Genomic DNA, 72,089 nt, shown 5'->3' with positions numbered 1-72,089 from the left:
GTCATTTTGATAAAAAGTCCAGCTAAAAGAGTTTTCATGGAAGCTAACTTTAGCCCAGTGAGGCTAATCACCTCTACAGCCAGTAGAGAGAAACAGGATCTTGCAGTGCTCCTGCATGCTCTGCTGCTCTTGCCCTGGGTAAAGAGACAGTCTGGAAACACAGGGTGGAGTGGGCTAAGTCAGCCTTTATGAATGCCCTACAGAAACACAGACGTGGTGTTAGGTAAGCAGCATCCGCTAATGGCGGCTTTCCTGGCAGCCCACTGGGCTGAAAATCATCTGCAGCAGAAACTCTATCTTCAGCAGAGCCGCTTCCTTTCACAAGTGCGGAGTTAGATGCCTGCAGCTGCTTTACTTCATTTCCCATCTCAAACATAGGCAAGGTGGATTGCCGGTAGGAGAAGCTGTATTGCAGGCATCTCTTCCCACATGCAGCTATTCAGAGGAGACTGTGGAGAGAGTGCAGGCACCATATTGAGATGGTTAAGAGAGCCAAGGGAGCTAAAAGCAGATTGCCCAAACCTGCTGTACCACAAGCCAGGCAAATACATAAGCAAATGAGTAGTGTCCAGGCAGCATCTGAGAAATCCCTGGCTCCTTTTCAGACATACTCTTTTTCATGATGTGGCTACTCCATATACAAGCCCTGACAGCACAGGCAAAGTAACTTGATGTCAAATAAAAACTAAATGGACTTGCAGCAGCATCAGCAGCAGGTCTTTCATCAGTGTCAGCATACAATGCCTACTGTAATGAGGTCAGACATGCCTTGGCTTTGCTACAGCACTATTGACTGGCCTTCTATTTTAATTAAATAAATGCAATACACAGAGAGAATTAGCTTCCTGTAAACCCTTGAACAAACATGAAAAAATCCTTCTGCCCTAACCCCCAAAATCACAGTGATAAACTGGCAGTTCCTTTCTGATAAAACAGTGTGCAAAGAGTTCACACTCAATATTTATTTAATGGCAGAAGATTTCACTTTAGCTTAATGACAGTAATAGAGTTGGCACATTTTCCTCGCAGGCTTTGATATTTAGCTCTCCTTTTCTAGCTGTGTTTGGAAGATTTGTGAATATTCATAAGTAGGTAAGTAAGCAAGTGCATGAGTAAGTAAAGAGATACTAAGCAAAAGAGGATAGACAAAAGATTTCCATGTTTTACATTTGAAAGAAACATTAGCCATCACACATTTAGACACACCATTCACATCCATACGAGCATGAATGGAGCACAGCAGAGTTGATTCAGATGCTGTTTTGCTCTTTAAGTGCTTCCTTTCTAATGTGTCACCTACTGTTGCTTACATACCAAAGCATTGTACCTAAAACATACATAAAACCCTCTTTTTCCTTATACTTATTTTCTTGTCTAGTGCTCCTTGAGGGTTTTTGCACAGCAGTGTTTGTGCAGCATCTGTCAGCTGAATCAGTCCACAGCCGTGGAGGTCTTTGCTGGTTCACTTACACACGCTGCTCTTCCTGAGCTGCTTGGTTGTGTGACGTCAGCTCCCTGGAGGCTAGCAATGTCATTATCATTACCAGACAAAGACAGTTAGGTAATTTTGTCTGATGGGAGTGCAGATATTGACCTGCACTAATGTATTCTTATTTCCCAGAGAGAGATGCTGATTGTAGCAATGTGACATAGCAGGGATTGCTAATATTAATCTAAAGGCTGTGTTCTTTATAGCAGAGAAAAGCTTTTACATTCACATTCAATTTCATCACTTGACATGTCTCTACTCTTCTTGCTAGATTCAAGACTCTTTGGCTTTTCAGACACAAGTACAAGGTCTGAATCTATGTGTGCCTGTGAAATATTTTTGGCAGCCTCTAATTTGCACATTTTCTGACCCTGAAGAGAAAATTACTGAGACTGTTCAGTAGGCTTTCTTTCTTCAGTACAGTCCAAGAAGAGATTCCTCTGGGGAAAGGAGACTCATGGCAGTGATCACATCTGATGTGCCTTGTGACCACATACTATACATATCTTGCTGTGTTTTTTCATCACTAACCACTAGCTATGCTTTTGGAATGAAAAGTCTTTGCCTTAAAGAGATTACAATTTGCACATTTTATTGCAATTTCCTTGAAAAGCAGATATTTGCTGTCCAGATCATAAGCATTACATAAACAGATTGTGAAAACATGCAAGTTCAGTAGTCCTTCTGGAACTTTCTGTAATTATTATAGCAAATGCATTTATATGTCAGAAGTACAACTCCTTACGAATATACAACTAAATTGTTGTCAGTATAAAACTGGTTAATAAATACCACAGTGTAACTGCTTAATGATGCAGGCTGGGATTTTGTGCAATATCCTAAAAATCTAAACTTTGGTACGTAGATACAAATCACTACAAGCACACTGCAATAAATCTGATTTATGTTGAAGTCAGAATCATATAATGCTCCCTCCAGATGTTAAGAAAGCAAAACTAGCCAGCCCTGAAAAGGCAATCAGGCTTCACTGAGTCATGTATCTTAGACTGTGCTATCATCCTCTACTAGCTACGGTAGAAAAATAACCATGGAGACTGCTCAGCTGAGAAATCCAGACAAGCAACCATTGGCATCAGTGGAAAACACAAGTTTCCAAACACCGATAAACTTGTTATGATTCCATGACAGCCTTCCATAGCAAAACCTTTTAGTTGTAATGTCATATTCTCCAGTTGCAATGGGAGGCCTTAAAAAAGCTGAGGTCTTTTTTTGAAGAAAGTTCAAACCATTTTATGCCTATTTCAGCCAATGCTAGGCTGTATAAGCATACAGAGAATGTTGTCTGACAGTAAGCATTACAGGCAGGAGGCAATTAGAATGTGTGTGTAAATGGCATATTGCCTCAAGTCATCAAGCTCTATTTCTTTTACTGAAATTCTGCTTAACGAAAGGTACATGCAAAGTACATTTTCAAAGGAAAGGATACTGTCTTTGCTTTCCTTTATCTAGAAAACTGCAGAAACAAATCTGTAGATCAGTGGATGACCTAATACAGGAAACTCAACCTCAAATTTCTTTTCAACCCAGGCAATAAAAAATCATGAAGTCATGTTCACCTGTAGCTTCATTTGAGCCTGTCTTCCTGTACAAAAGCAAGAAGACAATGAATTTGCAATTCCTATCTTAAAAAAAAATAAAATAAAATAGCAGGACAGCCACAACCTTGCTGCATAAGCTCAGTCCCCCATCGCTGCATTGCTTCTATAGCACAGCCCCATCTCATTCCTGTGCACATAGTAATAAATAGAAAGGTATAACTTCTTCTTCATTGTTCTTCTCAAGGAATCTGAGAATTCTCTATATCAAGCTGCTTTCTTCGACTTAACAAAAAGGACATTTTATTTAACAAAGATAAATTTCTTTATTTCTTTTTAATCTGATAATGCTTGTTGGAACAACACATGCACAGTTTATAATAGATTCCTATCTTCAAATCGGTGTTTACTCGTATCAAGTAGACTATTGGTGTTCAATAGTCAAACCTATCAAAGCATTACTCCAGTTTTGGAAGAGGTTTGTTGTTTGTTTGTTTGTTTGTTTTTCCTGGGATTTACATTCATGACTTTTCATATCTGCATAGTTTACAAACTCAGTTTCCTAAGCAAAAATTGTCCCTTTGAACACTAACGTAAAGTTTAATACAGCATTTCACGATACTATATTCCTCACCCTTCCTTTACATTCTCCCATCTATAACAACATTGTACTTATGACCAACACTGGTGACTGTGTAGCCATTATGCCAAAAGCAGTGAATCTTCAGTCCATTTATCAGCCTCGTGCAGGTTTAACTTGACATCTGAAATGAGAAAAGGTTTCACCAAGTGTTTGTTGTTTTTTTTCCTTCACAGTTAATACAGAAACCATAATGAATGATTATGTAGCTGAGCCACTGTAGCATCTTACAATTGATTCTCTATTACACTGGAAAAATAAGAGGATAATGTCAACAGCATTTACAGAGTTGGCAGTAAAATACTTGGCACTTCATCCCACTTGGGCTTCATTTGATAGAATTTACTAAAATGGCTTGTTTAGAGCATGAGCTGGTAGAATGATCTGGTTCAATTAAAACAAATTCACGCTCTTTTCCTTGGTTTTTAATATGGTTAAATACAATCATCTTGCTCCTTTTCTGTTGCTGCCATATTTTAGGAAAATATGACCAAAAGAAAAATGCAGAAATGTAATATGCACTGAAACTAGGTATCCTATCCAAGTAACATAACTGACAGGAGAAAATTGTCATTGAGGAGAAAGAGAACCGTTTCTCTGCAGTGAAATTGGTAGACCTTTCTATCCAACTTTTTCTTGGAATAGAATAATAAAAGCTGTATCAGTATGTCACTGTTTATTTGGAGATAGTTTTTCAATAATTTTCAACCTAAGATTCACAAGCATGCATACTCGCACAATCAACATTGCTAGTAAACTATTCATGTAGAATTGCAGTATCCCAAACTATAGTTTTTGACTCCGGTTAACCTTTGCCAATCATGCAACAAAAAAGTGGAGCTAGTGTTAACTTTCACTTTTGAAGTCTATGCATGGCAATGCTTCCCTGAAGGCTGCCACCAAAATCTGTAGTTTGGGAGTTGCAAAACCTCTAACTATGCTCCATTGCTGTGGCAGAGCTTTTTGTGGCAAGTTGCTTGGGGTTACCTAAATCCACTACCTCTCAGCACCTCTCAAATCCATAGACTCCAGCTGAGAACAACAGTTTGAGGTCTACACACCTAGCTGAAGGTAGCTGTGTGATAGAGAGATTCACTGTTGCAGTTATGCAGGGCTGGTACTATGAGGAAGTGGGGTTACAGTTACATTATCCCTTTGCAGCTTGAATCTTACTGTCCAGCTGCTGGCAGGTTGTGAAACAGGAATTTTCTGAAACCAACATGTTCAAGGTTACTGCTGGAACTGCTGGAGCCATAAAGACTAGCCCCTTTGTGCAGCTTTTTAATACAGGCACAGGACTCGATGGGCATTGCTACCTACCATGTGAGCTTTCCTTTAGGGCTTTCTGAAAGCTTCTTCCATGGGAGCGACCAGGCTTTTCACGGTGTATGCTGCGCCCTGTAGGGTGTGTTACAAGGGGACAGCAAGGTTCTCTGGCTGCACAAGACAGTCAGTAAGAAGGCAGGGTGGCAAAATAAACGGACAGCAGATTTAACCTGTGAAAAGGTTGGGAAAAGTGTTCCTTGTCTTGCAGTTCTTGGAGTAGCTGAGTGGCCCAAGTGCAGGCAGAGTGGAGGCCAAATCTGCCACTCAAGACAACCCATAAGTATACTGGTTGTTCCTCAGCAAGGGAAATGTGACTCCATTCTGCTGAGAACATGTGCTTTGCTTACTGCTACATCAAATGCTAATGTGTATTTTATTGGCACTGTAATTCACAATGTGGAGAGAAGAGCTATGGCTGTGTTAACATGCAGACTGTAGAGCTCCTAAGTATCTCAAGGCTTTAATGTGCACCTTCTGGAGGTATATGAGCAATCCCTTCACAATGGCAAATTAGTGCCAATGCAGTTATCTATCTCTGTTGCTCCTGGTTCCCTGCTCATGATTGCAGCATTCACACAACACTTACTGGGCCAGCTTTACTCACTGATATCCTCTGCACAACCTACAGCTGCTTTTCCTGCACTGCCTTCCCCAGCTGTCCCCTTCACCACATGATTCTGTGATTCTGTATAGCTCTTCACCATGTTAATGCTTATGCTCTGATTTTCCAAGTTTGAGAAAGTATCACAACTAGAATCAACTTGTATACTCATTCCCAGAGCTCCATGTCTTTCTTGTACTGGGAGCCCCAGGCCTGTATGCAGTACAGAGATGGGGCTCACAAGAGCTGAGTAGAGGGGGACAGTCACCTTCCTCTCCTTGTTGGCCACTCCTTTTTTAATGCAGGCCTTCCGTGATGCAAGCACACACTTCTGGCTTGTGTTCAGCTTATCATCCACCAGGACCCCCATGTCCTTCTCCATAGGGCTGCTCTCAAGGAGTTCTTGGCCCAGTCTGCATGAACACCTAGGATTACCCTGGCCCAAATGCAGCATCTTGCACTTGGCCTGGTTGAACCTCATTTGGTTCACATGGGCCACTTCTCCAGCCTGTCCAGGTCCCTCTGGATAGCTTCGCTTCCCTTCCCTCCAGTGTATCAACTGCACCTCTCAGCTTGGTGTCATCTGCAAACTTGCTGAGGGTGCATTGATGCCATCGTCTGTGTTGCTGATAAAAATGGTGAAGAGCACTGGTCCCAAGACCGACCCCTGAATGACACTGCTTATGACCGGCCTCCACCCTGACACTGAACCGTTGATTGCAACCCTTTGATTGCCAACCAATTCTTTATCTACCAAGCAGTCTATCTTTCATAGCTCTCCAATTTAGAGAGAAGGATGTGGTGAGTGACCATGTCAAAAGCTTGGCAGAAGTCCATATAGATGGCATTCATCACCCTTCCCCTGTCCACTGATGCTGTCACTCCATCTTTACATTTGACTCTTGTAATATCTTTTCACATCCATTTATTTCTGTCTTCTGTATTTCTCCATTAACTTTTACTGTTGTTCAAATAACAAAAAATAAGCAGTCTGGTTTGTATTTGGAAGATCTTCCCTTCTTACATACGAAGGCTGTTGTTTTAAAAGGGAAAATGCATGAAAAATAAGCATGGCCAGCAGGTCAATGGAGGTGATTCTCCCCCTCTATTTCTCTCTCATGAGATCCCACTGGGAGCACAGCATTCAGCTCCAGGGCCCCCAGCAAAAGAAAGACATGGACCTGTTGGAGTTTGTCTGGAGGAAGGCCATGAGGATGAGCAGAGGGCTGGAGAAATATTGCTACTGAATCACTGAGGAATTCAAAGGCAAGAAGTCAGGTAACTTCACTGTTTTTAATAAATATTTCCATTTGATGCTTAAATGTCATGTTATTTGTGCTCAACTTTGACGTGCAGGTCACATTGCTTTTCCTACAAATAATAAACCTATATATTGGGAAAGTCAACACTCACTGAATAAATCAACCACAATATATACAACTGTGTAACAGTTTGACCAGCTCTAATTTAGACACATGAAGCTTTCAGTTAAGGAATCTGATTTTCTGTTATTGTGCTGGCTTTTGTAAATTATGAGATTTTCAACTGAAGTTATAAATGAGCTATAAAAGATTTTCTGCTTCATAGAAAACTCATATTTTCAAGATTGTATTATAACCTATGAGAAAGAGTGCAAATAATTCAAATTGTCTTGAAAGCATCATTTATTCTTTTTCCCTGGTTTATGATTAATCACAATATTTTATCTAACAACTGATTTTTCTATTGTTGTAGCAATATAATCTTGTCTGTATATAATGTTGATGCTATTTTAAGGAGCACACTGAAATTCTTTCCAACTTCATTTTTTTTTCAGCGATTCTATATATTTTTAAAATTCAAAAGCTATTTTGTAATGAAAAACAAATCACAGATCTAGAAAAGAATATTTTGAAGGCATGAAATACTTTTTATACAAAACTCTCCTCTCTATGCCCCATTGCGTTTACCAAAATTCACAAAGATAACCTTAGGAACACATATACTTTTAGCCATAGCACTTGTAGTTTATCCCAGCATAATTAATCTGACAAACTGGAATAATTCCCTGTTCCTCCACTTCAGGAACTGTAACTCTTTATAAAGTTTATGCTATCTTTTCACATTCATGCTCTTAGCAGATCTACCCTGAGCGTATAAGGTTACATATGAGCAGCCACCAACACTAAAGAGTAAATACTCATATCAGGAATCTGCATTTACTGACTTCATTAGAAGCAAATGCATTTCATACAAAAAATCAGCTTCATGTTCTGTATGCAGTTTGATTTAAAGGTAACTCCCGTAGGATTTACCTCACTAGAACAGAGACTAGCTAAGAGATACAGTATGATAAATTACATACAGAAAGTACCAAAAACTAGTGAAACAGATTTATAAAAAATATTGTTAAGCACTCTGTTGAAAAGCAAGAACTGACACAATCAGTTATGGGGAAACTTCAAAAATCAGAAGCTTATTCTAATCCAAAGATCAGCTGAGTGTGTCATATAAATAATTTTGTAAATATCTCTTTCCAGTTTTCTTGTGAAATTGTCACATTTCTGCAAAATAGAGATTTGGTATTTCTAAACACCATTTTCTTAACACTGAAATTAATTTGGTTCCTGTTTGGGTGCTTCACTCATATCCTGATAAACAAATTAAAATGACTGTTCATGAAACAAATCTCTGCTGAAAGGAAAAAATAATAAAAAAGAGAGATGCTGCTCAGCATTTGCAGAATCTCTAGCCTTATAATTTATCTGAGTGACACAGAGGGTGAGCTGAAGATCAGTAAATTCGTGACAGTTTCAAAGAAAATCTGAATATATTTCAGAGTATGGTTGATATGTACATTGCTGATGAGGACACCTCAGGTCAAAATGATCTACGATGCTACGATGTTATTCTGCTGAGAAATATTAGATAGAGGACCAGGAAAGAAATTCTGTCTCTGAAGAGATTCAACTAAAGTGTCCCATAAAATTATATTAAAAAAAAAAAAAAAAGGAAAAAGGAAAAACTAATATTGAAGATTAAGTGATAAACCCACATTGCCTTTCAATTTCTAGTGCATATAAGCTTGCAATCGGTTTAATGGAAGGATATTCTGACAGGCAAGGAATTATGCCAGAATGTGGTCAGTGACATTATGTGAAATTTTCATGCTGAAATTGTGCATTTTGTTTGTTTGTTTGTTTGTTTGTTTGTTTTTAATCAGAACTAAACCAAACTGAAATTACCCTACACTTGGATCACCAGTCCTCCGTTGCAATGTCATGCTGATGCAGAGATTTACAAATAAGTCAGTTTGGAATGCCACAACACTAAGTGAAGCCTTGGGACTCTACAAAGCAACTAACAGAGCTCTGCTGCCCAAGTTGAAGTAAAGGGAAAAGCTTCTTCTTGTTCAGTGAGGGTTCAGTGAGCAGAAGTCTAAAGCATTTTCAAGGTATTACGTTTCACAAAGATATGCTCCTCCTCATTAGCCTTAGTAACCAGAGAAACTGAAAATTCTAATCTCAAATTAGATGGCAGCATTCCGTATCCCCTCCTTCTATCACCTAAACTTTGAGGTATCTAAGCTAAGATTTCTTTAACTCATCTATGCCTTCTGCATGTGTGTATTGTGTGTATGCCAATGACTGCCAGAATGCACCCTACACCTGCTGAAGATCCCATTCCAGCTGAGGTATTCACATACATCCAAAGTCACATATTGATCTATTTCTCTGCAGTAGCAGGCAGCAGAAGTGGGTGTTTTCAGTGACAGAACATCTGGGTACTCAGCTCTAAATTCTGCTGACTCTGCAACTTGAGCAGAGCCCTGAGCAAGAGATCAGCATAACCATGATGGGACCTGGCAAAAAAAAAAAACAAAACAGGGGCAATGTTGCTTACAAAAGAGAATGTCCAGTACCAGTTTTCAGTGACTGGTGTTTTTTGTAGGGAACCTTGGCCAGTGATTCTCAATTTACCACACTATAAGCAGTTAATGAAAAAAAAAACTGTCATTACAACAGGACTGACACTATAAACGTGCTTTTCAAGTTGAACACCCTAACCTCAGCACCCGAAACCATTTTCTCACCTATTCTTTCTCTCTGGCATTTATTTGAACAGTATGGCTTAGTTTTACTGTAGCTTGAAGTCTGGCCTTGCCCAAGCTTCTTGTAGGCTGATGCTCAGGGCACTGTCTAGCACTGTCTGAGTGACTGGGCATTTAACCAGGCCAATACTACCAGGTACAGTTCTGACAGGGATCTTTGTTCGGGTCTTTAAATGAAAGGTTGGTTAAATCTGTTCTCTTGGAAAAAAAAAAAAAAAAAAAAAAAAACATCTTGGCTGTGGATTCAGAGTTAATAGAAAAGTCCTGTAGGTCTGAATCTGAGGCCTGAACCATAAGGATGATCAGTATTTCAGAAATTCCCCTTCAAATTTTGATAAGTTAATTTTAGAAACCCACAACCTGTTTCAAAGCAAACAGAAGTATGTGATTCTCCCTGAAGGCTGGAGAGACTCCTCCATCAAAGCTGAGGATCCTTTCAAGACAATGGTAGAGCCAACACCTGAAATTTAGACAATACCCTAACTCACCTGTAGACATCTGTGTCAGCTAGTGTATTTCTTTCAGGATTTCTGCTTAAGGAAATGAAATACAGTGCTTATATTCCTTAAGAGTTTTACAAATTGCACTAGGAATATCTTTCAACATCAAAAACACCTTTTTCACTCTGATATGCATCTGTGTCAGAAGATTATAATTTTCTTGATATCCAGACCCAGTGAAATAGCTCAAAGTCTGAAATAGATTATAAGTCCCTGTTAGATTCACTAACTACACCAGTGTTTGCTATTTTAATTGTGCACGCAAAGTATCACTTCAGTCAGATAAAAAAAAAAAGCAAAAAAAAAAAAGCATAAGAGTCATTATAGAAATAAACCTAGCATCTGGTAATGATGACTTTATACTGTGCCTTTATACCATCCTGCCTATGACTTTCTTTCCAGAAATCTCTGTTCAGCTGTTGCATCCACCTACTAGCAGTTACCTTAATTCAAAGAAGCCTTCAGGGTTTTGAGACTGCCCTATTTTTCTCTTTAAACACAACAGATTACTGAAAGAAGGCCTAAGGCATCCCAAGGGGGGCAAATGATATAAATTCATTGCAGCAGCTTGCAGTATATGGTCAGTATGATATTCTCTCAGGCTACCTAGAGTTTGAACTGATGGATACTTCATGCCATAAGAGGTAAAGATGTATCCCCTCAAAGATGTAAACACTTATGTATGTTAGTCCAGAATGTCCTGTCCATGAATGTTTGTGTCAATAAAGCAGGTCTCTGAAAAATCTACACAAAGTGAACTTCAAGAAGATGGGAGCAGAACCAGATGAATGCTGAAACAAAGACCAGTAATATCTTATACTTCCTTTCCCACAACAAAACTTTTTTTCAGTTGAAAGGGGAGTTTTATCCTAAGACAGTGAAAATACAGAGCAACATGCTTCTGACCTTTTAGTATCTATACTAACTCTGAATTTCTGTGTTTTAAACAGCTGGGCTCTAACAGAGTTTTAAGTTTGGCTGGTTAAGAGTCTTTTATTGTGGCTGGTAGTTTGTTCATATGGTTGTCTTAATGACAAGTTTTTCTGACTCACGTGGTTTTGCTATTTCAATAATTTCTCTCCTTTACCAGCTTGCAGATTCATCAGAGCATTACTTATGTTAAAAAAATAAATAAATAAATAAATAAATCAGAGCACTAGTTCACCTGCTCAACTGGAATGTGGATTTCAGTGGAAGAATAAAGTTAGCACAGGTATCTAACAGCTGAATAAAATGTACTTATTCGTCTGTGTACTTAATTAATGTACTTTGCTCATGATTACAAAGATCAGTACCCAGGAAGACAGGAGCTTTTAGGTCTCAGCAGGTTAACTCCACACCGGAGGATTAGACAGGACCAAACTGTGATGCTTAGTGCTCTCGTTTCCAGGGCAGTGATGGCATCCAGGGCTCAGCTCACCTCTTGTGCTCTGCAGTGAGGTAGAACTTTCATGGGACTGAAAGTTCTCTATTAAGCCCCAACAGGAGTCATTCTGGATGGATTTGGGCAGATTGTTGATTTTATTTTTTTTTTTTTAACAAACATGAATATGTAATAAATTATAAATTCTTTCCTCCTCCTGTGTTATCAGTGACGAGTATATTGCTTTGTCATACAACTGCCACAAAGGCTAATCCTCCACACTTGCAAAATCTTCTTATTCTAACTGCTATGGCCCTGCTGAAGCCAGGGCTTATGTCCCTAAAAATAGGAGCAGGATTACTTAGGTTGCAGTCCACTGAAGTAGTTTAAAAGGTTTTCAGACATGGAGTGAGAAGAGAAAAAAATATGATATTCTAAGAGCCGAAAATTACCATTTTAATCAACTTTAATTAAAGGCTTCACACATTCTCAAGTCCAAACACTTCCACTATGAATGAATGCCTACTCCCTTATGAAAATGAAATACCCAATAAGGCACATATTGAATTCCTTACCTCACGCATTTCATATCTGCCTCTTAACCTCTTGGCTTTAGTCAATTTATTTCAACCTTACAGCAGCTCAGTAGGGACTTTAAGAAGGATTTAGGCACTTGCAGCTATACTTGTAATCCTGGCAATGCCTACTCAACTGTGGCCTAACCCAGGGACTTCTGGGAAAAATCAGGCCATTGTGAGCTGAACTGCAGCTTAGGCAAAAGTTTCACCCTACTCCTGGGCAAGCAGGAATCTGGAACTCAGCTGAATTTAGAGGGCAAATAATAAATAACAAACAGGGACAGAAGTGAGACCAAAAGTTCAACGGAAGCTATTTAGACATGAAAACAGAGCAACAAGGCCTAGATCATATTTTCTAGCATTTGTAAATATTTTAGAGGTTATGAGATGTTGCTGAGTATAGCCCAACTTTGAGAAATGAAGACGGAAGACAACAAAAATGTGCAGGTCCAAAACTGTGCAGGTCTTGGCAGGCCTCTGAAGCTCATGTCAAAGCTCTGTAGTTTCAGAAACTATGACTTTCTATGAAATCTATGCTGGAAACTTTGGTTGGAGTGTTCCTAAAATAATTTAATGGGAATCAGCTCCTTCCAAAACATGGTGGAAAACACTTTCTTGCACAGAACAAATGTTCCTTTGTCTATTATTGTCACACTGCGAGATTTTCAACTGGGAAGCAGGACCCTGTGGCTCAATTAAATTTTCTTTTGTTTTGTTTCTATTCCATCAGATTCTAACCCCTTAAGCCACAGTATAGGTCATGTCATCTGGAAAAAAAAAAAAAAAACAAAGTGAAATAATGTGACTTTTTTTTAATGTTTGGTAATAGATTCACGTCTCTTGAGGACCTTAAGTTGGAGGTTCAGAAGCGGGAATGAGCAGTCTTCAGTCTTCTTTTCTCATTGCCTTGGTCAAATACCACTGTAGACTTTATCTAAGAAGATTTTGGTGGCAGGCTATATTGGATAGAAATACCTAAACTGACTGAAGAGTTGCAAATAGGCTTATTCAGGAGATTTTTTTCCCACTGGAAAGAGTAAAGGCATGTGCTCTAACCATATCCTGGACATTTACTGTTCTTTCTAAATGGACCTTGTCAACTGGAATAATTGCTAAACCTAATCTCCCTTTGATGGTTCTCTCCTGCTGGATGGACTCTGGCCCTTCCATAGCCAGTGTTTCCAAATTCCTCTCGAGTGTGTTGTCTTTCTTCTACGTTTGCAAAATTTGATTCCCACCATAACTGACAGAGGAATATGGGAGGTCTCAGTCACAGTGAAGACTGAGTGGAAAATGTAACTCATGGCTTGGCAACCAGGCAGGAATTCTCAACCGGGAGCCCAGTAGACATCAAGATATAAATAGTCTCATCCTCTTGTCCAGGTCAGGTTCTCTTTGGGAACCCAATACGTGAACAACAAAGAAGTGCATGGCTTGGTTTCTAAACTTTTTTTGCCTGGCAATTACCAAGAACATTGCCTATGTAGTAAAATCATATATAATCTACTAAAGATGAAGCTAACTTCTTCACAGTAGTGATACAAGGTGCTACTATAAAAAGAAAATGTTAACTACAATTGGAAAATTTCTTTTTATTTTTCATTTTGTCCATAAACTTAGTATAGATTGTAGATCTTACTGTTTGGAGTTTTGTTCATTACTGCGTAGCAGAGATGTGCTTCATCTGTTTTCTATTTCAGATATCTCTTCTTGTCTTCACAAAGAAGATTATGTTGATTTGACTAAATGCAAAAATTCTCAGCTAATAATATTTACTGCATGTTTTGTGATTAGAGGAAACACCTTAGGTCTTGTCGCACCTCCCTCTCCATTTGGCCTTTCTTTTCTTTTTATCATTTAACATTGTTCCCAGTTGTATCAGCAAGCTAAATCTTCTGGGATCTGCTGATGTCATGGTAATTTATGACCTTGTAAAATGACAAATTACAGATTCACATGCAATGACTGGGTCCCTACAATTTAAACTTGCAAGGTTTTTCACATCAAAAATTTCTGACAAAAATATGATAGCAGATCCTTGTTTTCTTCCTCCTAAATGGGGCCTGTAGTTCTTTAAATATTCCGCACTCACTTCTAGAGACAGTACTTAAGATACTTGATACAGAAATCTCCCCTCATATCTGCTTTTTTTTTTCTCTGATAGCCTTTTATTTCAATTACTTTTTTTCACATCAACACGCTGCATTGTTGATACGTTCTGACAGTGGTACTAAGTAATTTTGCATCACATAACCAGTAACTCAATTTCAGGTGCACACAGGAAGGTATATAAACAAACAAACACAAATAAATTCACTTTTAGTGACTCATAAACAGTTTACAGAGCTTATGGACCTGCCATTGGTTCCCTTCAGGTGACCTTTTACAGTTTGTACATCTGATTGTAGAATTAGTGTCTTCTTTTAATTAAATGATTGCGAATTCTAGAGTGGCGATTATCCCTCTAGGCAGGAGTGTTTGGCAGATATGGACTCTGACATGAGACACTCCATCAAATTCCTGTGTGACATAAAAAAAATAAAAATAAAAATAAAAATAAAAATAAAAATAAAAATAAAAATAAAAATAAAAATAAAAATAAAGAAAGAAATTTTCTGGAAGATTTCCTGGCTTTTCTAATTAGATTGCAAACTCTTTGGGAAAGACATTGCTTCTGAGAGTTGTAAGTACGCACTTATTTACAAGGCCAAAATTCCATTAGTCTCCAGGTGCTGCTGTAATACAGACAGTAATTTTTAATGCACATAAAGGATCCAGAACTTGTAAAATCGTATAGCATTCTCAATGCTTGCAAGCTATTGGAAAAGGAGTGAAAAATGAATGTTCTAACAAATTCTTCAGCTGTTTCTGATTATTATTCTTCTTCACTCCTAAGAACTTAGTACTATGCTAAATACTATGTGGCTTTCTGCCTCTCAAACTAGTGTCAAGAATGGCAAAAAAAATAATGTTTCTGAATACTTAAAATGTCTTTCATCCCACCCCAAATGAGTGGTTAAAATGGATTCTTTTACCAGTTTTTCATCTGTTTGAGACATTTCAGGCTACATGCTGGGATAAAGAGTTCTTTCTTGGATTCTCAGACGATAGAATGTCTTATGCTCTCCATCTATTCAGCATATTCCCCATAACAGTTTATTCAACATCCACCTATAAATTCTCTTTCTTCATTTTTTTAACACTCTGCCACTCTGCTGAGAAGTGACCATCTGGTCAATAGGGTCAATCTACAGTCTGATTCAAAATCTCCACATGCCAAAAATCATATTATATGCTCTTTTTTCAGGAAACATGATCTAATTATGGAATTGGAAGGTATGCTAGGGGCAATCTAATTCATCACACAGTCCAAAAGGAACATTAATTTGTTTTATGGCACTCTAAATAGATGTTATTCTAGCAAGTTCTAAGAGATCTCCAATGATGGAGCAGCTACAATCTTGCCAAGAAATCTATCCTGCTGTTTTAGTGGATACTAATGAAAAAATGTAAAGCAAAACTCTGAGACTGATGATTTCTAAGAGAATGATTAGGTTGTTAGGCAATCCTATGTATACAAATTCCAGTCCTCTCTGACAGCACGAAAACATGCATGTATTTCACAACAGGTGTGCAGACCCACAGTACAATATAACTGAAAATAGAGAGGCCACACCTGTTTGAGAGAAATTTAAATGAAAAGTTTGCCAGAGTTTTCTCTGAAAAAGTTATTTACTTGTAGTCCATTAATTATATGATAGGACAAGGGAAATGGCTTAAAACTAAAGGAGGGGAGATTTAGACTAGATGTCAGGGGGAAGCTTTTTACTAAGAGTGGTGAGATGCTGGAACAGCGTCCACAAAGAGGTTGTGGATGCCCCAGCCCTGGAGATGTTTAAGGCAAGGTTGGGTGGGAACGTGGGTAACCTGGTTTAGTACTTGATCTAGTGGTTGGCAACCCTGTCTGTAGCATTGGGGTTGGGACTTGATGATCCCTGGTGTCCCTTCCAACCCAATTCTATGATTCTATGATCTTATCATATGATTCTATGAACTCTCTTCAAAGCGATTTTTATAAGATACAGATAACCCTGTGGACAAACACAAGCCATGCAAAGAAAAGAAAGGTAGAAATTCACTGTTTTGCCTTTATTCACAATATCAGAATATCTATCTGAGCTAAAGATCACATGCAATGCGCTACCACTGTTGTTTAGGTTTGTCTGAAAGAGATTTGAACTTGAAAGAAGAACAAATTAAGCAAAGCACGAAATCATGCAGAGAAGTAACAATCACAGGTTATGCTTACCATTCTGCAGTAGTTTAACAATAATGCAACATTTACTTGTCAGTTCCATGAACATCACTTTTTTCAGAACAGAAGGACAGATGGGGAAAGTTCTCGCAATCAGGCACATTACAAGAGACAAGGAAATATAATTTTTCCTCCAACATTCAATGCATTCTTCATCTACATTTCTTGCCCTTAATATGCCCATGTATTGTAATGTATGTTTGTATGAGCATCAACATACCTTCACTGTCACAATACTGTGCAATAAAAGCTTAACAGGCTTTGGAGAGCAGTGCAATTTGGCATTTTAAGTTTTATGGTTTGTGTACTGATCTGAAGACTAAAAAGCATATATCAGTAAGGCTGCAAAAATATATCTGAGTGACTTATGAATATAAACAATTCAAGAACAAATACTTAGACATAAAAGCTTTTCCTAGTCACATAAAAAATTAATGTATACAGTAAGATACTACTTTTATTTCTTATTCCTTTTCTTTGTTCAGAAGTATTTAATTGATTTTCCTCTCTAATTATTTACATTTTATTTGAAATATAATGAGATGTCTTGAGATCTAAAGTCGTAAAACTGAAGATTGCTTTTGTCCAACTAGGCAGTTTTTTTCATAGTAAGAGCTATCTGCCTTCTCTCAACTTTAAGTGAGCTTGACTTTACACTGTCCTCTGAAAATAGTAATTATTTCTAAAACTCATCTAGTATGCTGTTCTTGAATTTGAAAAACATATTTAAGATACTTTTCCAAGCAGGAGGAGTTTAGCAGAGAGTAATAAAAATACCAAATTGATTTAAGAAATATGCTTATAAAGCTGAAGTGTAAGACTGATGAAGAGTGGAGTAGATCCACTCTTAGAAAGAAAAGTACAGTGATTTTATGATAAAAACGTAAATTTGTTAATACTTTTGAGAGCAGTAAGTGTAAATAATAGGACAATTAGATATAGCAGCTGCTTTTAATAACCACTGTTTTGTATTTGTTACTCCAGGTACGAAGAACAATAAACTCAATGAAGAGCAAACTAATTATTTCTGGTGCATTTAATACTTTAGTGTATTTCTTCTTGCCCTTTAAATTGTATTTCATTGGCAATAGTTTAGTTTTCAGCAGCTCTTTATGGAGCAGCTCTTTTTTGCTTCATGGAAGAAGCAAAGCAAAAAGTAGGATTGCTACTTTGGACTTTAGGAGAGCCAACTCCAGGACCTATTTGGAGCTATCCCGTGGGCTAGGGTGTTAGAGCTGTAAAGGGGCCTATGAGAGCTGGTCAGTATTTAAACAGCTCTTCTTCCAAGCTCAGGATCAGTGTGTCCCTGCGAGCAAGAAATCAGGAAAGGGTGGCAGGAGACCTGTGTGGATGAGCAAGGAGCTCGTGCACAAACTCAGAGGGAAGAAGAAGGTCCATGAAATGTGAAAAAAGGGTCTGACCACTTGGGAAGAATATAGGAATGTAGTCAGGGCCTGCAGGGATGTGACGAAGAAGGCTAGAGCCTGCCTGGAATTGAATCTAGCAAAGGTGATAAAGGATAATAAAAAAGGCTTATGTTATGTATGTTAACAGTAAAAGGAAGACTAGGGAGAATGTGGCTCCCCTACTAAGTGAGGGGGGTGTTCTGGTAATGGGGGATGCTGAGAAGGTGTAGATACTGAATGCCTTCTATGCTTCTGTCTTCAGTGAAAAAGCTGTCCCTTGGGAATCCCAGACCCTGGAATTAGTGAGAGGGTCTGGGGAATGGAAGACTTCCCTTTAGTCAGGGAAGAGGCGGTCCGAGAGCACCTAGGCAACACCAATGTTCATAAATCCGTGGGACCCGATGGGCTGCATCCACGGGTGCTGAGGGAGCTGGCAGAGGAGATTGCTGAACTGCTCTCTGTCATCTTTGAAAGGTCTTGGAGAATGGGGGAGGTACCTGAAGGCTGGAAGATAGCCAGTGTCACTCCGGTCTTCAAAAAGGGCAAGAAGGAAGATCCAGGTAATTACAGGCCAGTCAGCCTCACCTCTGTCCCTGGAAAGGTGATGGAATAGCTTGTGCTGGATGCCATCTCCAGACAACTGGAACAAAAGGTGGTTATTAGGAGCAGTCAGCATGGGTTCACCAGGGGGAGGTTGTGCTTGACCAACCTGGTAGCTTTCTACGATGTTGTCACATGCTGGGTGGATGGGGGGAGAGCAGTGGATGTAGTCTACTTTGATTTCAGCAAGGCATTTGATACCATCTCCCACGATATCCTTATAACAAAGCTGAGGAAGTGTGGGATTGGTAAGTGGACAGTGAGGTGGGTTGAGAACTGGCTGACTGGCAGAGCGCAGAGGGTCGTCGTTGGTGGTGCAGAATCTGGCTGGAGACCTGTAACCAGTGGTGTCCCCCAGGGGTCGGTGCTGGGTCCGGTCTTGTTCAACATCTTCATCAGTGACCTTGATGAGGGGATAGTGGCCACCCTCAGCAAGTTTGCTGATGATACGAAGTTGGGAGGATTGGCTGACAAGCCTGAAGGCTGTGCTGCCATTCAGCGAGACCTGGACAGGCTGGAGAGCTGGGCAGTAAGAAACCGGATGAGGTTCAACAAAAGCAAGTGTAGGGTCTTACACCTAGGGAGGAATAATTGCATGCACCAATACAGGCGGGGGGATGAGCTGCTGGAGAGGAGCTCTGCAGAGAGGGACCTGGGCGTCCTGGTGGACGACAGGTTGGCCATGAGCCAGCAGTGTGCCCTCGTGGCCAAAAAGGCCAATGGCATTCTGGGGTGCATTAAGAAGAGCGTGTCCAGCAGGTCGAGGAGGTGATCCTCCCCCTCTACTCTGCCCTGGTAAGGCCTCATCTGGAGTACTGTGTCCAATTCTGGGCTCCCCAGTATAAAAAAGACAGGGATCTCTTGGAAAGAGTCCAGCGGAGGGCTACAAAGATGGTGAAGGGCCTGGAGCATCTCCCCTATGAAGAAAGGCTAAGTGAACTGGGTCTGTTTAGCCTTGAGAAAAGAAGACTGAGAGGGGACCTGATTCAGGTCTGTAAATATCTAAGGTGTAGGGGGCAGAGTGGCGAGGCCAGACTGTTTTAGACAGGACAAGGGGAAACGGCCAGAAACTGGAGCATAGGAAGTTCCTCACAAATGTGCGTAAGAACTTCTTTACGGTGAGGGTGACGGAGCACTGGAACAGGCTGCCCAGGGAGGTTGTGGAGTCTCCTTCTCTGGAGATATTCAAGTCTCGCCTGGACGCCTACCTGTGCGACCTGGTGTAGGGAACCTGCTTTGGCAGGGGGGTTGGTCTCGATGATCTCTGGAGGTCCCTTCCAACCCCTACAATTCTGTGATTCTGTGATTCTGTGATTTATGATTTCCCTGAAAAAAAATCTTGTTGCTGTTGTGAATTCTAAAGCACAGTTTTTATAAATCCTGAACAGTATCAGATTGTTCCAGTGGTCTGATAAAAACTTGAAAGTTTTGAACATTTCAGAAAGAAAAAGGAAAGTTAAAAATTGACATTTTGGGCCAATTTTTAGCCAAAGAATCAACCTATAAAAGTCTCTGGTTACTGCTCTTAAACTACACAGTTTCTTCTCCTGTGCTTATACAGCTACTTCAATCCTTATACGTTTTTAGAAAATATTGCCAAGGTGACAACTCTATTCCCATCATTCCTCTTGACAACTTATAGAATTCCTTCTTCTTATCACTGACTGAAGCCACGAATGCTGATGAATACTGATCAGAATATTTTTAGAGTAACTTATAGAAGATGCTGTTCATATCTTCCCTGTTACTGCAAACCATCTCCATACAATATTTACCCCCTTGTAATCAAATCTAGTGCCCTACAGTGCCTTATGGGGTGACCTAAGCATTGTTAATATCCTTATATTTTTGAACTATTCCCTTCCTCACCCTCAGCCTGCAGTCTTGAGCCAGGAATAGACTCCAGGGCTCAGTGTGGAGCCCTGCTGATGAGTATGCAGTTGTATAGTGCACTACAGCAGTGTGAGTCAAATCCCTCTCTAGAGGCCGAACTGTGCAGGGATGTGTTGCAGTCACTTTGGTAGAGTTCAATAGACCTTATTGTTAAAAAAAAATTTCGATTTTATGCTTAGTTTGGTGTGTAGGTGATTCTTCTCATTATTTCTCTTTTATTTTTAAGTTCACAGCAAGAGATCTTGCTCTGTCCATGTTCTCCAAACCTCAAACACAATCTGAACACTCAAGGGGAAGCCTGTGCTTAAGTCTCTAAGCTTCCAGGATCCAAAAATTAAGAAAGACTAGTTGAAACACTTCCACTGGAAAAAGCAACACAACCTGTTCTCTGCAGGAATATGCAATTCCATCAAAGCTTTTTAATAAGACAAGAGAGACAGTCAAGGAGATCTGCTCCACTCACTCAAGTCTTTGACTTCCTGCCAGCTTCCCTGGGTTCCCCAACTGAATGTCACAGACTTCTAGGCTCCAGAAATCAACCAGTTTCCGAAATTGCCCAGCTGACCTCTTCCTGCAACAGTTACACTTTTACACTTTCAGCTCCCCATTCCCCAGGAGGTGTTTGAGTGACAGTGGATTCACTGGGCTCCGAGTTCCTTCACATAACTGCTCCTCCCACAGCTTCTTGCTGCCCCACTTCTTCTTAGTCTTGCTTAGCAAGCCCAGAAAATTGCACTTAAGGGTACCTAAATTCAATTTTTGGAGACTTAGTTCCTTTGAAAATGTTAACTAAAATAGAACATTTTTCCTAATTTAAAAAGAGCTGTTTACAATTAAGTTCTATTCCTTTTCCTGACCAGTTATAGTTTTGTCTCTATTGCTAATCTAGAGGGAGGACTGGTTTGGTGATTCATACCAGGAGAATAACACTTAAACGTACATTTTGTCCTCAAAAGGATTAGGGTAACCTTTAAATTAAAGTATGAATCACCAAAAGACATATTTCACAGTTAATGCATCACACTTCCCTTGTGTGATCACTGGACTGGAGGTATGTCTTGTGCCCCGTCACTAGGTCTGCATTCAAGCACACTGTGATCACAGCAATCATGAGGGATGTGCCACTCTGGGTTTGACCTGCTCTCCCCGAAGCGCAGACAAACTTCTGCAATCACTGCCACCATGGTGGAGGCTGACCACCTTGCTCCAGGCCACCTAAGGGAAGGAGAAGCTGCATGGGCTCCTTCTGTCTTGAGGCTGTTCCAGTTTGCACGGCACAATCAAACGTATGCATGAGTAAGGACCAAAAAAGGAGCCTTCATCCAGTTCACCAGAGAGAAGGAAATCATGCACCAGCTCTTGTGCTGGCCTGCTCTGCCTCCTCATGTCCGAGGCTCTTGGCTTTAAGCACCTCCAAAGACAGGTGACAGCTGAAAATAAAAGGGTGTGAGGATCACAGATTTACAGGCTGGCCCCTAGAAGTCAGAGTTAGTGGAGGTTTCACTCTCTTGTGGATCTAACCCTGAGGGATCACTGCACAGCACACCTGTTACAGCAGCTGCTGTTGACTATATCCAGTTTCTAGAAGTCCTTGAAAGCCTCTGTAGTGTTGTGAGAAGTGAGTGATGACATGGGCTCCTTCGGGGAAGTCCCCTCCCGCTGGAAGGCTCTATCATCACCATGCCTGACTTTGCACAGTGTGACTTGTGCAGTTACACGACCCTGTACTTAAAAGACCTCTGCAGGGGTATCATATATTACCAGACAGTCTGGGAATGGAGGATCCTTTTTCCTATATTAGGTTAGCACTCAATGCAATCTCCAAATGAGTATGAATGATTATTTTTTTCCACTATACCTTTCCCTGTGGTCTTTCTCCAACACGTAGAAGGTATTCCTGCTGTGCCTTGCTCTTCTGTTGACATAGGTTGCAGTGCTCCTGGGTACATCACAAAACATCAGTTATGTATATTTTAAATTATTGTAAATCGAGATAAAATGTGATAGATAGGGAAAGAACTTAATAAAAATTATTTTTGCTTCATTAGGTAATCTGTTCATTGCTATGCATCATATCCTTTCTGACAGCACCAGACAAAGGCTGAGCAGGCATTCTGATTTATAAGGGCATTGCTGTAGTTTTAGCTTACTTGCCTAGCAGCTGCACCATGTTCCTCAATGTGTTACATGACACTTGCGGGAAAAAAAAGCAAGCTTAAATCATAAGTTTTCCACACTTTGAGGCTGTAAGAGCTTCATTCACTGCAGGATGTAGGGAGAAGATGGGAGAATTCTACATATGAGTGTCACTCATATGTAGATTCAAGTTCTGTTATTTAAGTATTGCTGCACTGGTTTGAGGTGGCTTTAAATACTTCTTTGTTTTGTTTTTTTATCTCTCAGAAAGCCACTAAACAACCAAACTTCCAAAGCATTTCCAAAGTTCTGCCTTTGCCATATTATACAGAGATAGCATGGCCACAGCATCTCCTGCAGTACAGTTCAAAGTAAGACCAATACTAGTTATCAAACCCCAGCAAACCAATTGGTAGTTTATGTGATCCTGTTCCCTCTTCAGTAGCCAGAATAATTATTTGCAATAATTTAGCTGCAGGAGGATTGTATCATTCAAATCAATGCATTCTGGAAAGAACCAAAAAGGAAAGTAAACGTTATGAATAAACACCTAGAATATGAGCAACATCTAAGTTTGATGCAGTTTGGGGACTGGTAAATTCAGCTGTATTTCTAGAAGGGCCTACATATGAGAATCTACATATAAGATATAAGCACTGTCAGAACCTATATCTTGTCCTCAAAAAGTGAACCAAGGCATCAATTCCTGTGCCCTGAGAAAGGTGTTTAGTAACATGGGAAACACTCTGGGGTGTTCTGCCCAGATCCAGCAGTGCATAGATCTCCTGCAGATCCTGTTGTGACTGTCAGTTCCCTGCAAATAATCCAGGGCATTACAAATAGTACTAAGTGCCAAAGTGTGGGCAGCATAACTGAGCCTAAACAATAATTGTGGTTCTATAGAAAGGGACACCAGAATTAAGAAATTACAATATAAATTAAAGGTTGTCTCATCAACTTTAATTCAGTTCTTCACGCACATACTTGGAGATGTAGTCTTAAATCATATTTCTCATTTCTGTTCTCTTTCCTTCTTCTCTATGCTCCAAATTCCTTTCTGTGTGCCAAGTTCTGCAGTTTCCTCTTCTTCCCTGTCTTCCTCATGCCCAGCATCAAACTGAACTGTGGTAGGCAGCTGCAATACCTGCGTTTACACAGGCAGAAAATTTTCTGGCAGCTCAGTAGATTTCTAGCTTGTTGCTGCAGATGGCATGGGGGAGGAATGGGGCTTGTTCATTAAAGTCTCTGTAGTCTCTACTGAACAAACAGAAATTTTTCTGAAGCCTTCCAGCTTGGCAAAGATCACAGACAGCTGAAAGTATATTCTTCACACAAAGATTCCCTGCTGCATCATAGCTTGTCCTTGCCTCAAGGATAAGAAGCCTACTGCTGCTGAGGAAGAAACCTTTCTGACACTGTCTGCACAGCCTGATTTCCTGCAGATATGTCCCTTTCTCAGACATCTGGATAGAGAAAAAAGAAAACAAAAACAAAAAAGCAAACAAAAACAAAATCAGCCCATAATAGTTTTGAACATGAGAAGTGACATCTCCAGTTAATACCCTCAGGTGAGTAGCAAAATCTGGAACTTTCTGGATGTATCACACAGGTTTCAACTGTAATTGTTACCCTAGACAAGCCTTTAAGAATGCAAGCAAATATTATACAGTAAGAATGACACAACTAAACTTTCCAGTATAGAGATATGTCCCATTTGAATGACTTTCTCACCAAGCAACTAGAATATTAAACATTTATTTCCATATATCTTTGCCACCACATCATCTGTCATCTCTGACTTTTACGTTCAATTACAGATCTCCAGCTCTCATCCATGCCTTCATTCTCTCAGGTCTTATTTACTACCACCATCTTCTTTCTTACTAGATTTTGTTCACAGGTACACTTCTGTGCATCTGTTGCTTTAGGCATGTTAGTTCTTTTTCTGCATCACTCCCTTTTGATCAACCATGGCAAATACCTTTTCTATGTTCAACTGTTAAAGTCCCAGGCAGATTGTTCTATTGTCATTCACTCATTATCAAGTCAGGCTCAAATCTTCAACCAGCCCAGCTTCCAGTTCCTTAGGTGATAAAAACAGTGAGATCTGTGAGATCCATTCTAATGCCAGAATGTGCCAGGGAACAAGGTGATGGAAAAATAAAGAACATAAGCCAAAAAAAAATTTTTAAAAGAGAGATGATCTTACCCTTCCTTATGCTTTCACAATACAGTCTCTGTGTTACTTTCCATTATAGATTATAGTGGAAATAAAGTTGTTTTTTAACTACCTGTTTTCTAACACTGAAAGACAAAGGAAGCTATCAGTCAAAGCTTTGATCTTTCTCAGATCTAAGATGGTTTTCTAGTATTTATCCTACAGACTGCAGAAATCTGAACAAAAATTACACCTTAAAAATACAGTAATTTTTTCTGTCTTGAAGTAATAGCAAATTTTGCCAGCAAGTATAAAAAAGTGTTCCAAAGCAGTTGGTGCTTTCAAAATGTATAATACAGTACCTATTGAAAGACCTTTGTCAAGCTCTAAAACATATTGTCCAGCTTAGTGCTGCTTTGACCCTTGATTTCAGGGACCCATTCCAACCTCCTTATGAACCTGGCTAATCTTTCTCTCTGGAGAACCATATGAATAAATTATTATATTCCTTGTTTTCATTTTTGCAGTCTTTCTTCTATGGGACATGCTCACTGAAATGCTGAGCTAGGTTCCTAACAAACATAAACAAACATTACTTTATGAGATTCCGAGGTGCAAGGCTAATTCATGCAAGATGAGGATATAGGGCATGGGTTTTAATTTTATTCCATTATAGAAACAATATATATCAACACTTTATTGCTTAATACTTCATAGACTACAATAATGAGAACTTCTGCATTTCAACCTCATTTGATTACCACAAGATATTATTAGCTATAAATAGTAATTATCTCTGCAAAAGGGAAGATACCTGTTTACAGAGTACATCCAGCTAACACTGGAATCTTTCCTAGGCCTGGATTTTCCCCTCTGAACCAGACGCAATGCCTTTTCAGTGATTTAATTGCTTCCTTTCCATTTAATTATTTTGAGGATTAACTGCAGGCAACTGTATTCCAATAATAGGCTCATCTACAAAGAACAGAAAGCTTTCCCTGTGGTCGAGGGAATTCACCACTTCCGACTGCAGCTCAGTCATACAGCTATCAGGTTTCTCATTGCCCCTGGGCTTTATGTGTCACCTTGTCTGTTGGAGTGAGAGGAAACGTCATGGGATGAACTGCTTGTGCCTGGATTCCCCCACAGAGCAGGAAACAACAAAATCTTTCCTCTAACCTGAGAAAAAGTTGTAAAGAATGCAGACTGGAGAAATAAATTATTAACTACATATAATTTATACTCATTATATTTAGAATAGTTTCCAAATTCAACAAGATTTCTGACAGTGTTGTCTAAACGCTTCTTGAACTCCTGCAGCTTCATGCCCACTGCCCTGGGGAGCCCATTCCAGTGCCCACCATTCTCTGATGAAGAACGTGTCCCCAACCCCCAGCTGCCCCCCTCCCCTGACACAGCTCCATGCCGTTCCCTCAGGCCCGTCGCTGTCACACAGAGCAGAGCTCAGCGCTGCCCCTCCGCTCCCTGTGTGGAGCTGCAGCCGCCATCAGGCCTCCCCTCAGCTCCTCTGCTCTGGGCTGAGCTAACCAGAGACCTCAACCACTTCTCACACATTTTCCCCTCTAGATCCTTCGCCATCTTCGTAGCCCTCGCTTGGACACTCTCTAATAGTTTTATGCCCTTTTTGTACTGTGGCACCCAAACCTGAACACAGCGCTCATGGTGAGGAGGCACCAGTGCAGTGTGGAGTAGGACAATCATTTCCCTCGACCAGATGATTACAAGCCTGTCAGCAAACCTACCTCCCCGCTCATCCCCACTCAAGCAAACAGAGAGGCATTTTATAGTGAACCAGTGTGCTTCAGATGCCTGACTGGTTCCTCATGCCCATTCCCTTGCAAGAATCAAATAAAATCCACATATGCAGGATAGTACCATGACCTCTCAAGCACCTGTGAGGGAAGCCCATGGGATTTAGGTGGGAGAAGGACCAGGAAGCACCTACAATAGGAACAGCAGAAATACGCAGATAGAAAAAGAGACACTCTAGCCTCTTCCCTATTGTATAACATGATGCTCCCTACTTTACCTGCCAAGAAGGGTACAGTGAAATAGTTCTATACCTAACAGTAAGGCAAATCATATTGGCTTGAATTGTTTTATCTTTTAGCTTGAGAAATATCTTTAGTCAAAGTTCCTTTTTTGCCAGACTAGGTGTACACAGAATATTTTTCTGTCACTCAACTTCTAAGACTGTTTCTGTTTATAAACAGAAGGCTTAGAACTCATTAAGTAATAGACATCAGGTGAAAAATGTTTTGCTTTCTTTGCTTTTTTCTTTGCTTTTTTTTTCCTTTTAATTGAATTTCCACCAACGAAATAAGCTCCCCAGTTAGTTCTCATTGGTAGAAAAATACCCATCTTAAGTTCAGTAGGTCTGGCAGTGAGCCTTTGAAAGTTATCATGTAAACAAATCATTTTGGAGGTGATTTTTGCTGTCTCCTTTAATCTCAGATTTAGTTTCTACATTTGCATTTCTGCTGCTTGTGTTTTGTGAAAGGAGACTTCTCCTTGTGCTACCGACCAGAGGCGCTGCTTATTTGTTAAGATGTGCAGCAGTGGAGGCATGGCAAGTACAGTGGGGAATACACAAGGATTAATACTATGATCTTTGTCCAGTCTCAGGTAAATTCTACCTGCCAGCCTCACCCAATAATTTCTCAGACCTTGGCCAGCTTTTTAAGTTTATATCCAAAGATGTAGCTATGATCACAGTCCATGATCAATGGTGGGCCAGATCTGAGGCTGACTGTCAGAGATTCTCAGCAAAGAGGCAGAAAGATTTATCCAGACAGGGGAAGCACCAAACTAACCATTTCACAAGCACACGGGTCTGGACTAGCCTAGCAGATATCATCTCTTGGCCTGCCCCCAGACTAAACAGACATACATAGTGAATGCAGGAAGGAAGAAGGAGTATTATGACAGGAAATAGAGGAAAAGAGAACTAAGGTTAATCTGTACAGGAACAGAAGTGAGATGCTCAGGATCTTTGATAGGATTGTATAGAGGGCTTGGGGGTAACTGTCTTAACACTGGGAAGTTTACAATCTGATAATAATATAGGGAAATGCATAGTACGTTCTGATATATATTTGACTTGCATGACTTGTTCTGTAAATTTCCAGGCAGAAAGAAACAAAAGGCCTGATTAATGGGAATTTTGATAACACCTCTCTGATGATAAGGTTGCAGCACTACTTTGCACCACATCCAGCCAACTATCTTCCCACTCATCCCCACTTCAGCAAACAGAGATGCATTAGATGCGAGGGCCCAAAGGAGGAAAAACTCTGGATACTGCAGCATGGGGAAAGCCTCAGCTGGACAGTGTGCTCAATAGAGATTTCAAGAACCTGTTTTTTTCCTGTCATTCTCCCAAGTGGGACAACTTGAAATTCCAGTGCAGTCTCAGTGTGAATTTGCTTAAAAAGACAACACTAGATACAGGTCTCTGACTACATTCATTCTGGACAATATGGATCAACATTTTTACATGCTGCAGCTGCAGAATGAAGTGGGATTATAATGCCATTTATGAAGGCTTACTTGTAAATCAGAGAAATGTCTCTAAAGTCACTTACGTCTATTCCAGTGTAGCGGGGACAAAATTGTTACCAATTCTGTCATTTCTTAACAAATTTTAACTGACATCTTAGCAGTTACATAAACACTGATTTTCATAAGATTACATTTCTTTTCTATTTACTCCTGTTCTTCGGTCACCATATTTGGATACTACATAAACAATGCAAATGAACTTAAAAAACAATTGATCAAAGACAGCAATACGTACTACTGTTAACAGCCATACTTACACAAAAAACACTTCTAAGAATGTAGTCAAGAAGTAGGAGTGATGGGCAACTGCTGCTACTGCTGAGATAAACTATAATGCACAGTTTCAGTTTTATCTCATTAGGTAAGCAAAGGCAGAATTTCAGAAGGCAAATATAGCAAAACATAAAAAGCAAGCTGGAATGAGGCACTGATGTCCAATATTGACTTGATAGATAAGTAAAATTCAGAGTTACAGTAATTCATATGAGAAAAAAAAATTATCCTGATTTTACCTACTATGCTGTGTTCTCCCAGCAGACTTGGGAATGCAAACCAATTTGAGCCATCCCATTGCTTTAGAGAAGATTAACAATACCAATTTCATTCCTGAAACATGTATGACTAACTAAATTTTCATTAAAAACTTCCAGAGACAGAATATCCAGTCCTCCCAATCTATGCCTTTCCATGCTCACTTAGCTTTATAGTTAAAAAAAAAAAAACATGAATAATAAATAAAAAATAATGAATTTGTATTGAATGAATACATTCCAATCTTTCTTTCTTTCAACATCTTACTTTTTTTTTTCCAATTCATGGTGGATACAAAGAAAAGTATTCTTCCCTTTTAAAACAACAGAATGACTTAATATTATCAACCTTTCTTGCCACGGTGTCCTTCTTTGTCTTTGATTTTTGTCCTTTAAATCTTAACTCCTGGCTCAAGTTTTCTACAGTGTGCATCTGTCAAGTTATACTTCGGCTTGCATACCATAAGTAAATGATTGTCTTCTCATAGACAGTAGACATAAGAATGTCACATTGTTGATTCAGAAACTATTTGTGATTCTCTGTAATCTTAAAAACTTTTTGAAGCACTGATGCCTAATGCTTCCCATACAGAATTAGTTCTATTATTTTTTTCCTGTAGTGTCTTGCTCTTGTCTCCTAACCCTGCCTCAGCCCCTCTTCTAGGATAGGTTACATCTTATCTTTCCAATCTCTTTCTCCACATTTTTATTTTTGCTGTTATCTTCCACATTTGGGGTCTTTCCTAGTACTGTGTCATATGCAAAACTAATGAGCATTCTGACTATTCCGCCATCTGTTTTGCTAATGAAAACCTCAAACAGAAGCAGATCTAAGGCAGACCCCCCACAGAACCCTGAGTGTAATTAGACTTTATTAACTACTGTATGGTGTGGTTATCTAATCAATTTTGTGCCCACAGAATAATGGCTGTTTTTTTTCCTTGCTTGGATATAAGAATGCGAGCTGAGACTCTGTTAAGAGCTTTGCTTGAATAAAGATACACAAACTCTTGTGCTTGCTGTCTAAATACAACACTTGTTACCTGATCATTGAAGGAGTGTTCACTTGCTTGGATTTGATCTTGCTTCTCCTCTCCATGTTGTTTTCCACATACTGCAGACTGTTCCAGCTGTATCATGGGAACTGAATTCCAACAATCAATCTGCAATTCTCCATCCTTTATTTTTTTCACTCTTCTTATGAATAGACACTAACTTTCCCTACTAAGTAGGAGCATCAATAGGTGCACTTTAAGGTCCTTACAGGAAAAGTGATCTGCACTTAACAACAGTACTAGGTGTCTATCAAACCAGTATTTATTTATTGCAGTATTTATGGTAACCTGAGAGCATTTGATAGCCTTTAGTTAAGGAAGATTCATAACTCTATCATTTCATCTCAGTAACACCTTGAAAATGCTAACAGAATGAAATAACATATTTAAAGATACCTGGAAAGCTTTGGAGGTCTGTGTTTATGGTGACTCTACAGCAGAGGTTTTGATTGCGGTTTTAAAATATGGTGTCTCAAAGACAGAAGAATTTACAAAAATATTTTATGAGTGTCAGGGGTCCAAGATTTTCATGATGTCCAATTACAGCTTTAAACTCCAGATATCCAATTTTATCTTCACAATAGTAGCTGAGGACAAGACCCGCACAGCCTAACTTTGGAAACGGGAGATTTAGTTGCCTGGGCTACAGTAACTATGCAGGCTCTCTTTCTGGGCAATGGAGACAAATTGACACCTCCTTCCTAACTGTGGTACAAAACAGACGAGATGTCCTTTTCATTCTCTCTCAGCTGTACTTACACTAACATTGCAGATGGGTTGCACTAATTTCTTTAGGGAGATGTTGCAGAACACAAATGGTGGCTCCACCATGAAAACTGTGACTCTTCACTGGAGTTGCTACTGTTATCTCAAGTGCGAATCTTCTAACCGCACTGGAATCTATTGGATATGTCAAAAGTTAAGTGAACATGCTAGTAAAACGAACAGGCTCATAGTAGCCTGACATATCTGAGTTTAAGCAAATGATAAATGCATTTCTGTTGCTATATATGTTAGATCTGTATCTAAGTAAAGGATTTGAGTTGTCAAAGCTGTTTACTGGGATGAGTGAAAAATTTCTATTTTATTACCTCAGTAGGGAAGAAAATTATACATTCCAGAAAAAGAAAATTTAAAAAGATATTATAAGAATTGATCATACAGGTGAAATCATGGCACTGCTCAGGCTAGAAAGAACAACAGGAGGTCTCTGATCTCCTCCTCAAAGTAGTAGGATCCTACAAGTAACTAAAAAATCAAGGATTAAAAGAAACAAATGTAAGGCGAGGGACAACTTTAATGTTTTTGGAGATAAACTAGTATCTGGAAAATGTGAACTAAAGAAAAAGTATCTTTCCATGGACAGGTAATTCTACAACCCGTTGTGGGAGGAGCATTCATAAAGATGGATAAGCACAGAAAAAATGTCCACATATATTGCCCACATATGGAATTATTTTGGAATAATTTTGGAATAATTTGCAGCTTTGTCACACGATTGCATTTTTGTTGAAGAGAACATTGTTTAATTGGTCTGAATTTTTAATGAAATTTATTGTCTGGGAAATTCCTTTTTTTTTTTAGTAAGCATTTTGTTTTGATTCTTTTTTATAAAATGCTATTTTTCGTATGAAAAAGCTAAAAAAAAAATCTGAAAATGAATCACAGCATTTGATACATATCCCTTAAATATTTCAAGCAAAAAAAAAAAAAAAAAAACTTGTTTGCTCTTCTTTTTCTTTTTCTTTTTTTTTTTTTAATTACTTTGGCTTTAACTTTAGTTGGCCTGAATTTTAATCCTTTATTTTTTGTGGCTCAAGCATGAACCATAACTCCACTGATTAATCAGATCTAATGAGTGATATCAGCCACAGTGGGAGAAAGATCTTGGACTAGATCGACAGTGAGATTAGTGCATGAATTAAGGCCACGGTCTAAATGGTGTCAGCTCATCATTGTATTTTACACTTCCATGGGCACTTGTTAGCATTCCTTTACTGGATCCAGGATTTCTAGGAGACAAGTCACTTAATCAAAATCAATGATGAAGAAGTATTCTCCTGCAAAACCCTTATTTTCATGACAGGACAGATTTTCCACTCACAGTGAATAGTAACATTAAGTCAAATTTGAATTAATGCTTTCTTTTTCCAAGAATCACTGGACAAATCCCGAACAGACCCCTACAATCATATTCCAACACTGAGAATCACCCATGCATTAAACAAGTTCATTAATGCAAGTCCAGCTACGACTGCATCATAGTTCAGCTTCCAGCTCTGTATTGCCCAAGAATACCATAAACTGTTTTAAATAATTCTGCTTCTAAATTATGTGTATATGTATAAAATATACATGCACATACACATTTGACATTTGAGCTTTTTGCTTTGAACTGGAGCAGCTGACAGACCTCCTTAACACTACCAGCATTAGCATTGCACTGCTTAACACTCCTGCCCAGTAAAACTGGCACCTCTTGGAGGCACAGAGCAACTTCTGCCTTATAAGTCAAATAGCTACTAAGAGGAAAAGCTTATTATAAGGGAAATATGTCTGACAAATTCTGTTTTCGCTGATGTGAATGAAAATTTAATATCACTGAATGAAAATTATTCTAGTTTTACATTGGCTTGAATAAGAATTGAATTTTCTTTATAACAATGCCTCAGCACATCCCATCTTGACAGTGCTGTGTATTGTCTCTTTAGAAAAACAAAACTACTAACAGAGTAATCATAATGAGTAACAGAAAACAGCAAAATCTTTCTGTCTCTAATTCTGCCTACCGAAAAATTTTGCGGGAAATCATATTTGTAACTTTTTGCTTAAAGAAACAACATAGGAATGTAAATCATGATTACTCTGAGTAAAGAGAAGCTATATGCTAGATTAATCCCATTGGTTTCAGAGGAAACTTTTTTATTGGTTTACATTAGTTGGAAGATATGCTAGGTAGATAGAGAGGTATACAGATATATAGATATATGCATTCATCCAACCATACATACACATCTATATTTAGATAACTAGATTTTTTTTTTTTGTACAAAAAAAGAAAATGTAAGATTCCTTTTCTTCAAATCCTTTAATCCTGAAAAATGTTGATATTAATCTTCCAGGTTTTTAATTGCAATTTTGTCATTTTCAGTAATTGCAAGGAATGAAAAGAGGTAAAATTTTGCTAGAGAACCAAAATATCTCAATAAAAAATCACTCTTATTTTTGTTTTTGTTTTTTTTAATTATTTCTTTTTGTTTGTTTCTAGTAGGTTCAAAATGAATGTAAAGGGACTGCTCATCCTCATAGTAAGAGATGTGCACTTTCCAATTCAAAAGGGAAACTTCACATCCTGAATATTTTAAGTGTTGATAGGACTGTTCCAACATTATTTCATCCAGTGGACTTTATCCAAGATGATGCTGCAGGTGACTAATTTTATAAATAGCAAGAAATTGGCTGACTCCATAATTTACATCAATTAAACCTCCTTGGCTTGAAATGAAACAGGCTGTACTGTGCTCCATATAGATTAATGGGGTCTTGTTATGTCATCCAAGTAATTGATTTCCAGAGCAAAAGAAAAAACATCCCATAGAAATCAAATCATTAAGAAAATGTCTCAGTTGAAGTATATTCTATCTGCAACCAGAAAAAAAGGAGAAGTCTTCTAAGGTAAGTGTGATTAATTCAAAAATCTGCAAGGTCTGCAGCATTTTCTCATTTGTTATTCAGTCATTAATAAGACTCATAGATCTTTGCCAGCATCCAATCTGAGGCAATAGCTATATTGAGCAGTCAGAAGCTTGATAATAAAGCAATTCTATCAAAGGCTAGAAAAAAAAGTCTACTTTGAGGTATCAGGGAAATCCATTAATTTCAAAACCTAATTACTTCCCATTGTTATGAACTGTGTGTTGTTGAATCAGCAGAGTAAGTTATTTGAAAATGAACATTTTCCACTGCTTCAGAGGTGACCAAGCACGATTTCAGATGACCACATATTTCCATCATAAAAAAGACAGGTTCGACCACTCCAGGTAGATGCTCCATGTCAGGACAGGACATCAGGGTCTCTCCAAAGGAGAGAGAGACACCACTGAGATGCCTGAACTTCCTGTTCTTGCAAGCTCCCTCATAAAGAGAGACCTAAGACATTTTTAACAGGATCTCTTAAAGGATTTGTGATGGGTTATGAATTTGGGTGATCTTTCAGAGAGGCAAAAAAATATTTGGAAAAGATTAATGGGAAATAAATTAAACCCAATAACAACAAAAAGAAAATATAGGCAACAAGCTAAGAATACAATTTATTTTTTCTTCTCATTATTTCTAAGTTCTTATTCTTCATCTGGTTATCATAAATCAGCATAGATGTTACTATGATAGTACAAACAGGTGGGAAAGTATCAATACAGAGCCTGAGGTAATATAAAAGAATATGTGATATCTTCAAACTGTCTTCTACGTTTCAACTATGTCTCCTACCAGTAAAAATCTTCCATCTCTTTATTTGATTGAGGTATTTAACCTTCATACATAGATTTTTTTTTATTTTCTTTCTTTTTTTACTTAGAATCCTATCTAAAAATATTTTTTTAAGGACCTACTTTTTAACATTTATTCTTCCTTTGTTATCTTCTGGGAGGAGTGTGGTCTGAAACACATTGATGTTTTAATTATGTATATTCCAGGTAAACCCTGGAAGAGAAAAAGAAATAAAAGATAGACGAATCCCACACATCCAGTTAAGAGAAGCTATACATATTCTAGGATAATCCCTCTTGCTCCTTCTGTAATGTCCAAGTTCATCTAAAGCCTGTGGAGAAAAGAAAACCAAAAGGAAGATCACAGATGATGCCCCTAGAATTTCACTGGAGAAATGTTCATAGATATTGAGTGAATAACCAGATATATGTTCTAGAAGTATATCTTGGTAAAGCAGAGCACACCTGCTTTGCCATCACACCATTAAAAGAAATCACCATGTCATCATACAAACCACAGGATGCATCTGTTAAAGTTAAAAACAATTTCATGAAGAAAAGAAAGAATGGATGGATGGGTAGATGGATGGATGGATGGATGGATGGATGGATGGATGGATGGATGGATGGAAGGATGGATGGATGGATGGATGGATGGATGGATGGATGGATGGATGGATGGATGGATGGAAGGAAGGGAAGGAGGGAGGGAGGGAGGGAGGGAGGAAGGAAGGGAAGGAAGGAAGGAAGGAAGGAAGGAAGGAAGGAAGGAAGGAAGGAAGGAAGGAAGGAAGGAAGGAAGGAAGGCATTAGAACTACTTTATCCCCAGGGTTTAGACTGAAGTTACACAGGTTGTCTCAGAAGACGTGTTCTTCCTGTGATTCATTTGCTTTGTGAACTCATTATAACCTTCAAAAAGACATCTCACTTTGGACAAGAACTATTTTGGCAGTGGGTGTGTATAGTTTTTTCATGTTGACATGTTTCTTCATTGTTAGAATTTACTGAAATTTCCAACACCAGAGAAATCAAAGTTTTTAGATTAAAAAGATGAACACATCATTTTAATATTCTGGCATATACACATTTATAATCTTATAGAATGCATGTTCTTCTTAACCTTCCAGCGACAGTATCTTCTCTAGGCTATTGTTTCAGTGTTCAAGCATGGATTTAAATCTATTAACTGTGGTAGAATTAACACTTTTAACTACTCTTCTTAAGACATTTTCTTTCATTAAAATGTGATTTTTTTTAAAAGAGCCACCAGAAAACTTAATGCATAAAATGACATACCAATACTGACAGATACAGTTAATCACAGTGTATTTATCAGATCTAAATACATCTAGATGGATTTTATTTCACTGTTGACTTTTTCTGGAGTTTCAGATTATTGAGTCAGTACTGTAGGCATGCTAGACTATGAGTCTGGCTGACACTTAAATCTCTGAAATACTGTTAAATACACATTAAGCAAAGAAGCATTAAAGTCGAATCCAAGCAGATGTGTTAGGAATAAGTGTTTATTGCTGAGAAATGCAATACTGGAAGTCATTTTAATGAGCTTGCAAAGAGACCATGTACGAGCATATAGAGCAGAAGAAACAGCCTGAAGACTGCATGGTCTTTCACTTGTTAGACTGGAAATGTGTAAGAGGGCAAACAAAATGAAACTGTGCCACAATGTCTTCCTTTCTCATGCAGACATGTTAAAGCTCCCTATCATGCATCCAAGCATCGAGGGCCAAAAAGGTTTTTAATTTATACAACAGCTTGTAGGTCTGACACAACAGTAAAGGATATGTCATGCTAGTGATACTTCTAGATGATGATTTCCAAAAATGCTGGAAAGGCATTGTTTTACTGAAACATTTCAACATGATAAAAGAGAACCATTCTTAATTTGGGGTGAATTTTGACGTACTGATTTCATTCTGATTATTACGTTCTGTTTAGTAAAAGCAAAACTAAAAGATGCAATACATTGCAGATCTGGTGAATGCATGAGCCTGAAGAAAAGCTGAAATTGTAGCAATATTGTAAACCAGGGGTATAGGTGCACATGCAAACAATTGGAAAGCATGACATGGGTTTCAAGTCACATTGCTCCTGTTAACAACCTCCACGCAGGTCACTCTAGTGCAGATCTGGCTATCCACAGCAGCGTGGCAATGTTATTACAAGAAGTTACAGCCCTCAGGGTGGTAAATTGGAGGGGAGAAAAAGGACAGTCTTCACAATTACTTCAGTCACCAATGACAAATTCATTGGTCGTAAAAAGACTACTACATCTTGCATGCTGCAGCTAGGTCAGATTGCCTTGGTGCGTGCAGTGCCCCTGAGGGCCCACAGTGTCTAAGAAGTCAGCAAGAAAGAGCATAGACACCTATAAATAACTGTCAGAATGAAACTTCAGAGGTATCACATTGCAAATTGACATGTACAGGTATAGTAAAAAGAAAATCCTGGCCTTTTGCAGATCCAACCCGCAGTGGTATAAATATATAGTGGTACGTGTATGCTATATTTACTGCATATAAATGCAATTCATGTACATGTAGAAAAAACTTACACTACTTAGATATTGACATAATAGGCTCCTTTTCAGTGGTAATCTGAGGGCTAAATTGTGTCTTGTAGGCATAGGCCTTCAGTGGAGCAGCAGACACCTTGCCATCCCAGAAGGGATCTCCACTTTCTGTTTAGTAGAGGGGGAGCACAAGCTCTGTATGGAAATAGTGCAGTACATTTACTGTTCTGTAGGAAGCCAAGAAAAACGGGCTGAGGCCTCATCCTGCTGCTCTCTATTCTCCTCTACCCCTTTTGAGGTAATAGATAGAGAACAATTCCTGTTCCACATTTAGCTCAGAGCCTGCACTTCTGCCTATCCTTCATGCAGACTTGGCAAAATGATAAAAGCATATAGGACCCCATGTTCTTTTCTAGTTACTAGAAAGTCTCAGTCCACAAAGTAATTTCATTTTGCCTATCTACAGTGCTTACATAAAGAGCTAGCAGAATATATCAGGAGTGCCTTACTGTGTACTTACATTTGAACAAATGAGATCGAGATATTTGCATTTGTAAAAGCAAACGGTCTGGATGATTCTTAGTTCTCTGAAAAAATCGTTCTAGGATCGCTGATTTGGGATCATGGCAGAGCATGACACCAAATCCAGATTTTCTGTAATAGTTGAGGAATACAATTGGTAACACTCCTCTCTCCATTGTCTGATTCTAGAAAAATGCAACTTGCTTTTCAAGTCTACCCTAAAAATCTATACCTGGGCACAGAGAGCAAAGTAGTACTCAATCTAAAATGTCCTGCCTTTGCTTTTTTTTTTTTTTTCCCCCCCCCTCTTTCTTTCAACAAATTGACAGAAAACGAATGTAAGTCTCATAAGAACTCTTTAGGCTTTCAGATATAAAGTGAGTCGCTTCGGTTACCCTCAGGGTGTCAACACAGATATAGAACAAAGTCCTTCAGCAGACTATCAGTTAGTTGTGGAAATTGTTTTTTTTCTATTAATGTGAAGTTTTGGCAGTAAAATACCAAATGTGTCTTCCCCTAAAGTGGTACTGGCAAAAATATCTACTGACCTTTTCTCAGAGTGTCCCTAATTATGCAAGTTAATACTTCTTGTATGCAGAACTTCCAGTAAGGGAACAAGGGAAATATTACCTCCTATACAATGATAATAAAGTGCTTGTTTCGGATGTAAGAACATTGTTACAGTTAAACTTCCAATTGTTATTTAATATATAAACTGAGGTCCTGGAAAGTAGAAGTTTGAATAGCAATTGTTTTAATTCATTTAAAAAAAAAAAAAAAAAAAAAAAAAACATTAAGGAGTATTAAAGGTTTTTTTTTGCCATAAATTAAGATCCACTAGCTGAGGATCCAGCTTGAATGAAACTTGGAATCACAATGGGGTTTGCTTGGTTTTTATATAGATTTTATATGGACATCTACTACAACCGTGGCTCTGTGAGAGGTTTCAATCCTTCTGCCTAAAGCAAACATGGGCCACATACATAACTGCTGAAATTCTGCCTTCAGTCACTACTGCATGCATATCCATTTCACAAATTTATTGCAATATGCTACAAAAACAGCAGCCTTCCTAAGGAGGGAAAATAACCAAAAGTCCCACAGAGAGCTGAGAAGAAGAAAATGAAGAGATCAGATTTAAGGCACAGATATCTCTAAAAGTTTACGGACCTCTGTAAGAGAACTGCAGTTTCATATTTACTGAGTTTTAAATCCATTTCTAAAGTGGAAAAAGATTAGAATGTTCCAATGGCTTAATTAACTTAAGAGCAATGCAGTTAATTTTATATGCTCAAAGCAAATCTCTTATTAAAGTATTAAAATGCTTCTGCTCTCTAAAGTTTCTGATAAAAAAAACTTTCTAAACTACCTACATTTTTTCTAATAAAATAAGTAGAAAACACACTAATAAATGACCTGAATTTTACACTGGGAAAGTGATGATTCTGAGGCTCTTTTCATTTCAGATTATATTCCAATCTCAGCCCTGTTTATCTTCCAAACATAATCACAAGAAGTTATCAAGGCCTTGCAATCTGTGACCTCACACGGGGAAAGTCCCACATAAACAAGGATTGTGATAATATTTAGGCTGTGATCTTGGCACAGCATTAAATAGAAAAAAGGGTGTGGGGGAGAAGCCCCAGTCAAAATGATTGGTGCTGTGATGCTGTTTCCTGCTTTGTTGTTCTAAACAGACAGTGGCAATCTACAAACGAGAAATTCACCATTCCTCTGGGATCCCGTTTCCAAAACACATTACCCCATTTCTTGGAACCAGTGATGCTTTCTGTCTGCATTGACTCAAGCTTCCACACAGGCAGTGACTCTTAAAAAACAGACTCTACGTCATCCATAAGAAAAACTTGATTCCCTGTTATCAGTCATAGTGTCATAGCTTGAATCTTTCTGTTAGCCTGGAACTGGAAATTTGCAGGTCTCGAGGTACAGAAATGAAGATCAAGGAAGTGAACTGAAGAAAGTGAATGAACTGAGAGAGGAAGGGAAGGTGACATTTCAAGAGAAGAGAAGCTTTTGAAGTTAAGAGGTAATGTTCCTTTCTCTTTTGGGAATATTATGAAAGCTCTCTGTTAGGGAACATAAAATGTGGGAAACCTCTGCATTTATTGTTGTTAGAAGCTTCTGAAATACAGGACTGCTTTTTGTTTGTTCCTGTGAAATGCACCAGAAGAGAGTGCAGATTTTCTGCCCTGGTAAGTAAAGATTGTGCAATAGTTTTCCATGGTTAAATATGAGTTGTTTTTTCAGGGGAGAAGGGAAGTTTTTCCCCTTCAGCTTGAAAAAAAAGTGTTGTACTTTCTGGAAAGGTTGTTCAGGAAGTGCAAAATATAATACTTGTTCCCTCAGTAAACCTCCTCAGGTGGACCTTTATCAGCTGCAGTTCCCACACTGTGCTACTCACGTGTGCCCACTATCTGATGGCTTAACCAATGAGGCCAGCCCCATTTTGGGATCTGCCTCCCCTGAAATCAGTTTCTCCCAGTAAATTAGACTGGCAGCTGAGATAAGCTAGAGCAGATCTAAGAGGCCAGCCACAGTGTTCCTTTCTGAAATTTGCTTTCTGCTGTTATCAGACAGAGTCACAGTGTCTTGAACTCCAGCATCAAGGCACATGCAGTTTCCCTGGCTGGGGAGAACACCCACAGTGACTGTGCTTTTCTTCTGAGGGATGGGTTAGGAGTTATCTTCAGATACAGCTTTTGTCAAGCTGTCCTTTTATATCTCTAAACCATCCATATCCAAAAATTACAAGGAGCGTGTACTAAAAAAAAAGAAGAAGAAAAGAAAAAGAAACATTAGTTGTGTGCAACCTGGGGATAGGAGATAGAAAATTCTGAATGCTTGTTTTTGGTCTAGTGAACGGAAAAGCAAAATGCTGAATAGAAAACATTCTGGGCTATTTCGATGTGCCCTGTCTTCAACAGTAATATCTGCCTTGGTTCTACACTGCAAGTATTCCAACTCTGTTTTTGTTTGAGGGACCCTCTGGTTTATGTAGGTCAGCTTCTCCATTGATTATCTTTCTGTGAATTTCTCAGGAGATGATGGCTGATGTGAGTTTTTTCCCTTTACTTTATATCTATGAGCATGATGTTCTACAGATTCACAATCTGAAAGATGCAGTGATTTACAAATAAACCAACCAAAGTGAGAGTAAAAAAAACAAAAAAAACAAAAACAAAACAAAACAAAAACCTGAGTCTCAAATATAAAAGCAAGAGAAAAAGCTGGCTTGTCTTTGTTTTAGCAGCACTCTGACTGCCCTAATAAAATGAAAAGAAATAGTACTCTCAGGAGGATAAAGACGCTTTTATGAGACTTCAGGAGAATTAATTGTATCAATTTAGCAATGCTGAATGCCTAATAATGGTAAGCAGCTGAGAGTGACTCAGCATTGCATCAAGTGTGCCCATTCTCTCAGGAAGTGTTTCAATTCAACATGAGAACCAGACTGTAACTTTTTTGTGATTGACAATGACTAAGACACATGTAAGATGCTGAAGCATTGAGTCATTCTTGTTTTTCTCAAAGTGATAGCAGAAGAAATAATTCAGTGAAATACCCTAGTTAGAGTCTCAAAATGAGCCCAATCGTGCTTAAGACTTCAGGTGGTTTTCTAATATGTTATGCCCCTTTTGATACCCTTTTTTTATTTTCAAAAGGCAATTACTTGTTGCTGGCATCCATCTCTGGAACTCATCTCACAGACCTGCAAGCTGTTGCTGGCTCCGGTACCACGAGGCAAGTTTTGTCTGGCTTGCTGTTGCTGTGCACAAGGTGACCACGCTTTCATGATTCTTCAGGATTTTTATTTGTTCTGATAGCCACTATAACTCCTTCAAAAAAGAAAGCTGAATTTTTGACCACTCTGAAGTCTCTGCTGTAACCAGATGCTGCGCTCTTCTGTTTACTAGGAATTTCTCTTGTCTATCACTGAAAGAGTCAAGAAAAGGAATGAAAAAGAAATAATACCCTATTGGTCCATGACGTCAGAGGTGGATGTTGGTGGTATGGCAGTAGAGGCTGAACCTTCCACTAATATTCTGATACATTTTTTTGCCATGTGACAGATGGCAGCAGAGAAGCAGTCTGACAAACGCATCTGACATGAAAGTGCCTATGAAGCAAAGATGTGTCATTAAACTCTTCCATGCAGAAAAAAATTGCATCCATTGACATTCATCAATGCTTGCTGGACATTTATGGAGACAAAACAGGGGATGTGAATACAGCGAAGTGGTGGATGGTGTGTTCCAGCATTAGCGACAGCAACAGCGGGTCAGTACATCCACTGATACAGACTTTTACAATCATGGTATGCATGCTCTTGTACATTGATGGTGAAAATGCACAGTTAGTGGTGATGACAATGTTGAAAAATAATTTTTTGTGGCTGAGAATTTGTTCTACCAAATAGTTTTACTGTGTTATTTATATCTCTTGTCGCTTCCATGGAAATAAATAGAAGGCGTTACTTTCAGAGCAACGTACATATATACCCAGTCTTGCAGCCTTGTGAGATATGGCACTGTATCATAAGGGAAAATTAAGCAGATTATTTCCTCAAGGATATTCTAATACTCATGAACAAGAATTGATTGGTTTAAAATGATAACACAAGTACTAAAACCAGCACATTCAGGTAGGTTGTAATTTAAAAGACAGTGTGTCAACACAAAACCACCACAAAGAAGTTTAAAATGTTCATACTTATTTCTACTATCCATGTTGAGCCTTGCAACTCCTTCCTTCCAGACAGCTTTGATAAGCATTTACCACTTTAACCCCTAGGAATACGCATGCCCATCCCTCTATATGATATTCTTAAATAATATACGCACTCAGGCCTTAAATGCAGCCTCAGAGTCACCTTTCAAATGTGCATCTGTATTACCAGTGGTCACAGGTCCCTGGTTTAGGCCAGCCTACCCATGGGACAGATATGCACTGCAGTGAATTGAGGTTCAGGTGGCATCTCTTTCTTTGCTGCAAATTTCTCTGTATGACCAATGCAACAAAAATATTTAGGATATGTGGAATTTACCAGATTATTTCTAAATTTTCTCCCATATTCCTCCAGCCACTGAGATTTGTTTTTTACTGACCCTCCTCATTTTCTAGAGAATTTACATACCGCAAAAGAACAGGCTCTAATTTTCTGTACCAATAATCTTTTGGATCCATAACAGACAAGCTAAATAAGTAAAGAAACAGTAGAAGGAGTATTGTAGGAAGGTTTTCCCTCTGCTTTTTTCTTCACATCTATTCTGAGTGCTGGATATTCCCATTTTTATTGTCTTTTCAATAGAGTTCAGACTTTCTGTCAGGAATACACCGACTGCTCTCACCTCCTGAAATTTTAGGACTGCCAGGGCACTAAGCTAGTTAGAGGGAAACATAGGTTCCTGGTGTCCTAAAATAATCCAGTGAAGAAAAACAAAAAGGATGGCAGAAGGCCAATAATGACTCTGTAATGTAACTCTGTCAGGTTTTTTATGCATGTGTGGCTGCTCCATCTCATACATGGAGAAATTGTCACCTGCTGTCAGCACTGGCTGATCTCCAGTTGGTGTTTCCAACTGTGCTTCCAGCTGTGTGCTTCTTCTTCATGTGTTCCTTTGACAGGCTGAGGGAGCTGGGCTTGTTCAGCCTGGAGAAAAAAAAGCCTTTCACTATCTAAAGGGAGCCTATAAACAGGAGGGGAGACAACTCTTTGAAAGGGTAGATCACAGCAGGACAAGGAGAAATGGTTTTTAGTTGAAGGAGGGAAGATTAAGATTGGATTTCAGGGGGAAGTTCTTTACTGTGAGAGTGGTGAGGTGCTGGAACAGGCTGCCCAGAGAGGTTGTGGATTCCCTGTCCCTGGAGGTGTTCAAGGCCAGGTTGGATGGGGCCCTGGGCAGCCTGGTCTAGTATTAAATGTGAAGTTGGTGGCCCTGCATGTGGTGTGAGGGAAGTTGGAGATTCGTGATCCTTGAGATCTCTTCCAACCCAGGCCATTCTGTGATTCTGTGATTCCTTTCTGGAGAGGTAAACCAAACAAAAATTGATATCCTATTCTTATTGTTATTATTCTTATTGTCTTAACACCTCCAGACACACTGAATCCAAAAAGTCATCCTTATGGGTCCCTTCCAACTCAGGATGTTCTATCTCTTGAAACACAAGCCAGCGTCTAACAATGAAGATGCTCCACTACTGCTGTGTGTAATCTCATTGGCAAAGAGTTCTGATCCTCTCCCATGACAAATTGTTAGTCAGATCACTGATAATCATTCCTGAGCTGTGCTGAACCACATGAGTCATACCTCTGTCAGCACAGCTACCCTCCTAGCTGTTTGTTTCCTGTTCTCGATGCTGAGACAGGCCATATTACAGATGATTTTCACATCTCCCGCCTGCACACCTTTCTTTTCACGCTAAGCTGTGAGTGCCCAATTTGGTGTTTCACAGGTGCAGATCCTAGCTGAGACTTAAAAATGGCTGCAGTAGGACACTGTATATGTAGCCATCAAACATAAGCAACAGCCTCTGTAACCAGATCTCCAGTTCTTCTATCATATAGCTGGTTTCATACAAATTTGTCATCTTCAAATCTTTGATGATCTTTGCCAGTCAGTTTCTTCAGTTTTACAAACTGCTGTAAGCAGATGGGGTGGACTCATCCCATGAGTCACTCCAGCACTTTAGTGTGCACAGATCCCAGATTCTGTTCAAGCAAAATTTCCCCCATCATTCATGATTATCAGAAAATATAGAGTGGCATTTTTTTTCCACTCTTTACCCCTCCGTGCTAACATTTGCTGTAAATAAAATTCACTTTATGTCCTGAAGCTAACTGCATTGCAAGTTTCTAGTCCTCAGTATCTTCAGATGCAGAGCTCTTTGCAGGAGTCCAAGATACAGAGGGTGTCTTGAATGCATCAAAAACTTCCTATTTCCTTGCCAATGGATCTTCAAGTAATCTGATATTTCTAAGGATTTTTTTTTCTGATTTTTGGTCATCAACATTAGCAAAAAGTTGAGTCTCTTCCAACCTGTTAGCCACCATTATTATTAACCATTAATAATTCTTTCTTGAAGTGTAAAATCACAAATAAAGGAGTCACTCTGAGACTGGACAATAATAGTTCATGTATTTGAAGGAACACAAATTTCTGCATCTCCTTTTCATCCTACGTAAAGGTGTTTCGACCCAGCCTGATCTTTTTCCCTATTATCTGTAGAATATCCAGAGTTGGAAGGGAACCATAAGGATCATCAAAGTTTTCAAATTTCTCCATTCAACTGCTTGTCAGTTCTTTCCTGGTTTCCTAAGGTAGTAACCTCTCCTAAATTTGCTTCTTCTAGATTTGATACAACAGGATCTGATAAAATTGAGATATATTTTAGGCTCATCAATAAACACTCAAAAGTCCTCTTCCTGCACAGAGAGGGCTGTACAGTGATTCTGCCTTGTACTAATGTCTTGCACCAGGAGGTGCCAGTCTGTTATGATCCCAGTAAGAAAGGCACTCAGACTGCCTAAGGTGTCACATAATATACGTGTTACAGCTAACACTGTAAGGAGAGAATAGTATAAATGATCTGACATCTGTTTAGATGGTGGGAACTCCAGATGGTGCAGCATGAAACAGGCTCCAGTCCATCCACAGTAATGCAGTGCAAACTCTGCCTATAGGAGAGATTCCACCCTTTCAGTCATACGATCTATTGCAGGCTTTTCTTAGAAGAAAATGAGCCATATTCATCATTTTTACTGTCAGACAGAAACAGTGCTCTCATGAGAGCTTCTTGCAGCGCTGTCAGATAAAGACAAGGCCATGCAGGAGGTGTAAGCCCTGGCAGTGCGTGGAAGCTGCCTGCAGCTCCTCCATTACAAACAGCCACCTGGGTTTGCCCTGCAGCCACCAGGTTAGTGCAGCACAACACTGGTCTGAGAGCCACACTGTGTGAGCGGCATGCACGGGGCTGTGCCTGCTCAGGGTAACTGTACTGTGGAGCCTTCAGCCCTTGATTTACAATGGCCTCCAGGTCAGGATCAGTGCAGCTACCTCTTGCCCTACCTTTCATTTCAGGACTTCAGAAGGTCAAGTTCCTTTTTGCATGAAGACATATAACCGGCTGTATAAATGTGCAGCTGAGACAAAAGGCACTCTGGAGATACACAGATAAAAAGCTATCCGAAAAGTCTGTTAGGTGATGCTGCTTCTTTCTTCCCATGTGCTCAACTGCAAATATTTGGAGTATCCATATGTCCCAGTTTCTGCTGCTTGATCACTAGATTTGTTTTCAGGGAAAAAAATAAATAAATAAAATTTATTTCGTATTCTGAAACTGTGAAATATTGGCAAAAATAAAAATAAATGAAATGTCTCATTAAACCTCTGGAAATAACAAGTTCTAAAGACATAACTTTCTTCTCTCTGCATCAGAGACAGTGATACAATGTAGGATTTCACAATTAGATACATTTACTATCAGAAATATCCCACTTCACAAAGGTGCTGCTCTTCATAGGCTCCCAGTTAATTACAGCGTGTAAGTGATTTGCTAGGGAACTAGAGAAAATATCTGCTGGTTGTGGGTGCAAGCGTAAGGCAAAGTCATTAACATGGTCCTCCACCCCAAATATGATGTTGCGAATGGCAGCTGAAGGGTTTGTGTGACACACGGACCACGGTGAGTCAGTAAAGGTTAAGTCAGAGAAGTCAGGGCAGAAAGCACACGGCTGACTCTGGTCACGTGGAGCTGAAAGAGAAGAGAGAAACACGTTTGAGGAACAAATCATGTCACTCCAACTATGACACAACACTCATACCCAGTGGGAAACCCATGTATACAAGTGAGAAAATGTACGAAAAGAGTTTAATATGAGCCATTACCGAAGTCGAGTCAGCAGCAGCAGGAGGCACTGCACAGAGCAGGGTGAGATCAGTCACATTGCTGAGCAGCATCTGCAGTGCTGGGTTGGAACCAGCACACCAACATTTAGGAAATGGCACCAACAGAGCCTGGCAAAAAGCACTGAAATGTCTCACACAGCCTCTTCTGTGCTCACTAAAGGCTGTAAAGCATCATAGATTGTTATCTGCCCTGTTTTCTGTAAGAACAAATAAAAAACAAGCATTCACATTCCAAGAAGCACCGTGCAAAAGAATGAGCAGTTAAACAAAATGCCATTCTCTGCTCCCTGATGGATTTGTCAGTGCAGGTGATGCTGGCAACCTGAAGAAAATACCTGTCTGAGTAACATCCCTGTGGCCTATGGAGAAGCATTGCAAGGAGTTTAGTCAGGGCACATAAAAGCACTAGCCATGGGCTGACAGAAAGACACTGATAGGAATCAAGTGAGAAATGATACCTAGGGTCTTTCCAGAGGCAACTTAACAACCAAAAATGGTGAGAAGAATGAGAAACAACTAAAATATAGTAATGCCTTTTGGATTAGATATATGATTAACTCACCTTTCTGTTCTCTCTTCCTATCTTTTTCAGAGAACATCCCAAGTTACTGCACATCACGCTTTTTTTCTTCACCCACATCTCCTGTTTTCTCATATTGACCTCACACCTTTTATTCTTCCTGGCAGATATACTTTTTGTCCTGACTCGGTTTATGTATACAAATGAAGTTGTAAAGTACAGAGGTCAGAGCTGCTCTGATGAAAGACTGCTGGTGCCTCTCCCTGTGCATGCCCCCACATAAAACAGGTGGATTTAGTCTGACTCTAATCCTTTTCTCATCAGACCATGACTAAAGCATAGAACTGAATTATTATTTTTTTTTTACTTAAAAACAATGTGATTTTCCCATCCTCCTCAAATTCAAAGTAAATAAAAATGAAATAAAAAAGAAATCAGAGCCATTCTTGTTCAAACTTTCCAAATAAAATTACATTTGGATGGAAACCATTTCTGAATGTTATTAGGCATTAAGAGCAGGATATTAGAATATAAACATGATGAACCACAGCACTGTGACCGTAATAAGTTCTTCTGGCACCCAGAGTAAGATGGCACCAACCTTTCACATATCTAAATGCCTGTGCAAATATAGATGAATTTCTGTGTCTCAACCTGCTCTGCCCAGAGTTCTGAGAGATCAGCAGGAATCTATCATTTGCTGTGTTAGAGTATATAGGCAAGTGCCACAGCAATTTGACCATCAGGCACATTCAGGATGACACATCCCATCTAATTGCCCACATTCATCTGTGGCCAAGGGCTTCCCCAGAGATGGGCTGGGCTCAGCAGGGCAATTATCTGGCAGAATGACTCTGCCCCCACAACCTGGCAGCAGCCTCTTCTTCCTTCCCTTATCCCCTCCTTTCCGCAGGCCCAGGAACAAGAAATATCTTCCTGTGGTGCTAGGATAGCTGGCAAGACAAAGATGGCTGCAGGGGAGAAGAGAGAGACTGGCAATACATAGCTGTGCGTGCACATCTGCTCTCTGCTCAGGGTTACTGCTGGCAAGCAGCAGCCTGCGGAGATCAGAGGGCACTGCAAGATTCATCTTGTTTTTTGCCATTTTGTGCTGCTCTTTCCCTTGTCCCTGCAAACCAAAACTGAACTGCAGACTCCTCTGTGGTGAGGCAAGGATGCTGGATAACAGAGGGCAGCAACAATTGTACAGAAATACTTGAAAAGATGTGCATTGAAGTAGACCATGATGAGCTCTGAAACAGGGGTGGTTTGGGTAAGCTGAGAGTACTTGCAAATATACATGCTTGTATGTTTTTTATTAACAGTGGTGTCATCAGATACGTATTCATTTTTACACGAGGGAGAAGCTCTTGAAGGAACTTTTCCAGTTCATATCCTATCTTCTGTCTTCTCAAACAAAATGAAATTTTCACATGGATGCCTCCTTGTTCCCCAGCCCACCCCTTCCTTTTTTTTCCCCAATGTAGAATGAATCAATAATGGCATTCAGTTCCATACAAACACCTTCAAGAGGCTTACCGAAGAGTATATTCAGTTCTTGTGTGCTTCGGATCCCAAGATAATTTTGGCCTGACTCACTCTTGTTCTGAGAACAAACCAGAAAGTTAAATTTCTTATGCATTTCCTTTCTTCTTGTGCGAGTAACTCTTAAAGGCTTTAATAGCAAGTGGTTATGGATCATTTCTCCCTGAATAACTTGTTTTCTTTACCCTCGATAAACCTGCATTTTTGTCAGTGCACCCGCTTACCGTGCCTCCTGTTGTAGTGAGTCACCGTGAAGCCTTGGCAGCCCCGCCACAGCCTGGCACACCAAGCAGTGTCACGCAGGAGAGCTGGAGAAGCTCAGCTCATGTGTGGCAGTCCCTACGCCCACATGGAAAATGTGCTTACCTGTTGTTTTCAGTGCCTTAAAGGCAGGGGCTTGTATGGAATGGGGGAAGCAAAAGAAACCTTCAGAAAAATAAGAGAGAGACTTATTCCTAATGTTCTTAACGATAATTTTAAACGCCCCCAAAATACAACTAAAATACTATAGAAATTTCAGACTTTCCCTATCCGTGATAGGAACAGCAGCCAAAATTTTAAATAGGACTTTCTATTCAATTTTTCTGAATGTACAGCTTCTTTTCACATGGCATGTGAAGTAGGGATTTCAATCAAGGAAATTCTATTCAAGAAAGACCCTCTTTGTTCAAAAAAAAAAAAAAAAAAAAAAGTAAGGCCAATTGGCTTTCTTGCCATCTAATGCCCCATTTTCATTGCTTTCTGTGGAGGTCTTCTACAAATTGCGAAGTCTTGTAACAAAGTTTATCTTCTGAAAATCACAACCGCTGGGTAAGCCAGAGGTTTATTTATTAAAAAATTACTATTCAGAAGAACGAGGACTTAATAGGCCTATATATTTCCCCCGAGTCATTACTGATTAGGCTTAGGATGGCCGATACTCCCAGAGTACTTTTTCAGTGATTATTTTTTGAGTCATTTTACTGTAAAAGTGTGCCAGTAATAGTATTAAAAGATAAGATGTTGTTAGGGCACATATTAAAAGAGAATTTTCTGCTACTTCTGTAAAGAAGGTGGCTGACATTTTACATGCAGTTCTAAGTATAGTAGAAGGCAGCATCAAGAATTTCTGGCTGTACTTTGTCTGACTGTCCTCCACAGATAAGGAGACTCTTAATTCTTAGTAGGTCCGGATGGAGCAGCTGCTGGAGCTTAGAGTGCTGCAGATAAAGGGAGAATTGCTGGTGGATGAAACAAGGAGTCAAGGTGAAACTGAATCTCTTTCTCCTTGCCATCCTAGGCATTTGTGATCCAGCTGGCCGCAGCTCCTAGTTTGAAAGTTCTTGTCTGCCTTTTTTTCCTCCCCTCCTTATCTCTTTAATAAAGGGCTCTCTGAAAGCTCTGAGAGACACAGAGAGGCTCCGTTTCAGAAATGGGGGTGGAATCTCCAGGGTTTCTTTTTCATGTGAGTATGACAGATGGAAAATGTTTCCGAGGGAAGTCTGCACAAGTGGCGGCCAAGAACTCCATGTGTAAATGCACTTGGCAAACTCAAGAGAAAAAAACATCTCTGCCTCCTGCTTGAGAACTGCCTTATTCCATGGCTCTCTCAGCACATGACACATCCCTTTATTTTGATGATGTCTGATGGCAAGCCTGGGTCTGGCAACTCAATCAGTGCAGGGTACACCTGAGCCCCAGGGGAGGCTCACTGCAGACTGCACCTGCTGCCAGACCTGATTCCACACTTCTACCAGCCCAGAAGATGCACTGAAATTTAATAAAGACATAATTTCTTATTTCATTATTCGGTATTTACACCATAGTAGTGGGATCAGAACCTGAATATACATATTTTGGCCAAACATATTGTCCAAACAGTTCAAAACATTTGCTGGATGTTCAAGTGCCTCAAGTTTCCTTCTTAATCAAAACATTTAACCAAAGGCAGGGCTTTCGTGATGAATTTGAAGGTCTCAATAAGCACAAAATTGCATTCACCATCAGTCAAGCTTCAGCCAAGAGAAATCATTTGTTTTGCTGAAAACAACCTCATTAATTAGTGTTACAAAGCAAATGCACCATGCTATGAGTCTTGTGTGATTTTTGTTGTCTGAATTTAAGTATGAGGCCATTTTTTTTTCTAGGATTTCAGTCATTAGTGTCTTCCTTCTCATCTCATAGTTACCACTTTAATGGTCAAGCCATTCTTCTTCATTCTTCCCAGATGTTGAATGATTAAAGGAATCCTCTCCTGTTTGTTCTTGTCTCAAGGATGAAGATATAGAGATCAGATAGATTCTGTCTCAAACTTCAGACTCTGCAACTGATATCAAATGTAGGGGTTTCATATCTTCTGTCCCTTTCTCCTTCAGTTTTACCAAAGAAATATATATATGTTGATCCCAAATCCACACTTTGAGGTAGCACAGATGCAGACTATATGTAGACCAAATCAATTATTACTGATTACTGAATTACACAAAAAGTGTTTTTTCTCTGTGCACAATGGCTATTTTGCCTCTGGGCCACAGGTCAGAAGTCCAGATTTTACTGTTTTCTCTGGGTTAGGTGTATAAAAGTGGTAACAGTTATACCTCTTTGATGTTTGCTCTCTTGTGACTCTTCCACTCTAAATAATTGTGTTGGCACCTAGCAAATCCAAGAGGACACAATGAAGAAGTTGGATAGGGCAGGAGAAATTAGCATCCTACATCCAATTTCCCATAATATCTCCAAGGCTAAGCCAAGGAGCAATTTCCAAAAATCTACCATAACTTATAGAAATTGAAAGCCATCTTGAAATGAGATGTCCATTTTTGTAATAAAATAGATCAGAAGCATTTCTATGGAAAAAATATATATATATATACATATATTTCCCTTTTAATGTTTCTTCAAGAGAATATAGTATGCTTAAGTTTGCAATATTTCTTGAAAACCAAGTTTGTTAGCTTGCTTTACTAAGAAATCCTGATGATGATGCATTTATTTCCTACTCTTATATTACATAGGAACTTAATGGACATTGTGAATAAAATCAAGATATGCAATCTAATTCTACAAAATAAGTGCATATACTGAAAATGCAAAAAAAAATGAGTTGCTGGAAGTAAAAATTATACAGGATAGCCAATGCTAATTATCAGTATAATAGTTCCTTATCCAACCTTGGATACCACTGGCAGACCATGTACTCTAGCAGAGAGACTCTTTTGTAATGTGAAATCACATCAGAGATGTGTTTTTAATTACCAGGAGACAAAAGGACCTCAGTTTTTACATCTTGTCTGAAATACAGCACACATAATTATGCTGAGATAATTATTCATTATGGACTCAGCAATCTGACACCTACTGGTTCACCCACATCATTTTATTGTAGTGCCCACATTTTCCTTTGAGGTGCCAATCTACAGGCTTGATTTCAACTTCATTAAGGCAATGAGAATGTTTAAGATAACTTTAATGTGGGATACAGGAGGACTTGCATTTTAATCAAGCTCAGCATTTAGTCAGAAATATTTCCCAAAATAAGAAACTGTAGGAATTATTTATTACCTCACTAGAAATGCCATATCCATGTCTTTTTCCATGGTACACAGTAAAAAACATGGCACTAATCTACAAGAAGACCCACAGGTTGTGATCCTTATGAAGCTGTACTTTGTTTTGTGTAACCAATCTGCTTGTCTACATCCACTGTCCTGTTTCTTTTGAAAGATGTGTCAGGACCAAAGCCTCAGGGGACATGGCTGCAGATCTGGTAATGACCTCTGGAATGACCACTGGTGCATAACGGAATGAAAACTGTGACTGGCAGGAAATTAGAGTTGTTTTTATTAGCACTTTATTTACCCCAATCCACCACACAGTTCTTCCCATATGGAATTAATTACAAGCTCAAAAGTAATTGGGGGAAAGTGTTAGACCTTGTTTCTTTAATTCATATTTGGGAAACAACCAGACATCTCAAGAAAGTTATTTGTTATTGGTACTAAGTGTTAGTAGAGTTTTGCTCACATCACCAAAGCACCAGATGTGTGTAATTTTTAAGTGAACAGTCAATGAGAACATTACTAGTACACAAGCTTACCATCCTCCTCTTACAAGCATATTTGAGAAGTACCCTCAAAAAATGATACATCCATGGAAAACTTTCTCTGAGGTTTTGTAAGCAGATGAACTAGCAATCCTATTTTAAATTAGAATTAATACTGCTGAGTTTTATTTGTTTGTACAACTTTTCCAGGAGCCCTCCAGGCTCTTTCTCAGCAGAATAAACAAGGAACAGAAAAACAAAGTTTTTATTCATTTTGGGATAGAGATGTACACTAAAAGGCATGAGGCCAGAGTAGCTTTAGATATTTTATCTCTGCTGGTGACCAGTGTATAAACTGAAGTCATCTTCCCGTAAGTGCTGGTTTTGTATAGTGTTTTCTATTTCACAGGCATTCCTGTGCATCTAAAAAAAAAATGTTATCATTGACTTAGCTTGTCTTTAAATAGCAAATGCAAAACAACTTTTGTAGTGCACACAGATTTCATTATGCTTCTTTTGCAGATCCAGTATTAGACAATACGTATTTTTAAAGGCCAGGAATGTTTTTCCTTCCGTGATCACTGAAAGAAAACTGCATATTGCTGACCTTGGAGAATACAGCATTCAAGGAAATTTTCATGTCTCTGTTGAAGAGGAAAAAAAAAAAAACAAGATAACCCTGGAATTTAACCATATTACTAGATTTAGGATGTGATGACTCACAGACCAATACTAGAAAAACACAAACATCCCTGTGTAGATACGAGTGTTAAGCTCATTGTATCTCAGCTACTCCATTCCTAAAATACATATCCTTTCCCAGAGAAAACAAGAACTTTGCTTTTGTCTAATTATTCTCTAATGGTAATATTTGTCAATATGCTGTGTCCTTGTGATTATTCATTAAAAGAAGACAAAAAAAACCTGACATGTGAGGGAGCCAGAAGTATAACTTCGTGCAATATTTTAGAAGTTATGTATTATGAGATAAAAACACTCCAAAGCCTGTGTTCATTTATTCCTGCTATCGTGATTGCAAAATAATTTTTAAAGTGCGATTTAATTAGCAGTTATTCACAGGTGACATTTAGGCACAAGCTAAGGTTCAAGCAGCAGTAGCCCCCAGGTGTCAGTATCAGATCTGACAAACAGAACATCTCATGTCCTGTGACATGGCTGTGGTCACAAAGATATTCAACCCCCTTCAGAGAAGGCATCAGTTCAGCCACCCTCTTTGATTTGCAGAAAAGGGAAAAAAATGATGTATGAAATTATTTTTGCTTCTGGCAAGTGAATTTGGACACTTGAAACTAGTTAGCATCAGTAGACCTTAAGAATAATGTGGAGTTAGAAATAGTTAAACATCTGATTCTAATTAGATTCTCTCTTCGAAATCAATCTCTGAAGTACTAAAAAAAATATTTTACTCAGAAGAAAGCGAGATGTAAATTTAACATCTATTAGCATTTATTATCAAGTAAATTCCCCAAAAAAAGTCACATTCAGAGCAATTCTGTACTTGATTTTTTTTTTCCTGGTTTGTTAAAAACATGAAAAAGGATATTTACTAGTGTTTTTCCTTGTTTTTGGTCTCTCTTGACATTTTGTCTCTATTCCTAATTTAATTTACAAATGCTTATGAAACCTGTACTCATTGGTCAAAACTTTAGGAACTTATTTCTAGTTAAACCATTTTATGGACACAGTAAGATCAGAGTTATAATGTTACCAAATACTAATTTTCAAAAAACAGCCTCACGTTAGTAATGTCAAATCAGGACAATTGAAAGTGAAACTTCTCTACCACCTAGTAGAAATAACTAGTTAAGCATTTTAACAAACAAATTAATAATTTATTAAGTAGTTGCCTGTATTATTCCCTAAACAGGGATATGGAATCCCTAATCAGGCATAGGAGTAATTTCATTGACTTTACACATCTATTATGTAGAAGCATATGTTCATACAAGGCTCCTTGGGCTCTCCTCAACAGATTCAGGCACTTTTAGACTGATTCAGGCCATAATGTCTAAAGTAAATCTTATGAATTGTGCTCTAGAAATCTCTATTCCTCCTAATGACAGGAATGAGAGCAACCACTCCACCTGCAGACATTGCGCCACAGACCTGCAAGGGAAATGATCCCACCATGAATCTCTGCACACAGCCAGCACTGAGCTATATTGAGCTGTGAACCCCTTCTTTGATCCTTTTCTTTTCATCATGGCCTTTTTCTCTGTGTTAACAGAGATACCACCATCCATTCTGCACATTCCCTCCCTTTCACCCAAGCAGAGGGAGGCTGCTGCGAGGAGCAGTCCTTGTGCAGTGCCTTTTAGAAGACAGCATCCATTGAAAAGCACAACAAAAATAAAAGCAGATAAACGTGTGCTTCACATAGATGGGGTGCTTGGTGACTGCTCTGTTAACTTTTGTACCTGGGTGTTTAGACATCAGCGAGGAATCTTGATCAGAGGAACAAAGCTCCACCTTTCTGGCTCACTCTGCTCTTGTTGAGATGATCCTCAACTACAAATGGTTTAGAAGTACCACACAACTTTCCTTCAAGAAAATCTCCTTGTCTAGGGGAGGCATTATAAAGAGGATCTGCATGGCTACCACAACATAGGTATGAGCAAGGACTGCTGTAATGGGGAAAAGAAGCAAAAAAGTCATTAGTGTCCATACAGTGGGTGACCCCATAACAGTCTGTTATCACCAGCTCTACTGTGGGACTAGAGGACTGAGAAGCTGAGAAGAGGCTCAAAATAATCTCCTGTTTTGTAAACACAGGGCACCTAAGGATCTGGCACAGATGTCATTCCTACATAAAAAATGTGTTTGTGTTAGCAATGGTGAAAACAAGACTGTGTTTTTAACTTTGTCATTGAGCATTTAATACTTTACACAAGCCTGAGTTAATTACAAAGACCTTCCTTGCATACAGTAGTAGTTAAACAACCATAATCACTCTTTAAACAAGTAATTGGTCTTTCAAAGGCTTGTGAGCACAAATGAAGAAAACTGAGTTATTTGTTAAACTTCGCTATTGGGGTTGTCTGTATTGCAGGTTACCAGCTTCTGTACAAGGTTATGCTAAATCTGATGTTTTTAACATCACTGGACTATCTGGCATGCCAGTCATAGAAACAGCAAAAAATTCAAACCACTTTGGAAAGTATTACCCTGACTTCAGATTCAGCTTTTGCAAAACATCCAATATTCAAGTAATTGTAGAGTAGGATATAATATTTAATTATACACAAAAATCTTGCAAATTCATCCTTTTTCTGTAAATACCCCAGATGAGCACAAAAAAAAAAAAAAAATCTTCCCAGAAAGTCAGCAAATAATATATATATATATATATATATTTTAAAGCAAGCAAATTAATACATGCAGACAATTTCCTTTGCATATTGTGTTGTACTCTTTAACTACAGAGAGATACGTTCAGTATCCAGTAAGCATGTCAGATATTTATCATAACTAGTTCCTAAGATATTTGTTTGGAATTTGCAGCATCTGGCTACGGCCAGCTTCTTTCAAAACAGATTAGTCCAACCTTATTTTCTATTCATGTTATATACAGTTAATTGAGGTGGAAGGCTATCAACTCAGGGCAAGCAAAAAAGACTCAGAGCTTCAGTCCTCTTGAAGATAATGTGTAAGTTATGTCCTTTCCCTCCATGTGTCATTCCTACACTCAGCATATAAATATCACCCTGAGTGACGTTAGCAAACATATAAATGTGCAGTAAGTTTGGTGATATTAAAGCAACTCCAACCTACCATCCCAGGGAAGTCTATGTGCCTGTGACTAAATGGGTACTAATCATTTCCTGAGCTCCGTGCTGGCAGCCAGCCAGTAGAGTGTGTACATTGAAATTAAAATAGATTGGGAGGCAGGACGTTGTTCCAAATTGATCTGGATGACGATAGCAATTCTGAAAGCGGCTCCACTTTTTAAAGGCTCATTGTGCATTTCTAAAAAGGAGGGGGGAGAAACATTTAGGAAAATAACAGGAAGGAAATCTAAGTCTGGGATAGGTTACATTTTTTATATATTTATTCTCAGACAGAATTTCTTTGTTATCAACATAAGAAACAGTGCTTCCTAACATCAAAGGTAGAAACGCATGCAGCAAGAATGAAAAAAATGCTATTTCTAATAATCCATTTATTGTTTGGTGATTTTTCCTAGTGCTTGTGTTTTATCAAATTGTGTCAATTCCAACAAGGACAGAAAATTGTGAATTACTTTTACAAGGAGTACCCACTTCTGTCGTGTTGTTGATAGGTCTTTACCCGTCAGTTCACTGTTCAGTTTTACTCTACCCTAACAAATGGTAGATGAATATGTAGCTGCAGCTTGGCTCATTTTATCCACAAAATCCTTGTATCAGGATACTTTAGTGCTATTTCCCATTGTTTGCACTCTTCTGTGGAACGGTTTGTGAAGCGATAAGTCAAAACCAATAAAGATAGCAAACATCAGCATTAATTTCATCAGGTTACCAGAAGTACTGATAATTTCTAATGGTTTGAATGCTTGCCAGAAAGATAGGCCAGGCACAGAGTTCATGAGGCATCAGAGTACGTAGGGTGCAGCTGTTTAAAAAAAAGACCTGATATAATGGAAAAACATATAACTCCTGAGATGACCGTTAAATAATTACAGCAGGAAGTGGCCCTGAGGCACTATTTTTTCATTCCTTATGACTCAGTATAGAAGAAGAAATAAAACTAACCAAATAATTCTATTTTTACCAAGTGCCAAAACTTTACCATCCTCAGTGTTATTCCCAGACTCCTGTGTTTCCACTCCCTGGGCAACCACATATCCTGCCCATGCTGTAAGAGATAAACAGTGAAAGGGTGGCTTTCAATCTGAATGCTGAGAACAGAGTTACACCTCAGATCTGACCACCATAAAGAGTACATCCCATGGTATATCTGAACTATTTTCCAAGGTCATTTCAAGAAATAGAACTGCTACATATGGCCAGTTATTTGTACATATACTTGCCAAAACCAACATATTCTGTTCACACAGTGACAACTTTGGCCATCCTTTGATATGACACAGATTGAGTTGTATCCTTCTTCAAACACAAATAACTACTGTAAGCTTGGGTTCTTATTTTAGAGAACATGCTAAGGGGTTTCTGTGCATAGCCTACAGCAATGTAATTTTCATGCTATCAGAGAAAAAAAAAAATAGGGAAAGCTCTGTTCTTTTTACATTAATAAAATTTCTGTTTGATTTCAGAAAAAAGCAGCTACTTCACAAAATTCTGCTGTCATCAGTGAGCACTAAAAAACGTTGCAGTGAAAACAATTGAGTGTTTGACTTCCTTCTCCTTCAGAGCACCCCAGAGAAGGGTTTTCAGATTTAAAGATGTCCTCTAAAGCTTTGGAACAATATCATCAGGATGTAAGCAATTCAAAGGAAGCAGTTTCCTCAAAACTTGAATCCTCTTTAGCATGGACAGCTGCCTCTCAGTGGAGCATGGCTTCCCATCCCCAGCAGCATGCAAATACTCATTGCCTTTGATCTGGCTCCCCTTGCAGCTGCTCAGCAGCAGATCTAGGAGCTCCATGAGGATGTATTACAATTCTGATCTGTATTAGTGCCTGGTCTGACTTGTCCTAGTTTCCAGAAGTGGCAAGGCTAGTCAGGAAACAACTGTACAGCAGCATGATATCTCCTTTTTTCTGTCCTTTCTATGCTAAGCCACAAATCTCAACAGAGCTCTGTCTTAGCTGAGATCTCCAGAAGGGGAATTTCTCATGGTCCAGAAAGAGACATAAAGTGGTGTTAAGGAAACACCACAGCCTCTCCTGTGAGCAGGTGGGAGGTTGCAAACAAAAAGTCTCAAGAGAGAAGCATACTGAACAGATGCTTCTTGCAGATTCCTGTCGAATCATGGAAGGCAAAATCAAACTTGCTTGGCATCTGATGTGCTCTAAAGCTTTGCAGTGTTATAGCTGGGGCATTTTTATTGTAGAGATTTGCAGGTGGAGAACTGACTGCATGTTAGCGAGTGCCAGCTAGGCTGTCAAAACACCCTCTTCTCACAGATACACAGTTTGCTGCGCACTGTAAATGGAGTCCCTTTTCTTCTCTTTTTCCATGACCTCAGGCCAAGATGCTATAGTACCGTGCAAAGAGAAGGAGTGAAGAAAAAAGTCTTCAGATAGTAACATCTCTCATGAGCCAGAGAGCTAAGTAATGCTGCTACTGCTCACCGACTCAACTCCAAAGATATAAGACAAGTCTATATTTTTATGTAATAAGTAACATCTGTAGAAAGGGAAGGATTCTCTCACGCAGGTATGCATAAGCTTTATGTCTTGTCCAGGGTTAACACAAAAGCATAAATCAAATTATGTGGTGCTATGTAGCTACTCATGACTTTGGTTTTCATTAAGCAACCATAAAAATCATTTAAGGAATGTACTAACTAGGTGATTTCTGAGTACCTATATCTATCTTAAGTTGCTGTTCACGGCTTTTAACAACAAAATATATAACCAGAGAACAAGCTGGAGTAATATAGAAGATAAAAGATGGCAAACAATTAACTTATGAAACAATTCCTAGTAAATGATATCTTAAATGAACATTACTTCTTCTTTTCTTTACTCCAATTACCCATGCACATGCTGCAGTCTTCATTCAGTATTCAAAATTACTCTAATTTTATTCTTTGAATAATCTGTGGCACAGAGTGGCTTTTTGAGGATGTTGAATATTCAAAACTTTACTCATAGTTATATTATACAAACGAGCCACATCCTTGAGTAACTTATTCTTTTTCAGAACCTGCCAAGTGGATATATGTGTTTCTGACGAAATCTTAAGTATTTAGGAATTATTATAGATGAAGTATTTTCAAAAGTATCTTTCAACATTTGCTTGAAAGAAGCTGTGTCCAACAAGTTTCATGAATTCTAGTGGGAAGCAAATTCCATGCAATGTGCAAGCACAATAAAGCAGTGCAAAGTATCACTCTGGTAATAGATGAATATTTATGAACTTTTTTTTTAAGTAAGTATGTCACACATGTCTAAGCAGCTTGTTAGGACTGCTCTTCATCAATAAATGTTTAATACAGGGAAGTAAAATTTATTCTATCCCTTGCTCATTTTATCTAATTGTAGATCCTTTTGATAGCTTCTTTTTCTCACTCCCTCCATAGCTGTCCTTGCCACTGGCTACCCTCAAGTAATAACCCAAGTATCCTTTGATGCAAGGTTATACAATGGCAGGAGACATAAAATCTGAAGTGTTATGTGAAGATGTATGTTAGTTTTCATTTTAAAGTTTCCTCCCTTTGAAGTTTGAAGGAAACTACATTTCCTTTCTCCTGCTGTAAGATATATATTCTCTCACAGTTAAATACATTTCCCATAACAATTCATTTCCCAGACTTCACAAATACTTAGGTACAGTACGAACAGCACCTTTGATCTGCACACAGTTGCTCAAAAAATCTTTATCCTTCCATTCAGGTAATAAGGAATCCTGTCAAGAAGTAGCTTCTTGCTTCTAAATAAATGAGACCACATAACACTTTAAGAACTACTGTATTAACATGCATATGGAAAGTTCAAATCAGCCATTTATCTGCACAATGAAGAACACTGTGCTTGATTATACCAGTAGAAAAGGCAGTATTAAAATAATGAATTCATTTATGATACTATGCATCAAGTAAACCCTTGTTTGCCATTCTGTATCAGATTGTACTCCATAACAGCAATGCCTGCTCTTGGGAGCTAGCCATTTATCATGACAAAAACAAGGACTTTTGAGGTCAATGAACTACAGCAGCTCTATAGAAAAAGTAGTTGTATTTTTATGCATTTGGTACATTTTGTGGCTAAGTGGATCACCTCCTAAGTACTACGCTATGTGCTCACTCACAAAGTGAGTATTTATGCAAAGCATCCCACTGGCTTTAGTGAGGCTATTCATGTATGCTCTCAGAACTGCAAGTGTGGCTTATACAACATAGCCCTTGGCATGTGTCTGAGACTGCAGAGAGCTCAAAAAATGATGGCTCTGAAATATGCTGGCAAGAGACAAGCAAAGAGCAGTAAATTAGGACTGCAGCTCAGAGCTGTGCCATCATCACTTACAAGTACTTACAAATTGTTTATCCTCCCCCTTCATGCTGTAGCTATAGGCTTTCATGTTTCCTACATCTGCTAAATATGACTGCTCTGCTTATTTACTTGTCTCCCAGAAAGGTAAGGAAGCTCACTTACAGTCTGCATCGCGTGCTAAGGGGCAAAGCACCACCTCTGTGCTGAGCGCTTTCACATGTCTTAATTTTGATTTCCTGTGCCTTTTGCTTCTATGCCATCACATTAAAGGCAAATGTGAGTTAAAAATAACAGCCAACATGACATAGCCTAATTTTGCTTTCTCTATGAATGTAGGTCTAACCAAAAAAAAAAAAAAAAAAAGTACACCACAGACATAATCCAATATTAAGTGGCTCTCCGTTTTCACTTGCATACCTCCTTTGCTCCCCATCACAGAACCCATCTTTGGCTTGCCACAAGCCACTCCTTCCTGGAAGCAGCTACACAGAGCAAGGATCAACGAAAGCAGGGCCTTGCCATTCACCAGGAAGCTCTCAGCTGGATGGATGTGTTCAGCTTTGCACACCAGTGTAATGTTGGTTCAGTTTCAGGGAATCACTCTCAATAATGGCCAGTAACTGCTACCTGGGGCCATTACAGTGTCCCTATGTCTGTGTGGAAGACTGAGCTCAGATCAGCCATGGCTGGCAAAATCCTGTTGCCTAACTAACAAGAATAAAAGGGAAAGAAAAAAAAAGTAAAAGCTTGCACTTAGACTCCCTTTCATCTCATGAGCACAACACGCTGTGCTTGCTATTCTCAGCATCCAAATGACAATCTGATAATCTAAGATGCAGGAAGGATTGGCTTGTCAGTCCAGCTAAAGTGCTCACAGCAGAATTGAGAGCTACATACCTTCACACACAGCCCTCTGCTTTAACCGCTAGGTGATTCTGATGACTTGATTCTTTGACATGTATAAAACCTTGCTCAGACACCTCTGTTTCTAGGCAGTAGCACAGATACCTCCTTACTTTAAAAATGACTGCGATTGAAATAGTACAATAAACGCCTTTTAATATATTACCAAGCTGATGTATAGATTCAAATTCAGGTTGTGAATTCTTTTTAAGTGCAGAAAATCTTTGGTCACTAAAAGAGACCTGAAAAGCTCCCACAGTCTCACAGAGAGTATTAATCTCTGATGGGAATCTGTTTTAAGACACGGGAGAACAAGAGTCAATGTACTCAGTCAAGAAACACTGGAGGTTAACAGAAGGAAAAAGCCTTCTATTAGCCTTGTGTATAAACATAATGATAGAGGAAATTTATAATTTTCCCTAGCAAATTTCAAGTAAACCAGACAAGCTGCATTTAGGATTTTAATGACATTTTCTCTTACTACCAAGAGCTCTGTGCCAGAAGCCCTTAGGGCTGCCTGCAATCATATTACTATACTTGCAAAGCATACTGACCCCAAAGACAGTGTGATCTATTTCTGCCACAGATTAAGTGACCTCTGAGTTTTTTGCGACTGGCTGTGGAGAAAGCTGCAGGTAGAGGAATGTTCATCCCTCAGTTAAGCTAAACCTTTGTTTGCTGTGTTCGCATGAATAACTTATAGAGCGTTGGCATCATGAACAGCAGCGCTGACACAGTTGACATGACAGCACTATAGACTGAATCCCGATCTGCCCTCCAAGGATAAGATGGGATGTTTGCTCGTTTCACATTTCACTAAGTCGGTCTGTTCAACTATTTATAAGATGAATAGAAATTTCCACTACTTCAGTTGACACACCTGCTTTTACCTAGCAACTGCTCAGAGGGAGCTACCTAAGACAGAGGAGGCTTTGAGAGGTGCAACCTGGCAGGGAGGCTGCTGCTGCCAGCCTTGCCAGAGTTCTCCATACAGGTTCTGTCCCCGTGGCATTGTGGTGGCCCTTTCCTCTCTCCTCAGCATGATCTATTTATAGCCAGCACTGCCCAAGAGAGGACAAGCCTGACTGCATCGCCTGTCCCAGGTGATGATTGGCCAGAGAATAGCATGGGGCTCTGCAATAACCCCAGGCCATATGGGGCACAGCTCAGAGTGAGCTCCCCGTGTGTCATGGAGTCACTATCATGATGGCACTGCATGACCACCGTGGTGGTGCGGGGAGACTTTATCATGTATCATGGGGTCATCACCATGGTGTCATAGGTTGACCACAATGTTGGCGTGGGAACACTGCCATAATGGCATGGGGGTACTGCCCTGAGGACATCCTGCTACAGAACAGCCCCACGTGTTCCCCATGTCCCATGGCTCCTTTAGGGTAACTGTGGGTCCCTGCCAGGCACCAAGCCATGCAAAGAGCCCACCCAGCACAGTCATGGGTCCTTCTCCCCCAGCTCCATCCTATGGAACCACCCCTTGGTCTTCAGTTGTTCCTGACAGGAACAAGGTAGAACCACCCAACTAGAGGTGCTGGACCTGAACTCATCCTCCTTCTGAAATGTGACCTGGCACACATGTAGTACCTGCAGTCACTGAGATTTCACATTTGTCTCACATATCTGTCAGGCAGCCCATTGTCACCAGGCTCCCAGTAGTAAAGAACTTCTTCCTAATATTTAGTCTAAATCTACCCTCTTCCAGTTTAAAATCATTTCCCGTCATCCTGTCATTACCTGCTCTTATAAAAAGTCCCTCCCCAGCTTTTCTGTAGACCCTCTTCAAGTACTGGAGCCCCAACTCTCTCAGCCTGTCCTCATAGGGGAGGTGCTCCAGCCCTGTGATCATCTCTGTGGCCCTCCTCTAAACCTGCTCCAACAGATCTATGTTCTTCTTGTGTTGGGGACTCCAGAACTGGACACAATACTCCAGGTGGGGTCACACGAGCAGAGTAGAGGGGCAGAATCACCTCCCTTGACCTGCTAGGCACACTTCTCTTGATGCAACCCAGGATATGGTTGGCCTTCCAGGTTGCAAATATACATTATCAGCTCAATTAGGACTGAAATCCCAAATCTCGTCATTTCTGGACACAAAAAAAAGGTTAAAAAAAAAAAAAAAAAAAAAAAAGGAGAATGAGAGAGTCCCTGCATATGATGCTGCAGTTCAGTTTAAGGGAGGATTTGACAAGTACATTTAACATGCAAGAAGGGGGTGGCAATAAGAGGAATGTGCACTAGCAAAGATTTATCATGTATGTGGTTTCCAGGCACAGCAAAATAATAATAATATTAAAAAAAAAAAAAAAAATTACATCCCAAACTAAATCTGTCTGCATTTACTAGGTGTTCTACCCCTGTCCATTTTCTGCAGTGGGAGCAGGTGCCTGAGACATGGGCTGCAGCCTGCAGCAGTGCCCAAGGCAGGCCAGGAGCACAGGCAAGGGCACCTAAGGGCTTAGAAAAGGGACCTCAGCACGAAAGGGGGACTAAGGAAAAGGACCATCTTCTTTACTCTGATACCTTAAGCCTTCATTCACCAGCGTCTGATTTTTCTGTAGAGGGAGAACTGTAAATAAATGCGAGACACATTTCTTGTTCACATTATAATACCAATGTGCACTTCTACAAAATGGATGATATCTCACTGCACAATTTCAATAGAGAGGATGAAAAGACTGTAATTGCTGCTGCATTGTGAATTGTATTTGTAAAGGAAACAGTTTACCAAACAGCAGCCAGGAAAGAAGATAAAGCAGGGTAGGTTTTACAGTTAAAATTAGATTGACCTGAGTTCAGATTATAAATGTTGAGAGAAAAAAAAAATGGTAAATGTGTTTTGGAAAGAGAAGGAAAAAGGTGTTTCCCAGGAGACAATTCGGTCTCAAAATGTCTTGTACTTTTCACGAAGAAAATGCCCAAAATATTCAGCAGGTTTTCTCGCTTGTGCTTAACACTTACTTTAAGCATAGAACTGAGATCAGGTATGAGGGAGGGCAGGGAAGAAGGTTTCCAGCAGCAGGTGAAGCTGAATCAACAGAGTCATCCTTATGTATTTTAGTACACTCAGTCAAGGATTGATGGTAATCAGTAAGCTATTTCTTCCATCCCTCTCTTCTCCCTCCTTTCCCTTCCCATTCCTCCTCCCCCCACTAACTTTAGCACTGCTGTTCAGCTCGCTAGCAAGCTGTTTGAGCTGTTCGCTGGAGCTCTCGGTGCTCTCTTTCAAGCTGAAAATCATCCTGCCATCATCCACCTTACTTTAACACCCACCCACTTAAGAAATCTGAAAGCTGCGTATCTCCTCAGAGGCTGCTAATGCTATTAATTCTCGTACCTTAACAGTCTATCCAAAATGTGAAAGCAGGTTTTCTGCAGATTCTCGAGCACTAGCACATTCTGTTGCATTTCCCATACACATTTCAGAGTCTGCTTCCCATAGTTAAAAATAAAAAAGCCTGATTCAACACTCTCTGGCTTCATTTTTACATGACTGAAACACCATTGTTTTTACCTGCATAACACAAACCTGCACCCTCTAAACCTTATTTTGATTCTCTCCCTGTTTCCTGCCAGACTAAATTACTCTCTCTAACCACAACCAGAGCATTTCCCAGGCTCAGGGTGGCTAATTTAAAGACATACTGGATCTCCAGATTTCAATGTAGATATAACTGTATGAGGGGCACAGCCACAGATAAATGTACCATCCAGTTGCCAGGGTCCAAAAAACCACCAACCTAAGCACTATTAATGATGTACCTATCAAATGAAGGTAATTGCTGAATGATCAGGTGCTTTAATTGCTCACTAGATTTTAACACCTTACTAGTCAAAGACAATGTTCTTAAGCTGCCAAGCTCCCCACATGCACAAAATATCAGTTATATCAGCTAGAAAATACAACTGCACCAGTCTTAAAAGATTTTCTCTCACAGCTTAGTATTTCTTCCCATAGGCTTTGTCAGCCCAAGGGGATACAAAAAAGCAGATACTTATGCTGATTTTCACACGAGCGTCCTGATATTGAACTGTGTCTTCAAAAGGGGATGTTTAAGGGAGAAAAAAAGTGCACCCAATTTCTACAAAAGCCATTTCAACTCTCCTTGATTCTATACGAGTTTGGTTTCCTGTGCAGAGGAATGTGAAAGATCCAAGATCTAGCCAGAAAGGATGCAGACAAAGAGACAGAAGAATTTGCTCTGTTGGTAACACTTCACTGCTCTGAAGTGATGTGAGCAGTGAAAGCAGACTGTGCTTCTGCAGACAACTCAGAATGCTATAGGAACAAATGAGACAGGCAGGCTATGGCACTACTTCAAAAAAGCTGTGAAATAGCCTTACAAACCCAGTCTAGCCTACATCTCTTCCATTCCCATTTTTGAGTCAAAGCATAGTCTTACCTGAGAAAAAGAGCATAGGGCCAATACTCAAATGCAGAGACAATATAGTATGCCATCAAGGATTCCACTACATTTGCTCTGTAGAAAGAGATTAACATGTTACAAAGATATTTTGAGACAACTTCAGCAGTCCTTACATTATAAATATCCTCAGTCCTAGGAAAACCCTACATTTTTCAGTAAGGTAGAGAGAGTATGGTGAGATCCACGTGTGTGCAAGTTGTGACATGACCATTTACTGTAGTGAGGTGAGAAAGCAAAGAAGAATTTGACTTGGTGAACTGCCTTCTGATTGAGGGAGAGGCCTAACAATATCAATCAAAGTTAGTAAAAAATAGAACACTAACTGAAACAATAAAATGACCAGATGAAACACAATAGCATGGGAATGGCTTAATCTTTCCAAATGGTTTAGTTAATTCAAAAGGTAACTAAGACTCAAGTGTCCCTTGGGAGCAAACACTGTAATACTCCATTTCATTCCACACACTATGACTGAGACAAGATCTAAGGAGGTCATGAGCAGCATAATAGGAAAGATCTTATTTTAAACCTCAGCCACTGGTGGAAATACAACTCATTCTTCTTCAGAGGAATGTCAAAAAGTAGGTTAGAGATTTGTGTGCAATGAGGGCTTTTTTGTTTGTTTGTTTTACCTCTTTCCAGTAATACTGCTTTGCTCCATCTTATAATAGCATAGACTGTTCTTTCCTTCAGTGGTGATTTCAAAGCATTATGCCATTCAGAGTAGCATTATGAGTAGCTTTGACATGATAGATCTTCTTTTTCTATACATTAAAAAAGAAGAAGCTACTGAGTATACAGATATGGAAATTGTACCAGGTGGGGGATGACTACTATCTTTTCCTGCATGTGGAGGAAAGCAGAAGGAACATAGATGGCTGGCAAGGCAATGAGCCCCATTTACTGTTTCTATCATGTTTAATAAGCTGTAGCACACACATATTCACAGCAAACCCAGGACCATAAAGAGGTTTTAGGAGAGGATATAAACGGTCATGTAAACAAAAGCTAAGGCTACTATTTTCTGACAGTCAGATCAGAGTCCTCTTTCATTTTGTACAGCTAACTTGAGAGGAGCCCTTTTAAAGGTAATTATGTGAATAAGAAAAAATAGGCTCGAAAGTTATAGATTTCAAAGCCATCCAGAAAGTCACTGTAAGCTGAAATGCAGCATTTGGAGCATCCACTGAACACACACATGACAGAGGAAAGTGAACTGAATAGCTTGTCTTTAGTTTGTGTAACACAGGTGAAAGATTTGATAAGCAAAGGGCATGTCTATGCTAGCAGTGGGGTGAAAGCCAAGCTGGATCTGTAATAGCCATGGTGGTAACCCACATCTGACCCCAATGGAACTCCACAGCCACAAGAAATATGATGACAGCTCATGATATACCATAGCATGCAAGAAGCATATGCTGGAGAGAGATACTCCTTCCCACTTTCAGTTGCCAAATATGCTTGAATTTGCTGCAAGCTAGGTCATATCAGAAGAATATTGCCTGCCTTTAACCCCAGCCTACTTGCTGCTGACTGCACTATACAGTGTGTGCACTACCCCCAGTCTGCCTTCAGTCAGGAGCCTCCTTGCTCAATTACAGGGTGTAGATACCTCCTACTTATCCCTTAGCCTGCACCATCCCTTTTTTGAACATGGAGCTATAGTCACAGTGTAAGGGCTGAACATCATGGATATGAAAGAACAAATAATTTCAAATCTATGGTCAGGTCTAAAGATGCTGAAACAATTCTTCTCTCCTCTATAAACTTTCTGTTTTGCTTTCAGGGTTGTACACTCCCTGATGAGTTCCGAGGAACAGCGCAAGAGCTGAGAGGATGTACCTTTCAAATCCCATTATAGGTGTCCTAAATTCTGACAAATCAGAAATCCACATAATTGTAATTTAAATATTTGATCACTGGCAGAAGAAAGCATGCATTCTGGCAAATATCAGTCTGTTGTATAAACAACCCCTTCAAGTTCATGCATCAAATCCCTCCCTACTTTACTTTAATAGAACGTTTACAAGTTCTATGGGCTCTTGCTGCACTAAGCTGGAGCAGGCTGTCAAACCACAATAGTCAATGTATGCATTTTTCTCAATTAAAAGATCTCTAATTATCATTGTTATCATTGTACTTAATTTCTGCCTGCTCCATGAGGAGGAGATGGATTGCTCCACTTTCCCTGTGGGATAGCAATTCATTTTCTTTTTCTTCAGAGGTTCAACAGATAAACTCATTCAAATTATATGTGCTATCCCTTCCCCAGAGAAAGTCTATCACAACTTTATTATTTCTTTTCTGGTGAGCACATGGTGGTCATACAGGTTATCCTCCCTTCACCTTATCGACTTTTACAAGTATTTCACCATTTGTTTTGCCTCCATGCATTTACCTGTAGCTCTCTCCAAGGACAAAAGGATGGCAGTTACTTGAGCATGAAGGTAGTTTAGCTCTACATGCAAGGGCAAAAATGGAGATAGAAATGAATCAGTGAAAGCACTGCTGCTCTACTTCCCTAATGAACAGAACTCTCACACCAAGCTGGGCTTACATGCTGTAATCAAGGACACTTCCCACAGTGCAGGGGTTATGGAGTGCCCTGCACAGAGCAAGGTAGTTATCAGCTGCCACAGCTCAGGAGGGCCCTGTTCTCCTCTACATATTGCTCAGTTGTCAGCTTATAATCAGGAAAAAAATAAAGAAACCCACATTTTTATTTTTTTTAAGAGTTTCCAGAAGGAAAAATAGATGCTTAATGCATAAGAATCCCCACCATCACACACACACACACACACAAGCATGCACACAAAATAAATAAATAAATAAAATCAAGGGATTGGAATAAGCAATTATGGTCAGTTTTCTGGTCAGTTTCAAGAAAGAATTTTTCATATAAATGAGCTAAGACTCCCTGTCAGTCCCATTTCTAAGGGACTGCATTGTGGAAATAACTCCATAAGTTATCAGTGTCTCCAAGTGTACTGAGAATGATTTTCCCACCGAAATGCAGGAGCTGATAGACAGCCAAGAGGAGAAAGGAATTGATGAGGAGAGAAGAGAGTAAGCAAAAACCATGGATGCCAAAAGGCTTTGGAAATTCTGCCATTCACCTCACAAAGGTTTTACCTTTAGGAAATCTGTGTTTCCACTGACTTTATTTAAATGTTTCTTTCTTTATTTCTACTAACTTAATGGAGAAAGACATCTACAAAGCTCAGCAAAATCCTAATGAGTCACTTATTCAGTTTAAGTTGAAGCTTGTGATGGAAGAAACAGATGGAACTGGTGCACCCTTCCTTCCGTTAGAGAAGGAGATGGGATTTTCTGTCACCTGCACAAAAACTCTGACTTCCTTGCAGGGGCAAAACATTGACAGAAATATAAGAGTTTGGTTTTAGATAGTGTTGGTAATATAAAGTCATTTTACTTTATCCAAAAATGTGTGAAGTCCTCATGAAGAGAACTTCTGTGAAACTGCAGAATCTGGGACAAAGTAATGCTTTCACATTTGTGTGTATACAGCTTACAACAATTATGGCACTGCCTGTCAGAATACCTAGCAAGGCAACACATACAAGCAAAATGAAATGTCAGTGAGATGCAGAAGTCAGAAAACTGCACAGAGCAAACTGTTTAGAATAATGAGATACATACACTCTAAAGCACCAGAAAGTTTGATGGAAAATAATCCTGAATTTAAGAGCATAAGCAGATGTAAAAGAAAGAAAATTTCTAGTCTAACTATTCTCAAGATACGACTTGTGGTCAAAGAAAAGATTAGTTCAAATCACACTGATGTAAGAACCAGCATGTGATGTACACACAAATGTTCTTGATCTGACATGTCTTGAAAAGTAGACAATGAAGGCATGCAAAATGAGAAGTAAAAAAAAAAATAAGACCATCTGAGAGTACAGTGGAGTATTTCAGAAACACAAAATGGTTAAGGTTGGCAGGAACATCTAGAGACCTCCAAACCCTCCAGTAAGAGCAGAGCCAACTACATCAGGTTGCTCAGGGTTGTGTCCAGCTGCATTTTTAATATCTTTGAGGATGGAAAACCAATAACCTCCTGGGGCAACTTGGTCCAGTATTCAACCGTCCTCAAAGTAAAAAATTTTTAAATGTTTAAACAATTTGTGCCCACTGTCTCTTTTCCATTCAGTGTACACCACGAAGTACTCACTCACTGTCTCTATTGCTCTTCTTGTTGTATTAATACACATTGAGAAAGTTCGCATAAGCCTCCTCTTCTCAAATTGAAGATGTTTCAGTCTCTTAATCATTTTTATGGTCCTTCACTGGACTCAGCCTAGGATGTTCATGTCTCTCTTGTACTGGGAAACCCATACTTAGACCCAGCAGTCCAGCTGTGATCTCACAGGGACTGAACAGAGGTAGTGGTGGAGTTAGTGTGAAAGAAATAATTAACAAAACGACTACAAAAATATAATATTAGTGATAAACTAAAAGAAAACCTGACAGTAGAGTGCTTAAAAAAAAAAAATTCTCAAAGACACTGAATCTGGGTGGTGCTTATAGGATTCCAACCAAACATTATTGGGACCAAGAGAAGAATTCACTATCTCTGTGCTGAGACTTCAGGAAAAAGTCAACAACAACAACGATAAAGTGAAGGACTTGAAAGACTTCTGAACTCTGTGAATAAGGATGGCTCAAAAGACTGGAAAAGGAGCATGGAATTACTACAAAGTCAATATTTTCCTACTTAAAACCAAGTAAAACTTGTCAATGAGCAACTCTTTTAGGGTAAGTTGCAAGCCAGAATGTAAATGTATATGTGCACGCAAGCAAAATAAACAAAAACTCAGAAAAATTTAAAGAAAGTTACACACTGTACTAGGTTCTTGGTGACCTGGAAAGAATGCTCTCAAGAAAAAGATTTGCCTGATGAAAGCAGATTTCATTGTTTGCTCCTCTTTGTCAAGACAGGGTGAGCAAGTGAGATTTTTGTTCATCTGAACCATGATATATTTCACAATCAGGGAATTGCTCGCACAACCACATCAGTGCATCTCTCCAAATCCATTTCCTTCAGAGGATACACATAACGTTGTGACTTGAGAGTATAAAAAATGTCAGCAAAATATGCAATCAGCTCCAAGTGGAAATTCAAATACCTCCGTCAAAAAAGCAATTGTTAGTCATGGTCCAGATGATATAAATTTTCATACCTGAAAACTATTCAAGGAAAGACAGGTCGTCTACAACAGGTTGCCTCTCTTAAGAGGGTAGTTAGAGTCCTGCTATTACAGCACGATTCTATATTACACTCATTACCTTTCAGTACATGTATCTACAGTACCAAACGTTGTCATTTGTTCTCAGGACATTCATGTGTTCCTGACCTCCCATATACTTTCACAGTTACTCTTTTCTACAGCTATTTCTTAGAAACTTCCTTTCCGTGGCAATTAAGGTAGCTCAATGTTAGCTCTGAAGTGGTAAGATACAATGCCTTCTTTGGGAAAAATATAAAAAGTTTTGAGAATCTGAACCAGTTGCCAGGAATTAAAAATTTGGTGATGAGTGGAGGAAATGAGCAGAGTTTTGTACACACAGGATGCCAGAGGCTCAAGGCAGGAATTGCACGTGAAATTGCTTCACCACATTTTGGTTGACAAATCAAATATACTTCCAGATCAGAATCCTGCTGAAAGCTTAAGTCTCAGTGGGAAAATGAGCACAACAAAATATGAATAATGATGCCTCAATGTAACATTCATCAACAGCAACAATGTCAGGTAGACAGCAGTGCTAAAGGCCCAAACATTTCAGAGGACTCAAATAAGTATCTTCAAAATGTAACCTATCTCATTTAAGGTCAGCAGCAAGCAGCAAAGCCGTAGCATCCTGTAATTTATTTGAACATCTTGGAAGAAATTATTTTCCATGTCTATATATTGATCAGGAAAACTATTGACATTCTATTTTTATAGGAAATAATTTATGGCAAAAGTCCAACCATATGAATAGAAATCTGGATATCTGCCAAAGAGTTCTTGGTAAACATTCAATCTTTGTTTCAAGTTTCCAGGAAGCCATTATACATAATTCAACAGTGCTCACTAATGAGACATGCCAATAAGAAAATTTAGGCTTAAAGATTAGTAGGTAGAAAAATAAACCAAGAAGCTATGCCTGAGGATTTGAGTTGGTGGGAGTGGACTGAGAAGGAGATAGCAGCTGCCTAGAAGAGTGATAGAAGACAGCAAGAAGGTAGGAAGC

The 72,089-nt window shown here is 39.2% G+C and overlaps 2 long non-coding RNA genes across 2 annotated transcripts; one reads left to right on the top strand and one right to left on the bottom strand.

Moving 5' to 3' along the window:
• The first annotated feature begins 39,007 nt into the window (after positions 1-39,007).
• Positions 39,008-45,704, top strand: LOC146545269 (uncharacterized). The gene is made up of 2 exons (XR_014883000.1): positions 39,008-39,408; positions 41,045-45,704. It is a non-coding gene; the product is annotated as an uncharacterized LOC146545269 (long non-coding RNA).
• A 26-nt stretch (positions 45,705-45,730) lies between these two features.
• On the bottom strand, positions 45,731-66,040 carry LOC146545268 (uncharacterized). Its single transcript, XR_014883005.1, has 4 exons — positions 65,982-66,040; positions 65,811-65,888; positions 48,348-48,414; positions 45,731-46,133 (listed from the first exon to the last, which is right to left on the bottom strand). It is a non-coding gene; the product is annotated as an uncharacterized LOC146545268 (long non-coding RNA).
• Positions 66,041-72,089: the final 6,049 nt, after the last annotated feature.

Source organism: Meleagris gallopavo, chromosome 1 (genome assembly GCF_905368555.1).
Source record: "Meleagris gallopavo chromosome 1, MGAL_WU_HG_1.1, whole genome shotgun sequence".
Lineage (NCBI taxonomy): Eukaryota > Metazoa > Chordata > Aves > Galliformes > Phasianidae > Meleagris > Meleagris gallopavo.
This window is presented reverse-complemented; position numbering and strand designations above follow the sequence as displayed.